We start from the raw sequence: 69,011 nt of genomic DNA, 5'->3' as shown, positions 1-69,011 counted from the left end.
GGAGAAGCCAAGCCAGGGGGTCTCTGTGGCCATCAGATGCTGAGCCGCGCCTGTGTTTGCAGCTGCAGAACCCAGTTCCTCACCTCTCAGTTGGACACATGTCTCCTGGGCAGAGCCAAGATCTGTGAGAGGTCTGACCAGCGTCCCCACCGTACCCCTTCTTTCCTGATGATGCAGGTGCTCACACCTGCCCCCAAATTGCTGCCAGCCGTCTGCTTGCTGAGGTGAAGCAAACTGGAAGGGAGCCTCCCTGGTGTTTGTCCTTCCTCTGTATGAGCCTACAGATCTTTTTTTTGGTGAAAATTTCAGGCTTAGGGCAGACAGGGGCTTCGAGCAGCTGTTAATCACATTTTCTGGCCTTTATGGTAAACACATTCCGGTTTTTGTTTTTTGAGACAGAGTCTCACTGTGTTGCCCAGGCTGGAGCGCAGTGGCGCAATCTCTGCTCACTACAACTTCCGCCTTCCAGGCTCAAGTGATTCTCATGCCTCAGCCTCCTGAGTAGCTGGGACAACAGGTGTGTGCCACCACACCCGGCTAATTTTTGTATTTTTAGTAGAGATGGGGTTTCACCATGTTGCCTAGGCTGGTCTCAAACTCTTGTTCTCAAGTGATCCTCCTGCCTCAGCCTCCCAAAGTTCTGGGATTACAGGTGTGAGCCACTGCACCTGGCCACATTCAGAGTTTTGGACGTGTGATAAGGAAGGATGATCTGAAGGGTAGGGGCCTGGAGTCTGCTGATAGGGAGCTGGTTGCTGGCAGAGTCAGGCCTGGAGGGGCCAAGTCCCTGCCTTCTTATCCTCCCTCAGGACCCAGGTGCGTTCTGCCCCAGCCCAAACTCTCTCTTGCGCTCTCCCTCCCCCGTCCTCCTGAGCACAGGGCTGGCCACCTCGTCAGCTCCTCTAAATGTCCCCAATGTCTCCTGACCTGCTGCTATGGAACATATGGCTGGCACACCCTCTAACTCCCTCATCACATCCTCTTGTTTAAAATTAATTTTTAATATGCTTGGTACTGTGGCTTACACCTATAATCCTAGTGCTTTGGGAGGCTTTGGGAGGCTCAAGATCAGCCTGGACAAGATAGCAAGACCCATCACTACTCCCTCCCTCTCTCTCTCTCTCTCTATATATATATATATATGTGTGTGTATATATATGTATGTGTATATATATATATATTTTTTTTTTTTTTGAGACGGAGTCTCACTCTGTCACCCAGGCTGGAGTGCAGTGGCGCGATCTCAGCTCACTGCAACCTCTGCCTCCCGAGTTCAAGCAATTCTCCTGTCTCAGTCTACCGAGTAGCTGGGACTACAGGTGCCTGCCACCATGCCCGGCTAATTTTTGTTATTTTTAGTAGAGACAAGGTTTCATCATGTTGGTCAGGCTGGTCTCGAACTCCTGACCTCATGATCTGCCCGCCTTGGCCTCTCAAAGTTCTGGGATTACAGGCGTAAGCCACCGTGCCCAGCCTCCATACCACTACAGATTTTTTTTTTTTTTTTTTTTTTTTTGAGACGGGAGTCTTGCTCCCAGGCTGGAGTGCAGTAGCTTGATCTTGGCTCACGTCAACCTCCACCTCCCGGGTTCAAGTGATTCTCCTGCCTCAGCCTCCCAGGTAGCTGGAATTAGAGAAGCCTGCCACCACGCCTGGCTGATTTTTATATTTTTAGTAGAGACAGGATTTCGCCATGTTGGCCAGGTTGGTCTTGAACTCCTGACCTCAGGCGATCTGCCTGCCTCAGCCTCCCAAAGTGCTGGGATTACAGGCATGAGCCACCACAGCTATTTTTTTCTTTTTTTTAAGCTGGTGTGTGGGCCGGGCGGGCGCGGTGGCTGAAGACCAGCCTGACCAACATGGTGAAACCCAGTCTCTACTAAAAATACAAAAATTAGCCGGGCGTGGTGGCATGTGCCTGTAATCCCTGCTACTTGGGAGGCTGAGGCAGGAGAATCGCTTGAACCCAGGAGACGGAATTTGCAGTGAGCCGAGATTAAAAAAAAAAACAAAAAACTGGTGTGCTGGCGTGCACCTGTAGTCCCAGCTACTGAGATGGGAGGATCAGTCAAGCCCAGAAGTTCAAGGCTGCAGTGAACTGCACAGCTACGCCCTACACTCCAGCATGGGTAACAGAGCACAATCCTCTCTCTAAAAAATAAAGTAGGCCAGGCGCAGTGGCTCACACCTGTAATCCCAGCACTGTGGGGGACCGAGGCCACGGCGGCTGGATCGTGAGTTCAGGAAATCAAGACCAACATGGTGAAACCTCATCTCTACTAAAACTACAAAAACTAGCTAGGCGTGGTGGGCGCCTGTAGTCCCAGCTACTTGGGAGGCTGAAGCAGGAGAATCGCTTGAACTTGGGAGGCGGAGGTTGCAGTGAGCTGATATCTCGCCACTGCACTCCAGCCTGGCGACAGAGCAAGACTCTGTCTTAAAATAAAATAGATTAACTTTTAATAACACAAAAAATACATGAATGGATTTTGTGTGTCAAAAAATAAAACTTGACGGCCAGGCACAGTGGCTCACGCCTGTAATCCCAGCACTTTGGGAGGCCGGGCGCGGTGGCCCACGCCTGTAATCCCAGCACTGTGGGAGGTCGAGGCGGGCGGATCACGAGGTCAGGAGATCGAGACCATCCTGGCTAATACAGTGAAACCCCGTCTCTACTAAAAATACAAAAAATTAGTTGGGCGTGGTGGCGGCGCCTGTAGTCCCAGCTACTCGGGAGGCTGAGGCAGGAGAATGGCGTGAACCCAGGAGGCGGAGCTTGCAGTGAGCCAAGATCGCGCCACTGCACTCCAGCCTGGGCAACAGTGCAAGACTCCGTCTCAAAAAGAAAAAAAGAAAAAAGAAAACTTGACAAGTCAGGTCAAAGTCCCCTGTGAGGCTCCTCCACCTGGTCCCCCTCCACATCCCTCCCCGAAGACAATGACCAAGACAGGTAGCTTTGCCTTGCTTCCTGGCTCAAAGGTTCATTCCTTCCCCCAAAGGCTCTCACGCGGGCCTGCCCACCCTGGGATTCCTTTCTGCTCCTCTTTACACCCTCCTGGGCTCTGTCCAGAAAAGTGTAGGTCACCAGGAAATTTCAATCAGGACAGACCACTGCACTGTCACAGGAAGACCCAGCTCACCATGAAAGGCTTGATTACTTCTGCCTTGTCTGTCTGTCTTCCTTTCCTTTCTTCTTTTCCTCCCTCCCTCCCTCCTTCCTTCCTCTCTCTCTCTTTCTTTCTGTTTTGAGACGGAGTCTCACACTGTCACCCAGGCTGGAGCGCAATGGCGCGACCTCGGCTCACTGCAACCTCCGCCTCCCAGGTTCAAGCGATTCTCCTGCCTCAGCCTCCCAAGTAGCTAGGATTACAGGTGCCTGCCACCACGCCTGGCTAATTTTTATATTTTTAGTAGAGATCGGGTTTCACCATGTTGGTCAGGTTGGTCTCGAACTCCTGACCTCAGGTGTCCACCTGCCTTGGCCTCCCAAAGCGCTGGGATTACAGTTATGAGCCACTGCACTCAGCCAAGAGGTTTGTTGAGCACTAGTGAGAAACCGGGCCAGCGTGTCTGCTTAGGAGTGAGGCTCGCCCTGAATAGACCAAAAGAGCTAAATTATTTTCACTGTGAGAGCAGGCGCCTTCTTCTTCCCCTGACAGGGCACAGGGCCACAGGGGCCCGGCTTACTTCTGGTTTGGGTTGGGCAGCAGGGACACTGGCTGATGGGCACTTGATTGACCTGAATGGGCAAGAGGGCTGGCTGTGGTGCTGAACGGACAGCTTCCCTCCCTTGGTCCTTGGTGGCATCAGTGGCCCAAGCCCAGCCCTAGATGGGCAGAGAGCATGTGCCTGGAGGAGGGCCTGGTTTCATCTCAGGGTGACCACACAATGATTGGGAAGGAAAAAGGAGGGTCTGAGGGCTTCATCCAGGTTTACAGGCCAAGAAAGTGCTGCCCACAGAGGGTTTGCATCTGTGCTGGTCCCGTCATGAGTTAATCTTGCCTGCTTGAGCTGGTGAGGAGCGGGAGGGAGGAGGAGGGGAGAGAGAAGTAGCGGGGCAGAGAGAGGTAAGGGTCAGAAAGACACACAGTGACAAGGAATCACAGAAAGATGCACTCAGGGAGAAAGACAGAGTCAGGGGCTACCCCCGGAGACACAGAAAGATACAATGACAGTGACAGAGTCAGACAGACAGAAGGTAAACAGAGACCCAGACAGGCAGGGGCAGCCACTTTGTCAGTGTGGGCAGGTACCTGAGACTGAGTGGTTTATAGACGACAGGAACTTATTTCCCACCACTCTGGAGGCCAGAAAGTCCAGGATCAAAGTGTCAGCAGAGTCGGTGCCTGGAGAGGTCTCGCCTCCTGGTACATAGACAGGCGGCGTCTTCTGGCTGCATCCTCACACGATGGAAGGTGAGGGAGTTCTCTGAAGCCCCACTCTGGGGCCACTCAGGAGGGCTCTATCCTCATGGCCTAATTCCCTCCCAGTGCCTCACGTCCGCACACCGGCACCTTGGGGTTACGATTTCAACACGTGAGTTCTGGGTAATGGAAACATTCAGACCACAGCAGGCAGGAGAAGGATGGAGAAACAAGTCAGTGTGGAAGATAAGACAGACATTAATGCCGAGAGAGAGGAAAAGCGGGGAGAGGCAGAGGGCAGGGGACACACCACGGAGACAGCGCCAGCGTCTGGAAGCGAGACAGCTGGAGAGACGAAAGGGCCGGCGGTGTGGAGACACACAAGAGAGCGTGCTGGGCAGCTCCGTGTCTCACGGAGACATGCCAGAGGCAGCCATGGGGAGAGAAAAACGGTGGCCCAGCTGGGAAGGCACAAGTGGCCCTTGCTCAGCCCAGCCTTGTGCCCACAGCCTACAAGGAGAAGATGAAGGAGCTGTCGGTGCTGTCGCTCATCTGCTCCTGCTTCTACACACAGCCGCACCCCAACACCGTCTACCAGTACGGAGGTGAGTGCCCGGCTGCCGCCTGTCCTGCCCTGCGGTGCCTGCCCACCTCGCCTTTCCCCCGGCCTCTGGCAGTTTATCTGAACTCCCGTCCTGGCTGCCTCTGGAGAGGGAGGTTCTAGGGGGAAGGGGTCCATCCTGGGGGCTGAAGCCTGGGATTCCAGCGGGAGCAGCCACCCCCTCTCGCCCAGCCCTGGGGTTGGATGTGTGCTGGGAGCATCCCGCTCAGCCCACGCCATGCTCTGGCCGGGCCTCTGAAGCTCCACTCTGGTCTTGCCCTGCAGACATGGAGGTGAAGCAGCTGGACAAGCGGGCCTCTGGCCAGAGCTTCGAGGTCATCCTCAAGTCCCCTTCTGACCTGTCCCCAGAGAGCCCTATGCTCTCCTCCCCACCCAAGAAGAAGGACACCTCCCTGGAGGAGCTGCAAAAGCGGCTGGAGGCAGCCGAGGAGCGGAGGAAGGCAAGGAGTCCTCCACCGCCCCCCCCCCAGGAGTTTCAACGGAGGGGCCCACGGGGACAGGGCCTGCAAGACGCAGGGTGCTCCCGGGCAGGCTTGGTCAGTGCCTTGGCCTGGAGCAGGAGGGGCTGTGGCTCCCTGGGCCTCTTCCTGAGAGATAAGAATGGGATGGGGAAAGGCCGGGCCTGGTGGCTCACGCCTCTAATCCCAGAACTTTGGGAGGCTGAGGCAGGCAGATCACTTGAGGTTGGAAGTTCAAGACCAGCCTGGCCAACATGGTGAAACCCCATCTCTACTAAAAATACAAAATTAGGCAGGTGTGGTGGTGCACACCTGTAATCTCACCTACTAGGGAGTCTGAGGCAGGGGAATTGCTTGAACCCAAGAAGTGGAGGATGCAGTGAGCTGAGATTGTGCCACTGCACTCCTCAGCCTGGGCGACAGGGCAGACTCCATTTCAAAAAACAAACAAAAACAAAAAAAGAATGGGATGGAGAGGAGGAAGGGTTCCGAGGCGGCGGCCAACTGGAAGGAGCAGGAGCCTCTGGTTAGGGTGGGAGGCACCCTTGTCAGGGCCTGCAGGATGCTAGGGGGTGGTCCCCAGATGGGCCCTGGGGACATCGGGTGGGGCATCCCTCTCCCAGACAGGGAAGCTGGAGGAAGGGCCTCATATGTGAAGACCTGAGGCTTGCTGGAGGGCTGAGGGGCCCCGGGAGAGGTGGGTATGGGCTCCAGGTCCCCTCCCTGCAGCCTCCCCTCCCACCAGCCCCTCTGAGACTGAAACAGAGATAAAAATGTCCTTTTGGGAGTGCCACCCTGGAGGCCGACGCATTGGGCAGGGGAAGCGGCTCCGTTCCCTTCCCGGTGAGACCAGGGACCAGGGTTCACAGGGCTGACTAGCAGGGACTGGCACGTGGGTGCGGGTCCTGCTGCCCTGCTCTCCTCCCAGGGGTCACCAGCCGGCCCCTTCCCCAGCATCCTTGGGGACCCTTCCTCCGCTCCTGGGCACCTAATTGGGAGCTGGGAACCCGGTGGGTAACAAGCAGCTACTCTGCTCAGTGGGCGGATGTCTGAGGAAGAGAGAAAGCTCAGAGACCGCCCACAAGTTTAGGGTTTCCTGCTGCTGGTCCTTGGAGGGGCAGACGCGCAGGGCATAGTGTGCAGTGGCGGCAGGGCACGGCGGGGGCCCTGGGCGCAGCCAGGACCGCAGGACCCGCGCGCGAGGCAGGGGCGGGGGCGGGGGCGGCGGAGCGCGACCCCCTGGCCCTGCCCAGACCACAGGCCGGATGGCAGGCGAGGGTTCCTAGGGCAGCGCCCGGGGGTCCCGGCACCCACCGAGGCCTGGGCAGGTGGAGGCGCCAGGTGAGGCGAGCGGGCGCCGGACGGGAGGCGGAGAGCAGGGAGGAGTCTGGCCCGGCAGGGCCCGGGGTTGTCGCTCACGCGCGCCCGCCCGCCCCGCACAGACGCAGGAGGCGCAGGTGCTGAAGCAGCTGGCGGAGCGGCGCGAGCACGAGCGCGAGGTGCTGCACAAGGCACTGGAGGAGAATAACAACTTCAGCCGCCAGGCGGAGGAGAAGCTCAACTACAAGATGGAGCTCAGCAAGGAGATCCGCGAGGCGCACCTGGCCGCACTGCGCGAGCGGCTGCGCGAGAAGGTGCGGGGGGGGGGGCAGGGGCGGAGCTTGGTGGAGCGGGCAGGGGGCGGGGCTAGCAGCAAACAGCGGGCGGGGCACTGGGCGGGGGCGGGGCTCGGAGCTGACGGGGGTGGGGCGGGGCTCGCGGCAAACAGGGGCGGGGGCGGGGCTCGGGCGGAGCTCGGTGGGGCGCAGAGCGGGGCCGCGGACCCCGAGGCGCTGAGCTGGGGTGGGGGTCGGGGGCTCATCCCGTGTTTACTGGGCGTCCCCAGCAGCGCACGAAGCAGGTCCAGAGTCTGGTCCTGGCGGGACAGTAACTAGCCGCAGTAACAGATGGCTAAATTCATTATATTGAAAGTGCTCTGAAGGAAGCTCGGCTCCGGTACGAGCTAGAAGCGGGGCCCAGCCAGCCTCCAGGAAACCCGTCCTTGGTCCCCGGCCCTGCTGTGCGCCTCCCCAGTGCTCCCGCCCCCTCAACTCAGGGTCCTGCCGGAGGCCAGCCCGGATGAGGCCGGGCGGGTGCCAGGGCGCCACGGCCTGCGCGCCTTGGGGGTTCCCGGAGTCGCCCCAAGCCACCCCCGCCCTCAGGCCCTCCCGCTCCCTGTCCCGCAGGAGCTGCACGCTGCCGAGGTGCGCAGGAACAAGGAGCAGCGAGAGGAGATGTCGGGCTAAGGGCCCGGGACGGGCGGCGCCCATCCTGCGACAGAGCACGATCGGGTTTTGGTTTTGTTTCGTTCACCTCTGTCTAGATGCAACTTTTGTTCCTCCTCCCCCACCCCCGCCCCCAGCTTCATGCTTCTCTTCCGCACTCAGCCGCCCTGCCCTGTCCTCGTGGTGAGTCGCTGACCACGGCTTCCCCTGCAGGAGCCGCCGGGCGTGAGACGCGGTCCCTCGGTGCAGACACCAGGCCGGGCGCGGCTGGGTCCCCCGGGGGCCCTGTGAGAGAGGCGGTGGTGACCGTGGTAAACCCAGGGCGGTGGCGTGGGATCGCGGGTCCTTACGCTGGGCTGTCTGGTCAGCATGTGCAGGTCAGGGCAGGTCCTCTGAGCCGGCGCCCCTGGCCAACAGGCGAGGCTACAGTACCTGCTGTCTTTCCATGGGGAAGGGGCTCCGCATGAGGGAAGGGCGACGAGGGAGGGGGGTGATGGTGCCTGGGAGCCTGCGTGTGCAGGCCGAGCTTGTTGAACTGGTAGGTGGGTGGGTGGGGGCTGCAGCTCTCCTTAATGTGGTTGCACAGGGGTCCTCTGAGACCACCTGGCCTGAGGTGGACACCCTGGGCCTTCCTGGAAGCCTGCAATTGGGGGCCTGCCCTGAGTGTTCTGGGGAGTGGACATTCTCTGCCAGGGACCCATGAGCAGGCTGCCGTGGTCTAGAGGTTGTGGGCAGCATGGACAGTCCCCCACTCAGAAGTGCAAGCGTTCCAAAGAGCCTCTGGCCCAGCGCCTCCGTGGGACAGCCCCGCCACCCCTCCCCACCAGGGCTTTGCAGATGTCCCTGAAAGACCCACCCTAGAGCCCTTGGGCCCCTCCTGTGCCCTCTGTCCTGGTGGAAGTGGCAGCCACAAGTCCTCCTCAGGGAGCCCCAAGGGGGATTTTGTGGGACCACTGCCCACAGATCCAGGTGTTGGAAGGGCAGCGGGTACGGTTCCCAAGCCAGCCCCCACACCCTTCCCACTTGGCACCCAGAGGGGGCTGTGGGTCGAGGCCTCTCCTGCCCACACCCTCTGGGCTGGGTTCCTTGTTTCCCTTGGATGCCCAGTGCTGGCCTTGGAGGACGGTCAGCTGGAGGACGGCGGTGGGGGAGGTTTTGTACCACTGCAGCATCCCCCACTTCTCCACGGAAGCCCCATCCCAAAGCTGCTGCCCGGCCCCTTGCTGTAAAATGTGAAGGGGGCGGCTGAGTTCTCTTAGGACCCAGAGCCAGGGCCCTCAGCTTCCATCCTGCGGGAGGCCTTGGCCGGGCACTGCCGGCATCTTCCAGAGCCACACCAGGGACCACGGGCGGATCCTGACCCGTGCAGGGCTTAGGGGTCAGCAGGGACCCACTGCCCCATCTCCCTCTCCCCACCAAGACAGCCCTAGAGGGAGCAGCCAGCTGGGATGGGAACCCAAGGCTGCCCACATGTGGCTTTTGTGGGACTCAGAAAGGGAAGCAGAACTGAGGGCTGGGATACTCCTCACTGTGGCAGCTCTCATAGCGAAAGCCTAGTGTAATATGCACCCATCTCATCCACGTAGTAAAGTGAACTTAAAAATTAAATCAAATGAACAATTAAATAAACACCTGTGTGTTTAAGACATGGTTGAACTGTGTGTGTCCTGCACCTGTGGGGTCGGGGGCGGCTGCGGGCTCCCTATCTGGGAGTGAAGATCTGCTCTATGTGTATCTCCAGACTGAAGCTGGTTATAAATCTTATTTTATCATCATGATTATGAATTGTTCTATTGACAATGGTGATTTTAAGATATGAGCATGTAAACTACACACAAGCCCACTTTCCTCTCTGGAATCCAAGGGGTGAGGTGTCAGGGTGGGGGGTGGCAGGGCCCGCTGCTGTGGGTGCGCCTGGCGGGGGGCTCCCCTGCCCTCCCTACTCAGGGGCTTCCTGTTGTTCAGAACTCTGTGGCCCGCTGCTCAGGAGGAAAGGGCAGGGCCTACATATGCATCTGAGGCTGGAGCCTCTAGGCTGTGGGACTTCCTGACATGGGGGCGGGTGCTATGAGACCCCTGGGGCTGCACCCCACTCTTCTGTGGACTCACCCCATTCACCCCTGGACAGCTGGTTGTTCACGGTCACAGGTCTGGACCCAGGATGGGGGACGGAGTAATAAAAAGTAAGAAGACATTCTGGGCCGGGCGTGGTGGCTCAGGCCGGTAATCCCAGCACTTTGGGAGGCCGAGGGAGGTGGATCACCTGAGGTCAGGAGTTCAAGACCAGCCTGACCAACATAGTGAAGCCCTGTTTCTACTAAAAATACAAAATTGGCCGGGCGTGGTGGCTCATGCCTGTAATCCCAGCACTTTGGGAGGCCGAGGCGGGCGGATCACGAGGTCAGGAGATCAAGACCATCCTGGCTGACATGGTGAAACCCAGTCTCTACTAAAAATACAAAAAATTAGCCAGGCGTGGTGGCAGGCGCCTGTAGTCCCAGCTACTCAGGAGGCTGAGGCAGGAGAATGGTGTGAAGTGGGAAGTGGAGCTTGCAGTGAGCTGAGATCGTGCCACTGCACTCCAGCCTGGGCAACAGAGCGAGACTCCATCTAAAAAAAAAAAAAAAATTAGCTGGGCGTGGTGGCTTACGCCTGTAATCCCAGCTACGTGGGAGGCTGAGGCAGGAGAATCGCTTGAACCTGGGAGGCAGAGGTTGTAGGGAGCTGAGATCGCACCATTGCACTCCAGTGAAACTCTCTCAAAATTGAATAAATAAATAAATAAAGATATTCTGACTGGTGGACATGCCTGTCCCACCAAACAGCCACTTGGGGTGCCCAGGGGCCCCGTTAGGAGGGAGATGTGTTTGTAGTGGATGTCTAGAGTTTCTGTGCTGAGTCCATGTCCTAGAAGGGTGTCTGGTCCCCACAACCCCGAGAGACCCAGCTTCCTCCTCTCCCGGGGTAGCCCTGGTGGCATTCCTGGGCTTGAAGGAGCTCTTGCTATCACCTCTCCTCCAGTCCAGGAAGCGTGGGCAAGTCAGGACCTCGGACTCAGCTGGGGAAGACGTGGAGACACAAGAAATCTGCAAGAGAGAAGATGGCAGGAGAGAGAAAAGAAAGACATTGAAAGAGTTTGTAGGCCGGGCACAGCAGCTCACGCCTGTAATCTCCGCACTTTGGGAGGCCAAGGTGGGCGGATCACGAGGTCAGGAGATCGAGACCATCCTGGCTAATACTGTGAAACCCCATCTCTACTAAAAACACAGAAAATTAGCCGGGTGTGGTGGTGCGCGCCTGTAGTCCCAGCTACTCGGGAGGCTGAGGCAGGAGAATTGCGTGAACCCGAGAGGTGGAGCTTGCAGTGAGCCGATATCGCATCACTGCACTCCAGCCTGGAAGACAGTGAGACTCCATCTCAAAAAAAAAAAAAAAAGAAAGAGTCTGTAGGCCGGGCCCGGTGGCTCACGCCTGTCATCCCAGCACTTTGGGAGGCCGAGGTGGGTGGATCACGAGGTCAGGAGATGGAGACCATCCTGGCTAACACGGTGAAACCCCGTCTCTACTAAAAATACAAAAAATTAGCTGGGCGTGGTGGCAGACGCCTGTAGTTCCAGCTACTCAGGAGGCTGAGGCAGGAGAATGGCGTGAACCCGGGAGGCGGAGCTTGCAGTGAGCCGAGATCGCGCCACTGCACTCCAGCCTGGAAGACAGTGAGACTCCATCTCAAAAAAAGAAAAAAAAGAAAGAGTTTGTATTTGGCATCCCTGTATCCTGGGCACACAGACACATGTGTGCCACATACAACATTGAAAGCATTTGTATTTGGCATCCCTGTATCCTCGGCATGCATAGGCACGCAGACACGCATGCCACACACAAACACACGTGGGCCTTGGCCTCCCACAAGACCAAGCTGATCGCAGGCCGGGGGCCTGGCAAGGCACTGAGGGCAGACGGAGTTTGTGACAGCCACCATGTGGAGCCTCTGGCATCAAGTGGGGGCGGACATTCCTTCACAAACGGATCACACTTTTCCCATGAAGAAAAGGAAAGGCAGGCTCCTCCTGGGAAGCCAGACAGAGCTGTTTAGTGACCTATTGTGTGTGACAAGTCACCCCTTAATTAACAACGAACATTATCTGTCAGTTCCCGTAAGTCAGGAGTACAAAAGCTGGGGGTTTCTGGCTCGGGGTCTCTCATGATGTTGCAGTCAGGACGTTGGATGAGGTCCTGGCCATCTGAAGGCTGGGCAGGGGGTGGGGCATCCTTTTCTGAGAAGGCTCCCTCCCGAGGCTGCAGGCAGGAGGCCTTCATTCCTCACCACATGGACGATCCAGGGGCTGCCTGAGTGTCCTTGAAACATGGCTCTGAGGGACCCAGAGCCAGCGACCTGGGTGGGGGGATATTGAGAGGAACCCAATATACTCTGGGTGTGGGGAGCCACATAAGTTCTGCTGTTAGAAGTGAGTCACTGAGAAGACTCATGCTTAGGAGGGAGTTGGGTTCCAGCTTTTGAGGTGAGGAATGTCAAAGGATTTGTGAACATATTTTATTTTCTTATTTTATTTATTTATTTATTTAGAGATGGAGTCTCGCTCTGTCGCCCAGGCTGGAGAGCAGTGGCACGATCTTGGCTCACTGCAACCTCCGCCTCCTGGGTTCAAGCGATTCTCCTGCCTCAGCCTCCTGAGTAGCTGGGATTACAGGCACACACCACCATGCCTGGCTAATTTTTGTATTTTTAGTAGAGACAGGGTTTCCCCATGTTGGCCAGGCTAGTAGAGACGAGGTTTCATCATGTTGGCCAGGCTGGTCTCGAACTCCTGACCTCGTGATCCGATTGCCTTGGCCTCCCAAAGTGCTGGGATTACAGGTGTGGGCCACCATGCCTGGCCTTATTTTATTTTTTTGAGATGGAGTTTCACTCTCGTTGCCCAAGCTAGAGTGTAGTGGTGTGATCTCAGCTCACTGCAACCTCCACCTCCCAGCTTATAAGCGATTCTCCTGCCTCAGTCTCCCAAGTAGCTGGGATTACAGGCGTGAGCCACCGTGCCCGGCCTTGTGAATGTATTTTATTTTATTTTTTGAAACAGAGTTTTGCTCTTGTTGCCCAGGCTGGAGTACAATGGCATGATCTCGACTCACTGCAACCTCTACCTCCTGGGTTCAAGCGATTCTCCAGCCTTGGCCTCCCAAGTAGCTGGGATTACAGGCATGCACCACCATACCTGGCTAATTTTGTATTTTTAGTAGAGATGGGGTTTCACCATGTTGGTGAGGCTGGTCTTGAACTCCTGACCTCAGGTGATCCACCCACCTTGGCCTCCCAAACTGTTGGGATTACAGGCGTGAGCTACAGTGCCCGGCCAGTCTGTGAACGTATTTTAAAACCACATCATGGCCGGGCGTGGTGGCTCATGCCTGTAATCCCAGCACTTTGGGAGACCGAGGCGGGCGGATCACGAGGTCAGGAGATCAAGACCATCCTGGCTAACATGGTGAAATCCCGTCTCTACTAAAAATACAAAAAATTAGCTGGGCGTTGTAGCGGGCGCCTGTAGTCCCAGCTACTCGGGAGGCTGAGGCAGGAGAATGGCGTGAACCCGGGAGGCGGAGCTTGCAGTGAGCCGAGACTGCGCCACTGCACTCCAACCTGGGCGACAGAGTGAGACTCTTGTCTCAAAAAAAAAAAAAAAAAAAAAGAAAAGAAAAAAACAAAAAAAACACATCAGACACTCTGCCCAGAGTGACTGCCATGATCTGAATGTGTCACCTCCGAAGTTCACGTGTTGGAAACTTAATCCACAGCACAGCAGTGTTCTGCTCTATTAAAAGGGCTCCTGGGAGCGGGCTCTCTCTGACCACGTGAGGACACGGTGGTCAAGGCACCATCGTGGAAGCAGAGACCAGGCCCTGACCTGATGGCCCCTTGCTCTTGGACTTCCCAGCCTCCAAAACTTTGAGGAAATAAATTTCTGTTCTGTATTAAATTACCCAGTCTGTGGTATTCTGTTACAGCAGCACAAAACAGGCCAAGACAGTGACCGTATGTTTTGGACACAGCTGGTGCTTGCTTGGTGTTTAGGGCAGCAGTGGGTGCCCCCAAAACAGGGGTGTCCAGCAAAGCAGGTGGGGATGCGGCACAAGCGGAGGCCTGACTCAACCAGTTGCTCCCCCCGAGCTGTGCACTCATGTCGGGCAAAGGTGTGGCTGTGCAGAAGTGAGCACAGGAAAAGCTGGTGCCAACCACAAGTGCTTCTCCTTTTGCTGAAGAAAAACAATTTTGATGTTCTGCAGTTGCTCAGTTTCCTGGGACTGCTGTAAGAAGTACCACAAATGAAGTGGCTTAAAACAACAGAAACTCAGCCGGGTGCAGTGGCTCACACTTGTGATCCCACCACTTTGGGAGGCCGAGGCGGAAGCATTGCTTGAGCCCAGGAGTTTGAGCCCAGTCTGGGCAACATGGTGAAACCCCATCTCTACAAAAAATACAAATATTAGCCAGGCGTGGTGGTGCTCGCTTGCAGTCCCAGCTACTCCGGAGGCTGAGGTGGGAGGATCGCTTAAGCCCAGGAGTTCAAGACTGTAGTGAGCCATGATTGTGCCACCCAGCCTGGGAGACAGAGCAGGGCCCTGTCTCAACAAACAATAAACTTGTATTTCTAGTCACCAAAACGTTGTGTGTATAGCATAGTTTATTATTTTCAAAACACTTTCAAATTTTTTAAATCTTCATAATGTCTACTCTGGGAAAAACAGGATAGGCAGTTACACTAACCTTTTTTTCTGGTTGCAAATGTAAGACCTGTTCATCGCATCACTGCAAAACACAAGGACAAGAGGCCAGGTGCAGCGGCTCATGCCTCTAATCCTAGCAAGGCTTCCCACCTTTGAGAGGCTGAGGCGGGTGGGTCACCTGAGGTCACGAGTTTGAGACCAGTCTGGGCAACATGGTGAAACCCCACCTCTACTAAAAATACAAAAATTATCTGGACATGGTGGCGCACGCCTGTAGTCCCGTGACTCGGGACGTTGAGGCAGGAGAATCGCTCGAACCTGGGAGGCGGAGGTTGCAGTGAGCTGAGATTGCACCACTGTACTCCAGCCTGGGTAACAGAGCAAGACTCCATCTCAAAAAAAAAAAAAAAAAAGTTATTTGTTAATATCACCGTCAAGCTCATCAGAAAGTACTAGGAAGCCTTCGACCTCACAATGGCAAAATTCTTTTTTTTTTTCTTGGCCTGGGCACAATGGCAAAATTGTTATTCTTACTTCAAAGCTCAAATTTTATCACTGGTAACAAATGCTGTCAGTTGTTTTCCTTAAAGTGTATGGGTTTTTGTTTTTTCTTTCACTCCCCTGACATAAAATATTTGGTATTTTTCTATACCAGCAACCAATTCTCAAAACGCTAACTGGGTGTCCAATATAATACAGCTAAATTCTGACACTGCCTTCCTGGAGTCTGTGTCAGATCCTACAAATTACAAGGGCTCAGTCCTAACTGACTGCCCACACTTCAGACCCCAGGAGCCAGTCCAGAGCCACTTATATTTATGACCACTGGGCTTTCTAAATCAGGGGTTCTCACAACCTGCTCTTCAGGTTAGATGATTTACTAGAATGTCTCACAGAACTCAAGAAAATTTGTATGTTTGTCAGTTTATTATAAAGGAGCAGCCAAGTGGAAGAGATATTCAGCCATCCCCGTTAACGCGGAAGTAGACCTGAGTAAACTTTTACCCAGTATTGGACAATATCCTCTAAGGCGTGAAGCAATGAAAAGAATCAGACCCATAACAAAAGAGTGTATCTGCTTTCGGGATCTAGGAGTGTTACAATTAAATAAAAAATGAGAGTATTTTTTAACAAAGATTAATTTTAAAAAGAAAGAAAGGCTGGGCCTGGCGGCTTATGCCTGAAATCCCAACACTTTGGGAGGCCGAGGTGGGTGGATCACCTGAGGTCAGGAGTTCAAGACCAGCCTGACCAACTTGGTGAAACCCCGTCTCTACCAAAAATACAAAAATTAGTCAGGCCTGGTGGCGGGCATGTGTAATCCCAGCTACTCAGAAGGCTGAGACAGGAAAATCACTTGAACCCAGGAGGCGGAGGTTGCAGTGAGCCAAGATCGCACCATTGCACTCCAGCCTGGGTGATGAGAGTGAAACTCTGTCTCAAAGAAAAGCAAAAAAAGAGAAAAGGGTATAATGATCCCTTGCACAAGCCCGTGTATTATAATACTGCGATCCTTCCCATAAGGAAACCAAATGGGAGGATCTGGCATTTTGTACAAGACCCTGGAGCCGTCGACAACATTGTGATTCCACGACATGGGTGCTACCAAAGCCTCCCACTCTGGCAGCCACCGTCCCTGCGGTAGCGAGGTATTGACTGTGGCTGATGCATGCAGTGCTTTCTCCAGCAGACACAGAGTCGGCTCTTGTTTTCTTTTAAGTGAGAGCACCAGCAGTATACCTCAACCATCATGCCCTAAGGACACACTGAGGGTCCCACCTATGTTTCTGTTTTTGCTTTGAGATGGAGTCTCACTCTGTCACCCAGGCTGGATGGAGTGTGGTGGCGTGATTTCAGTTCATCGCAACCTCCACCTCCCCGGTTGAAGAGATTCTCCTGCCTCAGCTTCCCGAGTAGCCGAGACTACATGTACACGCCCAGCTAATTTTTGTATTTTTAGTAGAGATGGGGTTTCACCATGTTGGCCAGGCTGTTCTTGCACTCCTGACCTCACGTGATCCACCCATCTCGGCCTCCCAAAGTGTTGGGATTACAGGCGTGAGCCACCGTGCCCGGCCTGCAGGCAACACTTTTTTCTCTTTTTATCTATTTGTTTATTTTTTGAGACAGTCTCACTCTGTTGCCCAGGCTAGAGTGCAGTGGCACAATTTCAGCTCACTGCAACCTCCTCCTACCAGGTTCAAGCAATCTTCCCACCTAGGCCTCCCAAGTAGCTGGGATTTCAGGTTGCACCACCATGCCCGGCTGATATTTGTATTTTTACTAGAGACGGGGCTTCACCATGTTGGCCAGGCTGGTCTCGAACTCCTGGCCTCAAGAGATCCTTCCACCTCGGCCTCCCAAAAGGCTGAAATTATAGCAACTGTTCCTAGCTCAGCGTTTTCCATCTGGTGGATGTCCAAGTTTCTGAAAAATAACTCAAGAACATATGTTAAGCTGTTGTCTTTTAGTTTCCACAGGGAACCAAAACACCTTGTGACTCTGACTTACTTGGGAGACTATTTTTTTTTTTTTTTTTGAGACGGAGTCTCGCTCTGTTGCCCAGGCTGGAGTGCAGTGGCGTGATCTCAGCTCACTGAAAGCTCTGCCTCCCAGGTTCATGCCATTCTCCTGCCTCAGCCTCCCGAGTAGCTGGGACTACAGGCGCCCGCCACCGCGCTCGGCTAATTTTTTGTATTTTTAGTAGAGACGGGGTTTCACCACGTTAGCCAGGATGGTCTCCATCTCTTGACCTCGTGATCTGCCCAAAGTGGGCCTCCCAAAGTGCTGGGATTACAGGAGTGAGCCACCGCCCCCCCGCTGGGAGACTATTGTTTAAGCCATTTCTATCTTCTTCCTCATCAGATTGTTCCCTTGCCTGTCAAGGGTGGCGAAGTGCCTGGAATTTCCCTTGGAGGAACTCAGGACTCAAGATTCTTTCGTTTTGTTTTGAGACAGTCTTGCTCTGTCGACCAGGCTGAAGTGCAGTGGTGTGATCTTGGCTTGCTACAACCTCAGCCTCCTGGGTTTACATGATTCTCCTGCCTCAGTCTCCCAAGTAGCTGAGATTACAGGCGCCCGTCACCATGCCTGGCTAATTTTTTTGTATTTTTAGTAGAGACGGGGTTTCACTATTTAGCCAGGCTGGTTTTGAACTCCTGACCTCAAGGGATCTGCCCGCCTCGGCCTCCCAAAGTGCTGAGATTACAGGTGTGAGCCACTGTGCCTGGACCTTTTTTTACCTTTGGAGACAGACTCTCGCTCTGTTGTCCAGGCTGAGTGCAGTGGCACAATAACAGCTCACTGCAGCCTTGACCTCCTGGGCTCAAGTGATCCTCCCACCTCAGCCTCCTGAGTAGTTGGGACTACAGGCATGTGCTGCCACATCTGGCTAACTTTTTAGCTTTTGCGGAGATGGGATCTTGCTATGTTGTCCAGGCTGGTCTCAAACTCCTGGACTCAAGCGATCCTCTTGCCTTGGACTTCCAAAGTGCTGGGCTTACAGGCATAAGCCACCATGCCCAGCCAACCCGTTTCTCTACTTTAAAATTACCATCTTTCAGCCGGTTGCAGTAGCTCATGCCTATAATCCCAGCCCTTTGGGAGGCCGAGGCGGGCAGATCACAAGGTCAGGAGTTCGAGATCAGCCTCACCAACATGGTGAAACTCCGTTTCCACTAAAAATATAAAAATTAGCTGGGCATGGTAGCGTGCGCCTGTAATCCCAGCTAGTTGGGAGGCTGAGGCAGGAGAATTGCTTGAACCTGGGAGGCAGAGGTTTCAGTGAGCCAAGATCACGCTATTGTACTACAGCCTGGGTGACAGAGTGAGACTCCATCTCAAAAAAAAAAAAAGAAATTATCATCTTTCCCTTTGTAGTTAATAAACATGGCCAGACATGGTGGCTCATGTCTGTAATCCCAGCACTTTGGGAGGCTGAGGTGGGTGGATTACCTGAGATCAGGAGTTTGAGACCAGTCTAACCAACATGGTAAAACCCTGTCTCTACTAAAAATACAAAAAGTAACTGGGCATGGTGGTGCGTACCTGTAATCCCGCCACTGCACTCCAGCCTGGGTGACAAAGTGAGACTCCATCTCAAAAACAAAACAAAACAAACAAAAACAAAAACAGACCAGGCACAGTGGCTCACGTCTGCCCGGAGGCAGAGGTTGCAGTGAGCCGAGATGGCACCATTGCATTCCAACCTGGGCAACAGAGCGAGACTCTGTCTCAGAAAAAACCAAACCAAAAAAATCCCCAAAACAAAAATGATAAATATTTTAGAAGGAAGAATAGCCCCCCCACGGCCCCGCCCAAGATATTCACATCCTAACCCCTGGGATCTGTGAACGTTGGTTCCAAGCAAAGGAGAATTACAGCAACAGATGGAATGAAGGTCACTGGTCAGCCGACTCGGAGACAGGAGGTGCCCCAGGCCAGCTGGGGGCCCCATGTTATCACAAGGGGCCTTGACAGCAGATGAGGGAGGCAGGAGATCAGTGTCGGGGCCAACAGGGTGAGGAGTCAACTGGCTTTGGCTGGCTTTCAGGTGTGGGATAGGCCACTAGACAAGGGGCTCAAGTGCTTCCAGAAACTGGAAAGGCAGGAACAGCTTCTCCCCTGGAGCTCCAAAAGCAATAGGCCCTGCAGACACTCTGATTTTGGCCGAGTGAGGCTGGGCTGGACTTCCGACCTACAGAACAGTTAGAGAATACATTTGCAGTTTTAGTTATTTTTTGAGACGGAGTCTTGCTCTGTTGCCTAGGCTGGAGTGCAGTGGTGCCATCTCAGCTCACTGCAAGCTCCGCTTCCTGGGTTCACGCCATTCTCCTGCCTCAGCCTCCCGAGTAGCTGGGACTACAGGCGCCCGCCACCACACCCGGCTAATTTTGTTTTTGTATTTTTAGTAGAGATGGGGTTTCACAGTGTTAGCCAGGAAGGTCTTGATCTCCTGACCTTGAGATCTGCCCGCCTTGGCCTCCCAAAGTGCTGGGATTATAGGCGTGAGCCACCGTGCCCGGACACATTTGCATTTTTTAAAAATAGAGACAGTTCTGGTCATGCTGGTCTTGAACTCCTGGCCTCAAGCAATCCTTCTGCCTTGGCCTCCCAAAGTGCTAGGATTACGGGTGTGAGCCTCCGCACTCAGCCTAAATTTGCATTTTTAAGCGACTAAGTTTGAGATAATTTGTTATGCCAGCAGTAGAAAGCTAAGTTATCTTGGGGGTGATTTTTCTTTTTTTTTAGATGGAGTTTCTCTCTTGTTGCCCAGTTTCTCTCTTGGAGCCCCAGAGTGAAGGAGGCAGAACAGGCCCCAGGGCTCACCCCAGGCAGACCTCGGTGGGCTTGTGCAACACACAGGCATGATGTGGCCGCCCTCCCATCCCCAGGCCCCCCTCAGCACTCCTCTTCAACTTTATTGACATTTATTTCCAAAACGTGACGATAGGCAAACTCAGATAAATGACACACATAGACCGCGTGAACCCTCTCATATTTACCAGATAATAAAATAGTAGCACTGACTAAGGCTCAAAATTTTTTTTATTCTTCCCTAGAGACAGGCTAGCTCTGTTGCCCAGGCTGGTCTTGAACTCCTGGCCACAGGTGATCCTCCCACCTCCCAAAGTGTTGAGGTAAAAGGCATGAGCCACCGCACTCGGCCAATCTAATTTTTAAAAACATCTTTTCCTCACTGGCTGGAGCACGTTCTACTTTACTGGGAACTGAATGAATGTGCAACTCTAATTACAGCCCCTCTGAAGTGCAGTGGCTTGGGAACCTCCCATTCCGGGAGGCGGCCTGCAGAGCCCTCCTCCTCCAAGTGTCAGCACAGGGTCAGGGCTCCATCCAAGCAAACACCTGCTTCCTATTTTCCGACTAATTTCGGTCTCCTGATAGGGAATCCGGGATCCTGCAGACAGGCAGCGGGTGACAGCAAGCGCAAGGGTGTTCGATGACACCTGGAGAGGTCAGGAGACAGCCCTGCGGTGCAGAGAAAGAAACCCAGCACAGAGGCCAACAGAGCCAGCCCCAGCCTCTGCCAATAAAACATATAAATGAGCTGGGGGCTGGAAGAGCGCCACAGGATCCAAGCTGGCTGCCAGGTCCCAGTGGAATCGGGGTGCCGGCTGTGGGACATGGGTGGGATGGGGTGCCGGCTGCGGGACTCGGGTGGGATCGGGGTGCGGGCTATGGGGCTGGGGCGGGATCGGGGTGTCATCTATGGGATCGAGGTGCTGGCTATGGGACTGGGGTGGGATCGGGGTGCTGGCTATGGGACTGGGGTAGGATCGGGGTGTCAGCTATGCTATGCGATCGGGGTGAGTGCCGGCTGTGGGATCGGGGTGCCGGCTGCGGGACTGGGGTGGGATCGGGGTGCCGGCTGTGGGACATGGGTGGGATGGGGTGCCGGCTGCGGGACTCGGGTGGGATCGGGGTGCGGGCTATGGGACTGGGGCGGGATCGGGGTGTCATCTATGGGATCGAGGTGCTGGCTATGGGACTGGGGTGGGATCGGGGTGAGTGCCGGCTGTGGGATCGGGGTGCCGGCTGCTGGACTGGGGTGGGATCGGGGTGCCGGCTGTGGGACAGCAGTGGGACCGGGGTGTTAGCTATGGGATCGGGGTGGGTGCCAGCTGTTGGGCTAGGGTGGGATCGGGGTGTCATCTATGGGATCGGGGTGCCAGCTGCGGGACTGGGGTGGGATCGGGGTGTCAGCTATGGGATCAGGGTGCCGGCCGTGGGACAGCGGTGGGACCGGAGTGTTAGCTATAGGATTGGGGTGAGTGACGGCTGTTGGGCAGGGCTGGGATCGGGGTGTCCGCTGTGGGACTGCGATAGGATCGGGGTGCTGGTTGTGGGACTGAGGTGACAGCTTGAGGGGTGACCGAGCCCTCCCTCCCGGCCGCTCCCGGATGCCCCTCGCCCTCCACGCTGGGAGCGCCGTGGCTGGCTGAGCCTCCGGCATGTTCCGCGCGAGTCCGCGCACCCTACAGCGTCTCCTCCACAGCCTCGTGTTCAGGCGTCCGCCCCGCAGGGGAGTCCCCTCCGCGCCCGTTCACCCACAGCAGCGTCCGGGCGAGGGGAGCCCGTACCTGGAGGCCTGAAGGTACCGCCCTGCCGCGCGTGGGCACTGCTCCCTGGCGCCGTCCGTCCACTGACCATCGTCCCTCTGCCCGGCCGCCCGCGCGGGGCAGGCAACGCCCGATCGGGGCCTCGGGGACCAGGAGGAACCTGCGGCGTTAGGAGCTGACAGTGTCGGTCCGCGCACGCGCCCCGGGGCCCGTTGGGCCTTATTTCACGGCCCCGCCTTCCTCCTCCGCGAGCGCCAAATAAGTGCCCGGCCCTCCCAGCCCCGTGCGTGCGCGGCCCCGCCGCCTGCGTCACTAGGAAGCGCGCGCCCGCGCCGCCGCCGCCGCCGAATCCCCAACAAGGAGCGAAGCCCGCGGCCGCCGCCGCCGCCCGCCGCCGCCGCAGCTCCCGACGCCGCCGCCCCCGCCGGGCGCCCGAGCAGGCCCGGCGCGGCCCCAGGTAAGCGGCGCCGGCGAGCCCGCGGCCCCCCCGCGGCGAGGCCTCTCGCTCCGCTCACGCGCCGCCGTCCAGTCAGGGGTCCCTGCGGAGCGTCAGGACGTTACGGCGGGGGGAGGGGAGGGCCGGGGGAGGGGCGGCCGCGCGGGCGGCGGCGTCAGGCGCGACGGCGGCGTCAGGCGGGCGGCGCGGGCGGTGGCGGGCGCGGGCGCGGGCGCGGGCGGCGGCGCTTCCTGCCTCCATCTTGGCGCCGCGGGCGGGCGCGGGCTCGGCCTCCAGCGGCCTCCTCGGTGTTCCCAGCCCGGGAGACCACGCCGCAGGGGTCCGACCCGCAGGGACGCGACCCACAGGGACCACCCCGCAGGCACCCGACCCGCAGGGGCCACCCCACAGGGACGTGACCCACAGGGACCACCCCACAGGGACGCGACGCACAGGGACCACCCCGCAGGCACCCGACCCGCAGGGGCCACCCCACAGGGACGTGACCCACAGGGACCACCCCACAGGGACGCGACCCACAGGGACCACCCCGCAGGCACCCGACCCGCAGGGGCCACCCCACAGGGACGTGACCCACAGGGACCACCCCACAGGGACGCGACCCACAGGGACCACCCCGCAGGCACCTGACCTGCAGGGACGCGACCCCCAGGGGCCACCCCGCAGGCACCCGACCCGCAGGGACGCGACCCACAGGGACCACCCCGCAGGCACCCGACCCGCAGGGGCCACCCCACAGGGACGCGACCCACAGGGACCACCCCGCAGGCACCTGACCTGCAGGGACGCGACCCCCAGGGGCTACCCCGCAGGCACCCGACCCGCAGGGACGCGACCCACAGGGACCACCCCGCAGGCACCTGACCTGCAGGGACGCGACCCCCAGGGGCTACCCCGCAGGCACCCGACCCGCAGGGACGCGACCCACAGGGACCACCCCGCAGGCACCCGACCCGCAGGGACGCGACCCCCAGGGGCCACCCGGCAGGCACCCGACGCGCAGGGGCCGCCCCACTGGGACCCACCCTGAGGGACCACCCCACAGGGACGCGACTCACAGGGGTCACCCCACTGGGACCCATTCTCGGACCTGACCCGCAGGGACCACCCCACAGGGGCCCGCGTCACTGTAGACCCACAGGCAGGACCTGGGTATGTGTAGACCCATGGTGGTGTGGACCCTGTTGGTCGGAGCTGATTTGTTGTGGGCCCGTTGTCAGTCATGACATGTTATGTATTTGGTTATTGTGTAATTCATGCATGACTGAAAAGTCGTGACTGACTTTTCTGTTGAACCAGAATTCTCTTTCTTTGCTAACATTTCAAATACAACAGTTTCAGTTCCATCGGTGTTGACCGTGCCGGTCAAGGATACTAGTTTAAAAATATTTTCTTGGGCCAGGTGTGATGGCTCACGCCTGTAATCCCACCACTTTGGGAGCCCGACGTGGGCGGATCATGAGGTCAGGAGTTTGAGAGCAGCCTGGCTAACACGGTGAAACCCTGTCTCTACTAAAAATACAAAAATTAGCCGGGCGTGGTGGTGCGCACTTGTAATCCCAGCTACTTGGGAGGCTGAGGCAGGAGAATTGCTTGAACCCAGGAGGCAGAGGTTGCAGTGAGCGGAGATGGTGCCATTGCACTCCAGCCTGGGTGACAGAGCAAGATTGCGTCTCAAAAAAAAAAAGTAAAATATTATCTCATATCTGATTTACCTAATAATTTGGAAAATCACTTCACACTAGTGGGGAACCCAAGCCTTGGGATCAAAGCTGGGTGGGTCTTGGCTTCAACACCGAAGGGGCTGTGGAGAGGCCAGGTGTAGTGGCTCACACCTGTGATCCCAGCACTATGGGAGGCCAAGGTGGGAGGATCACTGGAGGTCAGGAGTTTGAGACCAGCCTGGCCAACATGGTGAAACCCCGTCTGTACCAAAAATGCAAAAATTAGCCAGGCGTGTGGGGCGCCTGTAGTCCCAGCTACTCGGGAGGCTGAGGCAGGAGAATCACTTCAACCCGGGAGGCAGAGGTTGCAGTGAGCCCAGATTTTGCCATTGCACTCCAGCCTGGGTGACAGAGCGAGACTCCATCTCAAAAAACAAAGAAGGGGCTGTGGAGAGAGGAGGGGGTGCTCGCCCTTGGGAGGGCAATGGGGCAAGATGCTCTGTAGTGCTGCTTCTGTGTCTAAAGAGCATTGTATCAAGGACTTGCACTATTTTCTGTGAGGTAACTTTTGTGCATATTGCTTTGATCCTTTAATATAGTTGCCATTGGAGGCCAGGCGTGGTGACTCACGCCTGTAAACCCAGCACTTTGGGAGGCAGAGGCGGGCGGATCACAAGGTCAGGAGATCGAGACCATCCTGGCCAACATGGTGAAACCCCATCTCTACTAAAAATACAAAAATTAGCCGGGTGTGGTGGTGGGCGCCTGTAATCCCAGCTACTCAGGAGGCTGAGGCAAGAGAATCGCTTGAACCCGGGAGGCAGAGGTTGCAGTGAGCCGAGATCGCGCCACTGCACTCCAACCTGGGCTACAGAGTGAGACTCTGTCTCAAAAAAAAATATGTATATATATATATATAGTTGCTATTGGAGAGGCTGGAATTCAGTTTTGTGCGTGTACATTGCGTAATCCTCTGCAAAGCCCTGAAGCTGTGACGAGGACCCCTGCCTGCAGTGAGGCTGTTGCCTCTTTGCAGCTCTCTGCTTAAATGACTTTAGTTGCCCCTGCTGAGCTCACCCTTTTTTGCGGCTAATTTTATGAAAGCAGCGTCTCCTCAGTGAGAGTTAAACCCCGAGAAGTCAGCACGGGAGATCAGTAGTATTTTAAGTGAAATTTTTATTTTTTAATTTTAATTTTTATTTTTTTGAGACAGAGTCTCGCTCTGTTGTCTCGGCTGGAGTGCAGTGGCACAATCTCGGCTCGCTGCAACCTCTGCCTCTGGAGTTCAAGAGATTCTCCTGCCTCAGCCTCCCAAGTAGGTGGGATTACAGGCACCCGCCACCATGCCTGGCCAATTTTTTTTTTTTTTTTTTTTTGTATTTTTAGTAGAGACAGGGTTTCATCATGTTAGCCAGGCTGGTCTTGAATTCCTGACCTCAGGTGATCCACCTGCCTTGGCCTTCCAAAGTGATGGGATTACAAGCGTGAACCACCATGCCTGGCCGAATTTTTGAATTTTTTTTTTTTTTTTTTCTGAGACGGGGTCTTGGTCTGTTGCCCAGGCTGAAGTGTAGTGGTGCAGTCTTGGCTCACTGCAGCCTCTGCCTCCCAGGTTCAAGCAGTTCTCCCACTTCAGCCTCCTGAGTAGCTGGGATTACATGGGCACACCACCACACCCAGCTAATTTTTGTGTTTTTAGTAGAGACGAGGTTTTACCATGTTGGCCAGGCTGGTCTAACTCGTGACCTCAGGTGATCTGCTCGTCTCGGCCTCCCAAAGTGCTAGGATTATGGGCGTGAGCCACCACGCCTGGCCTAAGTAAAATTTTAAAGTGGCTTTTTTTTTTTTTTTTTTTTTTTTAAGACAGAGTCTCACTCTCTCACCCAGGCTTGAGTGCAGTGGCATGATCTTGGCTCACTGCAACCTCTGCTGCCCAGGTTCAAGCGATTCTCCTGCCTCAGCCTCCCGAGTAGCTGAGATTACAGGCACCTGCCACCGTGCCTGGCTAATTTTTGTATTTTTAGTAGAGACGGGGTTTCACCATATTGATCAGGCTGGTCTTGAACTCCTGACCTCATGATCCACCTGCCTTAGCCTCCCAAAGTGCTGGGATTACAGGTGTGAGCCACCGCGCCCGGCCTAAAGTGGCTTTTTATTCATGTTTGCTTAACGTTCTTTATTTTGAAGCCTAAGTCTACAACAACAAAGTTATGGTAGTGAAAAAAATTATATTTTAGAAATATGAAGTAAGTCTATCAGTGTAAATGAATTCATCATTGTAACTTTTCTGGCTAAAGAGCATCTGAAGACAGTCTTCAGAGACCCTGATGCCCTAATGGGAAATGTGCCTACCAGCAGCTGGAGGGGTTCGCCTGTGAGCCCCCTTTCCCCTTAGGCGCTCTGTCCTAGATGGCCGCCATTTAAATTGAGTGACAGTAAACGGCTCATCATGTTCCAGGATGTTCTTAATTTGTAAAAAATTTTTTTCCTCATTTAAACAATACATTTTCCTTCCATCACTCATTTTTGATACCCTCCTGAAACAGGAAACGGGGAATATTTTCTTGTCCCTTGCACTTAGTCCTTAGTGCTTGTGTTTAGATGTGTTCCATGAATACTTTGAGTAGCGTTCATGTGGAGCCCTAACGTGTTCTCTGGGCTCTGGGCGCTGCCTCTTCTTATCCCAAACCTACCACAGCCGTCCCCACCACTCACCGTCTGCCGCACTCGCTGCTCTCCCAGGCCAGGCTGGCGTCAGTAACGTGTGCGGGGTCTTTGCTGCGGGTGGTACCCAGCTCCGCACGGTTTCTTTTTGCTTCCTTTTCTTTGAGAATGGGTCTTTCCTGCATGGTGTTTAACCACCATCCCCTCTGTTCAGATCACCTGCATTTCTTGGTTCCTTGGGTCTCTGGTCAGGGGTTACTTCAGAGACTGGCTGCCATATGCGACTGGCGGCCCAGGAAGTCGTAGCTTTCTTTTCTCGCCTTGATCTTGCCCGTGGCCCTTTACCTTGGAGCTGTGTGGAGACCCCTGCCCAGTTAGGGAGAAGTAAGCCCCCTGGTCTGGTGCATACCCAGATAAAAGGCAGCCTGTGGAATGGAGGAAAAGAAGCTAGGGTGGCCTGAGGACCTTTTGTTCTCCTGCGGACTTCCCCTCCCTAAGACATTCAGAAAAATGTTCACATGCTAGAAAATGTAGGTTGAGTAAGATTTGGCAAGAACCTTGAGACCTGAAGGCACATTTTGTGATCGATTGTTCAGTTTGGGTGAGTTAGTTCTGGCATTGAAGGCGTAATTGCAGAGGCCTGGCTGGGCTGTGAATGCCTCCCCTTAGTGAGTGCAGGGCCAGACTCTCCGCAGGGGACCACTGCATGCCAGGTTGGGGTGGACCCACTCCTGTCCTTAGACACACTTGTTTGTTACAGTCCTACGGGCAGGTGATGTTATTTTTATATTAACAATGATGATTTTAAAAGTTCTGGAAAATTTTATTTTCTTTCTTTTTTTTTTTTTTTTTTTTTGTGACAGGGTCTTGATCTGTTGCCCAGGCTGGAGCACAGTGGCACAACCATGGCTCACTGCAGCCTTGACCTCCTGGGCTTAAGCGATCCTCCTGCCTCAGCCTCCAGAGTAGCTGCAACTACAGGCATGCACACCACCATGCCTGGCAATTTTTTTTATTTATTTAACAGAGATGGGGTGTTGCTGTGTTGCCCAGGCTGGTCTCAAAGCCCTGAGCTCAAGCAGTCCTCTTGCCTTGGCCTCCCAAAGTCCTGGGGTTACAGGTGTGAGACACCATGCCTGGCCATGAACATTTTTCTTTCTTTAAAAAGTTTTTATATTCTGTACTTTCTAGTCTATATCTAATCGTAATGAGTCATTCTATTATAGTAGCATTACAATTTTTTTATTACGGTAAAATATACATAACATAAAATTTAGCATTTTAAACTGTTTTTTTTTTTTTTTTGAGATGGAGTTTTGCTCTTGTTGCCCAGGCTGGAGTGCAGTGGCGCGATCTCAGCTCACTACAACCTCTGCCTCCTGGGTTCAAGCAGTTCTCCTGCCCCAGCCTCCCGAGTAGCTGGGACTACAGGTGCCTGCCACCACGCCTGGCTAATTTTTAGTATTTTTAGTCAAGATGGGGTTTCACCGTGTTGGCCAGGATGGTCTCGAACTCCTGACCTCAGGTGATCCGCCCCCCTTAGCCTCCCAAAGTGCTGGGATTACAGGCGTGAGCCACCACGTCCGGCCCATTTTAATTAACTATTTTTAAATGTGTGATTCAGCACCATTCAGAACAGCCACAGTGATTGTTCAGCCATCACCGCCGTCCATTTCCAGAGCTTTTCATCATCCCAAACAGAAATTCTGTACTCATTAAAGAACAACTCCCTGTACTCCCTCCCCCAGCCCCTGGTCACTTCTGTTCTACTTTCTTTTTCGTTTTTTGAGAGAGTTCTCACTCTGTTGCCCAGACTGGAGTGCAGTAGTGTGATCACAGCTCACCGCAGCCCCAATCTTCTAGGCTCAAACCATCCTCCAGCCCCACCTCCCGAGTAGCTGAGACTATCCCAGCTTTGTGTATTTTCTTTTGGTTGTTGTAGTTTTTAATTTTCACATTTCCATTTGGTTATAACTCCTGTTTCTATACCAAGATTTTCTTTCCACTTGGTTGAGAATGTTTGCTTTACTCTTGGAGCTGGTCCGATAGCACCTGAGAGTCTCTGGATTCTGCGTTCAAGAGCCAGCTTCTCTTGTGTATTTGTTCCTTTGAGAATCAATCAGACTACCCTTTGCCAGGAAGTTTGATCGTGTTCTGGATGCTTTGACTACTATGCTATGGACTCTGGGTCTTGTTTAAGTTTCACAGAGAATGTAGACTTTTTTTTTTTTAATAGGAAGAAATCGACCTGGTTAGGTTCAGGCTGCAAATTTTGCACCCCGTTCCTGTGTCTGTGTTCTTAGGCCAGTTTAGTTTAGAGACTTTCCAGTGCACTATGGATCTGCCCCATATGCGCCATTGGGGCCCATCTGAGACCTGGGCAGTGGCCTATCCTGTAGGTCAGTTTTCTTCCCTTTGCCCTTTAGGGTCAGGACCACATAGAGACTGTCTTGGGATGACCCAGGCACTCACACACAGCTGTGCGCCATCCTCTCTTCTCCCCTCTCCTCTTGTCGCCTCCCCCACACTCTGACTCCAGGCTGGTTGCCCTCTGGCTAGAAAGCAGGGGCTTTCGTGTTCCCTGTGCTAGGTAGGGGATGGAGAGTGAGAGGGCAACAGGGAGCCCCCACACTCTTGGGCCACCATTCCTTTAGTCAGGAGGAAGATTCCCTTCTCTCCAAGCTTTTTGGGCCAGGACAGCCATTATCACGGGGTTTTAGCAGGGGTTGGACTTGCTGAAGGCAAAGCCAGGAAAGACAAAATAATAATAATTTTAAAACCTAGGGCAGGCCAGGCACGGTGCCTCACACCTGCAATCCCAGCACTTTGGGAGGCCAAGGTGAGTGGATCACCTGAGGTCAGGAGTTTGAGACCAGCCTGGGCAACATGGTGAAACCTGTAATCCCAGCTATTGGAGAGGCTGAGGCAGGAGAATCACTTGAACCCAGGAGGTGGAGCTTGCAGTGAGCCGAGATCGCGCCATTGCATTCCAGCCTGGGCGACACAGTGAGACTCCGTCTCAAAAAAAATTCAAAAAAACAAAAAAACCCATGACATTTCCCTCCTCTCTTTCTGTCTTGAATGGGTTTCCCTTCCCGTTCCTCAGACCAGAGAGGACTTCTTGGAGTGCTTTCTGCACTTGAAACTCAGTTCAGGGATTGGGGCTGGCTTTGAGTTCAGACCAGGAGAGACGGAAGAACTGGCAAGACGGGAGCCTGTGTCCGGGGAAGTTGCTTGGAATTCCAGGCCCCTCCTGTCCTCCTGCTCTGAGCCCCTCGTGGAGGGAGTGGCTCTGTGCCTTCTGCCCGAGGGTTTCTGCGTATCCAGTGGGAAAAACGGGTGGAGTGCGCTTACACCGCCCTCGGAACCAGAGCCTGGAGTAGCCCTTCTGTTGCCGCTCGTTTTTGTCAGGAGGTAGCAGTCTGTGACTCAAGGGTGGGTCTTTGGAGCTGATTAGAGATGCCTTTGTGAGTGCTATGTTGTGTGGATGTGGAAATGACTCCATTCCTGTGCCCTGCCTTGCTTCCTCCAGGACTGGGGACCCTGGAGGACTGACGCTGCTGGCCTGGGCGCCCCTTTCCGCTGAGCCATGGCGACTCCCGACGTGAGTGTGCACATGGAGGAGGTGGTGGTTGTGACAACTCCGGACACTGCGGTGGACGGCAGTGGTGTGGAGGGGGTGAAGACCGTGTTGGTGACGACCAACTTGGCCCCTCACGGGTAAGCTCGGGCCTCGGTGCCATTTGGGCTGATGGGGGCTTGGGTTGGGCTGTCCTTGGCACAGCTGGCATTAACGTAGTAAGGGACAACTGTCAGGATTTTTCTAGTTCCAGTTCTTCTGAGACTGGACTCAAATGTGTGTGTAAGTAGAGAGCGAAGAAAAGCAGAAATGGCACGGGGACCAGAAGACCCAGCTGCAGCTGCGGGGAGGCCTCCCGTACCCGCACGGCCACGTGGCTCGACGTCCTGAAAGGCCGTGATTTCTCATGTGAGAGGGAGTGGTAGGGATGTCAGAGAACTGGCCTTTCATAAATGAAGTGAAGAGCCTGTGATTTTCTTGACAGTCTTCATGAAACTGTGAGTGTTTTCTTCCTCATCTCTGTACCAGATGTCCGATTCAAATGTTAGTTGGCAAAAATGCTAACATTTGCCCAAACTGCCAACTCTGTTTTGCTGCCCGTAGGTGGAACTGCTAGGAGGTGGCAGAGCTGCTCCTGCTGTGAGCCGGTGTCACTCCTGCCTCTGCTGGGGGTGAAATAAAGACAGAGTCAGCCCCAGGCAGTCCCGGGCTGCCATCCTCATTCTTCCTCCCCAGAGGGCTCTGGGGCTCTGGGGCTCTGGGCTGGGGCAGTCTTCCCGTTGGTCTCATCCTTGCTGTGTCTCATGTGTGGCATCTTCATGCTGACCTAGCATATCACTGAGCATGAGCTTTTGACTTTCTCACCGTTTGACAGAGGACGACTCTAGACTGCCAACCCCTGCGCGGTGCAGGTCAGACCTCCCTTGGTGGACGGCGTGCAGGCAGCTGCTGCCTGGGAGGACCTGGCCCTGAGTTCCTTCCTGCCTTGCTTCTCTTGCTGTGAAGCCTGTTGTTGGACCCGAGGCTTTGACCTCCCTCCTGCATGTCAGGGTGGTGGAGGCTGTTGTGCGATCACAGAGGAAGACATGGACCTGTGTGGGTTCCTGGTGTGAGGTACTCTGTCCTCTCCTGTCTCATCCACAGAGCTGGTGGCCATGTCTGGAAATGCAGGAGTCTCTGAGTGGGACCTGCCGTCTGGATGTTCACACCTCCATTCTCCTTTTTCCTTTGTCAGCACCTTGGTGCACAGCTTACGTGTTTTCCGGGCATGTGTCCATGATGTTTCCAGACATCTCCCACCCCACACCTCCCCACTCTTTCCCAGAGAGGCAGTGCCCAAGTTCCTCCCTTGGGGCACCGTGGCCGCGGCTGCTGGGGTGGTGTCCACGTCTCCTCAGCTGAGCCCTGACGTGGCCTGCAATGAGTAGTGTGGCAGCAGTGACCCTTGGTCAGAGAAGTCCACGTAGCTTTCTCATGGTGCCCTAGGGCTACTGCGAGGAGCCCAGGGTCATTTCTGACCTGGGGAGAGGCTGCTCTGATCCCAACTGAGCCCAGCTTTCTTGTCACCCACCCAGGCGTCTGGGTGGAAGCAGCCTTGGGGTAGGCCCAGTCCCATATCCAACTCTCCTCACCTGAGCCCTGACACCGTGGCTGCGGCTGCTGGGGTGGTGTCCAGGTCACCTCACCCGAGCCCTGACACCATGGCCGTGACTGCCAGGGTGGTGTGGTCCAGCACTGGGTTGGGACCTTCAGTATCCTCAGCTCTAGGCCTTTCTTCCTGATCTGGTCTGAATCCCCAGACAACATGTGTCTTAGTCTGCTCAGGCTGCCATAACAAAATGCCATAGACTGGGTGGCCTGAACAGCAAGAGTTATTTTCTTAGAGTTCTGAAGGCTGAAGTCCAAGATCAGGGTCTGCCAGGTTCCGCTTTTGGGAGGACTCCCTTTCTAACTTGCAGATGGCCGACTTCTTGCTGTGTCCTCATGATGGAGAGGGAGGGAGGGAGAAAGATCTTTCTCTTTCACTTCTTAGAAGGTCACGGTCGGCCAGGTGTGGTGGCTCATGCCTGTAATTCCAGCACTGTGGGAGGCCGAGGGAGACAGATCACTTGAGCCCAGTTCAGGACCAGCCTGGGCAACATGGCAAAACCCTACCTCTACAAAAAACACAACGCACCACCAGCTGGGCGTGGTGGTGAGCACCTGTAGTCCCAGCTACTCAGGAGGCTGAAGCAGGAGGATCACCTGAGCCCAGGAGTTGGAGACAGAAGTGAGCCATGACTGTGTCTGTGCCACTGCACTCCAGCCTGAGTGATGGAGTGAGACCCTGTCTCCAAAAAAAAAAAAAAAAAAACCACCAGAAGGTCAAAGTCTTACTGGATGAGGGCCAACCTGTATGACCTCATTTAAATTATCTTCTGAAGACCCCATCTTTAAATACAGTCACACTGGGGGTGAGGCCTTCAACATATGAATTTTACAGGGGACACAGTTCAGGACAACACCTTCCCCTAGCTCTCAGGGTCCTGTAGGCAAGGGGCCTGCCTCCACCTCTCAGGGTCTTCTGCCAGGTGGGACTGAGGATGGCATGTAGCTGGGTGGGTGGAGGTGGGACATCTTTTGGTTGCCCTCCTTTCCCTCATTCCTGCTGGCAGAGGTAGTTGATGTCCCAGGCCTCTAGATTTAGGGATTTGGGGTATAAACTGAGCATCGGTCATCTCCCCACGGCCAGCCTCCGCCTCTCAGTCTGTGCCTTGCTGCTCTCTGCGTCTGTGCACACCCTCCTGCTCCTCGCTTCTGGGTTTACACTTTGGAAGCTCTTCCCTCTTCATTGTTGTGATGACTTCCATGAGGAGCCCATTCACGTGTGTGTTATTTTTATTTTTTTTTTAGATGGAGTCTCGCGCTTGTTGCCTAGGCTGGAGTGCAGTATCGTGATCTCGGCTCACTACAACCTCCGCCTCCCGGGTTGAAGCAATTTTCCTGCCTCAGCTTCCCAAGTAGCTGGGACTACAGGCGTGCGCCACCACGTCCAGCTCATTTTTGTATTTTTAGTAGAGATGGGGTTTCACCATGTTGGCCAGGCTGGTCTGAAACTCCTGACCTTAGGTGATCTGCCTGCCTCAGCCTCCCAAAGTGCTGGGATTACAGGCGTGAGCCCCTGTACCCAGCCCACATGTGTGTGTCTAATTTGCCATTTTATCAGGAAGTTTGTACAGCCTTTAAAAAATTAAATATAACCATTTTTATTACAAAATATATATGGTAGAAAATTATTTCATAGCTAGAATTATTTAGAAAGAAAAAGAAAATTAGAAAATACTGATAAGCAAAAATTTAAAAAGGCTGTATTACTACTACCTAGAGATTCCTGTCAACACCTTAGAATAGATCTTTCCAGATGTTTATATCGAAACATATGAATTTTCCTTTCCTTAAACCTTTTTATTATTAAACTCATGTACATGTTGAAAAGCACCCCAGGTGCTCATGTTCCACTGAATGAACCCCCACAAAGGGAGCATGGGGCGTCACCACGCCATGGAGCCCTGCACATGCCCCTCGCGTTCCCAACGTGAGACCCCACTGTGCACACGGCTTTCATTCTGGTTTGGCTTTAGTTAATGATCTTTGTCTTTCCATGTTGATGAATTTTCATCTCTTCTAATATTCAATTCAAATTTAAATTTCTTGCTATGTTGGCCAGGCCTGGTGGCTCCTGCCTGTAATCCGAGCACTTTAGGACACTGAGGTGGGAGGGTTGCTTGGGCCCAGGAGTTGAGACCAGCCCGAGCAACAAAGTGAAACCTCGTCTCTACAAAAAATATAAAAATTATCTGGGTGTGGTGGCATGCACCTATAGTCCCAGCTGCATGGGAGGTTGAGGCGGGAGGATTGCTTGAGCCCGAGAGAGGTTGAGGCTGCAGTGAGCCAAGGTCATGCCACTGCACTCCAGCCTGGGTGACAGGTTGAGATCCTGTCTCAAAAAAAAGAAAAAAGGAAAAATTTCTTTCCCCCCAAAGTGGCTTTTACTGTCGGTTTGTCCATGCCGGAGACCATCCCATTTAGTCCTCATATTGCCCATTAGCGTGTCACTCAGAAAAGTCTCTTTTTCATGAACTGGCTCAACGAGGAGACTGGGCCAGATGTCCTGCAGGTGACTTGCTGGGTTCAGAGGATCACAGTTCACTACAGCAGCTGAGTCATGCCCAGGCTCCAGTCTACAAAGCCAGGGTGTAGGGACCAGCCCCACAGGGTTGGTGGGTTTTTTCCTCGTGGGTGGAGACGAGAGAGTGTAGAAATAAAGACACAAGACAAAGATAAAAGAAAAAGACAGCTGGGCCCGGGGGACCACTGCCACCAAGACACGGAGACCAGTAGTGGCCCCGAATGCCAGGCTGCGCTATTCATTGGATATAAGACAAAGGGGCAGGGTAAGGAGTGTGAGCCATCTCCAATGATAGGTAAGGTCACATGAGTCACGTGTCCACTGGACGGGAGCCCTTCCCTTCCTGGCAGCCGAGGCAGAGAGAGAGAGGGAGAGAGAGAGACAGCTTACGCCATTATTTCTGCTTATCAGAGACTTTCAGTACTTTCACTAATTTGCTGCTGCTATCTAAAAGGCAGAGCCAGGTGTACAGGATGGAACATGAAGGCGGACTAGGAGCGTGACCACTGAAGCACAGCATCAAAGGGAGATGGTTAGGTCTCCGGATAACTGCGGGCGAGCCTGACTGATGTCAGGTCCTCCACAAGAGGTGGAGGAGTAGAGTCTTCTCTAAACTCCCCTGGGGAAAGGGAAACTCTCTTTCCTGGTTTGCTAAGTAGCAGGTGTTTTTCCTTGACACTGACGCTACTGCTAGACTACGGTCCACTTGGCAACGGGCGTCTTCCCAGACGCTGGTGTTACCGCTAGACCAAGGAGCCCTCTGGTGGCCCTGTCTGGGCATAACAGAAGGCTCACACTCTTGTCTTCTGGTCAGTTCTCACTATATCCCTTCAGCTCCTGTTTCTGTATGGCCTGGTTTTTCCTAGGTTATGATTGTGGAGCAAGGATTATTATAATATTGGAATAAAGAGTAATTGCTACAAACTAATGATGAATTTTATTCATATATAATCATATCTATGATCTATATCTAGTATAACTATTCTTATTTTATGTATTTTATTACACTGGAACAGCTCGTGCCCTCGGTCTCTTGCCTCGGCACCTGGGTGGCTTGCCGCCCACACCAGGGTCCATCCGATGGAGTGGGTGTTTCCCAGTCTGACAAATGGCAGGGCGGCCTTCACATCCTAGGGGGTCCCTTTACCCTGCCCTGCTCTGCACTCTTCCCTCCCCGTCCTGTCCAGACCACCCACATTCTAGACTCTCACACCCAAGAGAAGTCTCATGAACATGTCACGGGAGCATCAAGGACACTGGAGTGGAGAGTTCAACATTAAGTAAATTTTTATTGATAAACAAAAATGGGCCAGGCGCAGTGGCTCACACCTGTAATCCCAGCACTTTGGGGGGCCAGGGTGGGTGGATCACTTGTCAGGAATTTGAGACCAGTCTGGCCAACATGGTGAAACACCATCTTTACTAAAAATACAAAAATTAGCCAGGCGTGGTGGTGGGCGCCTGTAATCCAGCTACTTGGGAGGCTGCAGCAGGAGAATTGCTTGAACCGGGGAGATGGAGGTTACAGTGAGCCGAGATTGCGCCACTGCACTCCAGCCTGGGTGACAGAGCGAGACTCAGTCTCAAAAAAAAAAAAAACCAAAAATGTTGTAGTAATAAAATCATGCACAGTTGTCTTCGTGCACAGTTGTGGCTTAGAGCTGTCCTCTGTGGGTGTCTTGCCGGCTGGTGGCAGTGACGGACCAGGGCAGTCACAGACACAGGCGCACGGCCGGCGCAGTGCCCTGGAGGCTGGTGTCCCACTTGCTGCCTTGGTTTCCTGTGGTCACTATGGAAGGTGGCTCCTGTAGGTTAGCTTTGCTTTATGAACACTGAGTAGGAGCTTTTTTTCTAGGATGTTAAAAGAATTTGCTCACATCTTATGCTTAAGTTAACTCTTTGAAGAACAGTGAGAAGTAGAGAGGAAATAATTGCCAAGTTCTGTTGCTTGCTCTGTTTATGATTATGTCAGTGTTCGTTTGCTGTTTAAGAAAACACCCAATGGCAGGCGCCTGTAGTCCCAGCTACTCGGGAGGCTGAGGCAGGGGAATGGCGTGAACCTGGGAGGCAGAGCTTGCAGTGAGCCAAGATTGCGCCCAAAACTTAGTGGCTTAAGGCAAGACATAGTTATTGTTTCTTTTAATTCTGTTGGTTGGTTTGTGGTTCTGCTGGTCTGGGCCGGCCTCATCAACCCCTGTCATCAGCTGACAGCTGGGCAAGGACCTGCTGGTCTGGGTGGCCTTGGCCACAGGGGTCTCTGGAGGGAGGCAGTCTGAGGCACAGGTAGGTTCAGCTGGGTGGCTCTCCTCTGCTTTGCCAGGTCTGTGATCCTCCACCTGGAGGCCTGGACTTCTTTGCCCAGTAAGCCCACAGTTGCAGAGGAAAGTGGGCCTCCTGCTCGCTTCTGTTGCCTTGATTGACGCAAGCGACATCACCAAGCACTGGTTCAAGGGCGGAGCTAAGACTGCCTCTTGGTAGGAAGTTACAAAACGTAATCATTTCTGTGGCCACAGAATGACATTTCCATTCGTCTGCCTCCCGCCTTTTCCTGGGCCTTCCCAGCTCACCCCTTGCGGGCCACATCGGGTCTGGGTGTGGCTGGGGCTTCTTGGTTATGGCACGTCTTGATCCGGAGACTGGTGAACTAAAACCTCGCGACTTCCCCTCCCCTATTGAGTGTGCGGTGGCGGACGAGACAGGACCGGCTCCAGGGCAGGTGGCCTGTTCGAAGGCGCCTCACTGACCCAAGATGGGGCAGGGCAGCCCTTTGGCCAGATGCGGCCGGAAAGCTTTCTAAGGTGTGAGGGAAGAGTGACAACCATAGCCCAGGTTGGTCTTTATTCTGAGACCATCTCTTTTTTAAATTTTCTATTTTTTATATTTTTTCCTTTCTTAGATTTCTGTGGGTCAGAACCATTTTTTACCTTGACAGAGTTTTTGCCAGTGGAGAAACTGGAGACATGAAATGATTTTTTGTTTTTCGAAACAGAGTCTCGTTCTGTTGCACAGACTGGAGTGCAGTGGCATAGTCACGGTTCATGGCAGCCGTGATCTCCTGGGTTCAAGGAATCCTCCTGCCTCAGCCTCCTGAGTAGCTGGGACTCTACAGGCATGTGCCACCATGCCCGGCCCCGTGTAGGTTTTTAGTACAGTGCTGGGACTACAGGCATGTGCCACCATGCCTGGCTAATGGGGTCTCGCTATGTTGCCCAAGCTAGTCTTGAACACCTGGACTCAGGCAGTCCTCCCACCTCCGCCTCCCAAAGCACTGGGGTTACAGGCTTGAGCCACCATGTCTGGCCGATGCAAAACAATTTGATCCCCTGGGGATTCCTTGTTTGGAGAAGAACCATCCAGCTCCGCTGTGTCTGGAATGTTCCTTGCGAGATCACACTAGTCAGATGTGTTTCCTTTTTTTTTTGAGACCAAGTCTCACTCTGTCACACAGGCTGGAGTGCAGTGGCATGATCTCAGCTCACTGCAGCAGCCTCCACCTCCCGGGTTCAAGCAAATCTCTTGCCTCAGCCTCCTGAATAGCAGGGATTACAGGCACCCGCCACCACGCCTGCCTAAATTTTGTATTTTTCGTAGAGACAGGGTTTCACCATATTGGCCAGGCTGGTCTCGAACTCCTGACCTCAAGTGATCCACCACCTCGGCCTCCCAAAGTGCTGAGATTATAGGCATGAGCCACCACGCCCAGCCTGTTTCCTCTCTTTTAAATTGCTGTGGCGTAAGGTCCTCCCAAGGTTTCCTCTGCCTCATGGCACCGTGGCCCCTTCCACACACAAGAGCCGGGTCTGGGATGGCATTTGTGCCCTTAGCCTGTGCCCTCTCCCCACGCACAGGCAGCGCTGTGTGTCCCAGGCTGGGGACAGCAGTGCTTGTTTCTGGCAGTTTCTGAATTAGCCACGCTTGCAGCCTAACAAACCACCGCAGAGCTTGGTGGCTTAAAGCAGCAGACACTGGTCATTTCTTAAGGTTTTTGGGCCTGGGCTGGTGCTGCTGGGCCTCGCCAGGGGGTCCAGGCTGGGCTCACTTGCGTATCCGGGCATTGGTGGGCTGGCCAAGGCTCTGCATGTGGTCCTCATCTGCCAGGACACCTGCCTGGGTGTGCTTAGCAGGAGGAGAGCCAGAGTCCTCGTAGGGCCTCGTCACAGCCTCTTGGTCAAAGCTTGTCAAAGCTTGGCCCAAAGTCAAGTGGAGGGGGTGGGAAATAGCCCCTCGTCTTGATGGAGGGAGCCATGAAGGACAAGAGGGCATTTTTCAGTCTGTGGTTGCTTTGCCAGGACGCCAAGGCTCTGCTCTCGCGGGACAGTCGCTTATGGAGCAGTGGAGAGGCTGCATGCGCCTTCTCCTCCAAGAAGAAAACCCCACATGGCAGCTGAGGCAGGGCTGTCTTGAAGGACTTAAAGATCCTCTTCTTTTTTGTGGGGAATTATATCTGTTATTCTGCCATCTGGAAATTGATACTTCCTCTTGCTACATGTTTTTGTTTTGTTTTGTTTTCTTTTTTTTGAGACCGAGTCTCGCTCTGTCGCCCGGACTGGAGTGCAGTGGCGCGATCTCGGCTCACTGTTACCTCCTGGGTTCACGCCATTCTCCTGTCTCAGCCTCCCGAGTAGCTGGGACTACAGGCGCCTGCCACCACGCCCAGCTAATTTTTTGTAATTTTAGCAGAGACGGGTTTTCACCGTGTTAGCCAGGATGGTCTCGATCTCCTGACCTCGTGATCCGCCTGCCTCGGCCTCCCAAAGTGCTGGGATTACAGGCGTGAACTACCACGCCTGACCACTATGTTTTTTTAAAAGATGGGGGAGTAGAAGCTATTTAACAACTTCGTGGGTGCTGATTCCTTTCCCGGTTGGGTATTTTGGTGGGAGCTTGGGAGTGCTGCTCACTTATGAAGCCTGGTGGGGCTGCCTCTCACCCTCGGCCGTGCCATGGCAGTGGCCATGTGTTGGAGGGGACGGGCCCCTGGTGTGTAGCCAGCAGCTTGCACAAACATTTACTTTAAGTAAAGTGGATACTTTTCAGATGAAATTTGAACTGCACATGCCAGTTCATCCACGTCCCATCTGAGCGCTGTGGAGGGCTCTGTTGTTCTGCAGGGATAGGGTCCCTCCTGTGGTCTGTGCTCAGTGCAGCAGGTGCATCTGCAGGTGCAACAGGGGCGCCTCTGAAGCTTGGGGTGGGGGCCTCACGGTGCCCCATCTGCACAGCCCTTTGGCCCCAGAGGCCATCTCTGTGGAGAGTTCCTGGCTGCGTTTGCACATGGCCTGGGTGGGGTTTGCTGTGTGCCTGTGACCCCAGCTTGTCAGGGGCTCCCCGGCCTCTCTCCTCCCAGTCTTGGGGCTGGGTCCTGGCCAGCTGTCGTGTGAAGGGCACATGATCCTGTTCTGTCGTTCTCTCCACCGTCCAGAGTTCTGACTCGAGAGGCCGGCTTCCTCCTCGGAGTTCGGAGTTCAGGCACCCTCCTGGGAGCTGCGCTATTCCCACTTTGTCTTATTCTTCACATGGGAGTCATTCTCAGTATGTCCCGAAGACCAGACTCCATCTTTGTAGTTTTAATCAATTCCCATTTCTCGCATGGTCTGAGGCGAAATACAACTTTGAGAACTGGAGAGTGGTGAATTCTCTGGGCAGGACGATTTATTTATTCATCAGGAGCTCCGGAGCAGGGATCACGGGTGAGCAGGAGGAACAGACCAGCAGCCCCACTCCCCTCCCTGGGCTCTGCGTGTGCCTGCGCTTGGGGACTTGCTCTGAGCTGCGTCAGTTCAGACCTTCCAGGAAGCAGATGCCAGGGCTGACTGGGGGAGGGCTGGGTGGAGGCTGCGCTCCAGCTCTGACGACGAGAGGGGCCGGGTAGGCAGGACCTCAGGCGCAGTGCAGGCCTCCAGGAAAGGGGCTGCCAGGGCAGGCGTGGCTCAGCAAGGTGCTGCCGTGTTCAAGGCCAGGCCCACAGCCCTGCAGCCCCTTCTCCCTGCCATCTTGCAAGCCCATTCTCCTTTCAACCCTGCAAGCTGAGCCTTTGCGTTCGCAGCCTCCTCTTCCCTCATCCCCAGCCCCTTCTCAGTGCCCCTGTCCCATCTTCTCCAGGGGTCTCCGGCAGATCTGTGGGTGTTTTCCAGCCACAAGTGGATGTCCATGCCACATTCTGCACTGTGAGCCAGCCCTTGCTGGTTCCCGAGGCCTCTCCCAGGATGTTGCCTTCTCTGCTGCTGCTTGGATGGTCAGGCCATCCCTTCTAATCCCCTGCTCAACCAAGGCTTGGCTAACAATTTTGACATCTGGGCTAGAGCCCCCACTGCCTGTTTGCTGAGCTGCAGACCCCCTCTGAAAGATACATACTGTGGGGCATTCACAGAGCAGAACACCGCGGACCGCAGCCCCAGCTTCCTCCCGCTAAAATCTGTGGTACACTGCGGTGTTCTTTCTTTTTTGAGACGAGTCTTACTCTGTCACCCAGGCTGGAGTCTGGAGTGCAGTGGTGCGATCTAGGCTTACTGCAGCCTCCGCCCCCAGGTTCAAGGGATTCTTCTGCCTCAGCCTTCAAGTAGCTGTGATTACAGGTGCCCACCACCACACCCGGCTACTTTTTGTATTTTTAGTAGAGACGGGATTTCACCATGTTGGCCAGGCTGGTCTCGAACTCCTGACCTCAGGTGATCTACCCGCCTCAGCCTTCCAAAGTGCTGGGATTACAGGCGTGAGCCACCGCACCCGGCCATTCCAGTGTTCTTTCTAAAAGTACAAATCTGGCCATGTCAGTCTTCTGTTTAAAGATCAAAGGGCGTGGCAGGCGACCATGGCTCACATCTGTAATCCCAGCACATTGGGAGGGTGGGGCACGAGAGTCACTTGAGCCCAGGAATTCGAGACCAGTTTGGGCAACATAGTGAAACCCCATCTCTACTAAAAATAAAGAAAAAATTAGCCTGGTACGGTGGCATGTGCTTATAGTCCCAGCTATTCAGGGGGCCTAGGCAGGAGGCTCACTTGAAGCTCAGGAGGTGGAGGCTGCAGTGAGCCGTGATCACGCCACTGTACTCCAGCCTTGGCAATGGGAGTGAGACCCTCTCTCAAAAAAAAAAAAAAAAAAAAAAGCTCCCTGACTTCCCTTCACCTTTAGCCTGCAGTGAGGCTATGCCTGCAGGCACATCCTGTCCCACAGGAGAAAGCCCTGGGAGCCCCTGGCACCCTGCTCTCAGCCTTATGCCTTGTGCGAGCTGCCCTGCTCTCAGCCTTGTGCCCTGTACAAGCTGCCCCCACGCCTCAGCCCTGTACCAGCTGCCCTGCTCTCAGCCTTGTGCCCTGTACGAGCTGCCACCATGCCTCAGCCCTGTGCGAGCTGCCCCCATGCCTCAGCCCTGTACGAGCTGCGCTGCTCTCAGCCTTGTGCCCTGTACGAGCTGCCGTCATGCCTCAACCCTCTGTGAGCCGCCCCTACACCCAGCTTCTGGCGCTTGTCATCTCCACGTTTAGCTTGAGTCACCTCTGCAGAGCTGGCTTCTCAGAACAGGTGTTGCCCCGGCTCAAACTGCCTATTGGCCTGTGTCCTTGTTTGTCCAGGTCGTGAGTGAGCGATGGGAAGTCAAGGCTGTGCACCAGACGCCAGTCTTGAGATGCAGTCACTGTCAGGCCTCTGTGTGCCAGGCGCCTGTGCTGTGCTGAGGATGAGGCATGGTGCCTTGAAGGCGAGAGGACAGGGAGGGTGCCCATGAGCCCTCCCAAGACTGAGTGTGTGTGTGTGTGTGTGTTTTTTGAGACGGAGTCTCACTCTGTCTCCAGGCTGGAGTGCAGTGGCACGATCTCGGCTCACTGCAACCTCCGACTCCCTGGTTCAAGCGATTCTCCTGCCTCAGCCTCCCGAGTAGCTGGGATTACAGGCACACGCCACCACAACCAGCGAATTTTTGTATTTTTGGTTGAGACGGGGTTTCACTGTGTTGGCCAGGATGGTCTCGAACTCCTGACCTCAGGTGATCTGCCCGCCTTGGCCTCCCAAAGTGCTGGGATTACAGGCGTGAGCCAGCACACCCTGCCCTGAGTGCGTTTTTTGTTTGTTTTTGCTTTTTTTGAGATGGTGTCTCACTCTGTTGCCCAGGCTGGAGTGCAATGGCATGATCTTGGCTCACTGCAACCTCCACCTCCCGGGTTCAAGTGAGTCTCCTGTTTCAGCCTCCCGAGTAGCTGGGACTACAGGTGTCTGCCACCACGCCCGGCTAGTTTTTGTATTTTTAATAGAGACAGGGTTTCACCATGTTGGCCAGGCTGGTCTCAAACTCCTGACCTCAGGTGATCCACCCGCCTCGGCCTCCCAAAGTGCTGGGATTACAGATGTGAGCTACCACACCTGCTGTGCGTGTGTTTTTTTGTTTTGTTTTGTTTTGTTTGAGATGGAGTTTCACCCCGTCGCCCAGGCTGGAGTGCAGGGGCACGATCTCGGCTCACTGCAAGCTCCACCACCTGAGTTCACACCATTCTCCTGCCTCAGGCTCCCGAGTAGCTGGGACTACAGGTGCCCACCACCACACCCAGCTAATTTTTTGTATTTTTGGTAGAGATAGGGTTTCACTGTGTTAGCCAGGATGGTCTCGATCTCCTGACCTCGTGATCCACCCACCTCGGCCTCCCAAAGTGCTGGGATTACAGGTGTGAGCCACTGCGCCTGGCCGGTGTGCGTGTGTTTTTAAGCAAACTTCTGGAAGTTTAGAAGTGCACACATCATACAGTTGGCTGTTATGAGGTGCACAGCTGGGAACCCCACCCAGACCTCTCTCAGCTTGTCCACATCATCTCCCCAGAGGCAGCTGCCCGTACAGGTTCCAGAAACTGGAGACTGGTTCCCTGTTTCAGACAACCCTCATGCCAGTGTGGGAACACCGTGTCTGCAGGATTAATTTCTAGAAATGGATGTGTGGGTCAGAGGGGCATGTTTCTAGAAACGGAGGTGGGTGAGAGGGGCATGTTTCTAGGAATAGCGGTGAGTCAGAGGGGCATGTTTCTAGAAATGGAGGTGAGTCAGAGGGGCATGTTTCTAGGAATGGCGGTGAGTCAGAGGGGCATGTTTCTGGATATGGAGGTGGGGTCAGAGGGCCGTTTTTCTAGGAATGGAGGTGGGTGAGAGGGGCATGTTTCTAGAAACGGAGGTGGGGTCAGAGGGGCATGTTTCTAGAAATGGAGATGAGTCAGAGGAGCATGTTTCTAGAAATGGAGGTGAGTCAGAGGGGCATGTTTCTAGGAATGGAGGTGAGTCAGAGGGGCATGTTTCTAGGAATGGAGGTGGGTGAGAGGGGCATGTTTCTAGAAATAGAGGTCAGTCAGAGGGGCATGTTTCTAGAAATGGAGGTGGGTCAGAGGGCATGTTTCTAGGAATGGAGGTGGGTCAGAGGGGCATGTTTCTAGAAATGGACGTGAAGTCAGAGGGGCATGTTTCTAGAAATGGAGGTGAGGTCAGAGGGGCATGTTTCTAGAAATGGAGGTGAGGTCAGAGGGGCATGTTTCTGGATATGGAGGTGGGGTCAGAGGGCCGTTTTTCTAGGAATGGAGGTGGGTGAGAGGGGCATGTTTCTAGGAATGGAGGTGGGTCAGAGGGGCATGTGTTTCTAGGCTGCAGGCGGAGTGCCCTCCTCCTAGCTCTCACCAACGATGCCATTGGAGTCCTGCGTCCTGGGCCGGCACCACCGCCCCAAGACTCTCCCGTACACGTGGTAACGCTGGTTCCTTCCTGTGGGCTCTCTAGGGGAAAGTGGCCTCCTGTACTGGGTTCTGCTTGCATTTCTCATGAGTGTCTTTCCAGGGTTTCTCCAGAGCCCCTGCTTGTGGCCTTTCCATTTCCCTGTTGTGCTGTGACATTGGTCTGGAGTGCAATGGCAGGACCTCTTTATGTCGTATCAGGAAATAAGTGGTTTGTTGTCCTTATGTTTTAAGCATTTTACCACCAAGTTCTTTCTTTTCTTAAAAAATTGTTTGTGGTGGCCGGGTGCGGTGGCTCAAGCCTGTCATCCCAGCACTTTGGGAGGCCGAGGTGGGAGGATCACGAGGTCAGGAGATCGAGACCATCCTGGTTAACACAGTGAAACCCTGTCTCTAGTAAAAATACAAAAAATTAGCCAGGCACGGTGGCGGGCGCCTGTAGTCCCAGCTACTCAGGAGGCTGAGGCAGGAGAATGGTGTGAACTCGGAAGGCGGAGCTTGCAGTGAGCGGAGATCGCGCCACTGCACTCCAGCCTGGGCGACAGAGCGAGACTCCATCTCAAAAAAAAAAAAAAAAAAAAAAATTGTTCGTGGTGTTTTTTTTCCTGGCATTGAAAGTTTTTATTTTTATTTTTTAAGGCAAAGTTATCTTTTCTTTATTTCTTGGTTTTGTATTGTATGAGAAAACCCTTTGTCACTTTGAAACAATTAAAAAAAAAACTTGTTTTTTTCCTTCTAATACTTTTATGGTTTCATCTTTTACCCTTTTGTCTACAATTTAGTTTGTTATGAGGTTGGGTCGTAGTTACTTTTCTTCTAAAATTTTGTATTTTCTGGTAGTTTCTATAGCCATATGAAGTAATTATCGTGGAAATAAAACACTTTATTAAAGACAGAAATGGAAGCATAGAATCCTTGCTGGGGCACTCGCTGCCTCCATGAATCCTGCTGGTTTCACCTGCTGGGTTTTTTTTTTCCCCTGAGACAGAGTCTCACTCTGTCGCCCAGGCTGGAATGCAGTGGTACGATCTTGGCTCACTGCAACCCCTGTTTCCGGGGTTCAGGCGATTCTCCTGTCTCAGCCTCCCAAGTAGCTGGGATTACAGGTGTGTACCACCACGCCTGGCTAATTTTTTTATTTTGGGTAGAGATGAGGTTTCACCACGTTGGCCAGGCTGGTCTTGAACTCCTGACCTCAAGTGATCTGCCCACCTCAGCCACCCAAAGTACTGGGATTACAGGCGTGAGCCACTGCACCCAGCCTCACCTGCTGGCTTTACCTGCTGGGTGCCGTTCTGGGTGCTCACCACCATGAACCAAACAGAAAATGTGTGATCTCGAGACCAGCTTGTCCCCATCAGTGCTCAGACCTGCGCAGCCTCTGCCATTTCTTTTTTTTTTTTTTTAATTTTGACGGCGTCTTGCTCTGTCGCCCAGGCTGGAGTGCAGTGACACAATCCCCACTCACGCCTCTCGGGTTCAAGTGATTCTCTGGTCTCAGCCTCCTGAGTAGCTGGGATTACGGGCTCGAGCCACCACACCCAGCTAATTTTTGTATTTTTAGTAAAGACGAGGTTTCACTATGTTGGCCAGGCTGATCTCAAACTTCTGACCTCAGGTGATTCACCCACCTCGGCCTCCCAAAGTGCTGGGATTATAGGCATGAGCCACCGCACCTGGCCTTTTTGTTTTTTGAATCAGAGTCTCGCTCTGTCATCCAGGCTGGAGTGCAGTGGTGTGATCTTGGCTCACTGCAACCTCTGCCTCCCAGGTTCAGGCGGTTCTCCTACCCCAACTTCTACAGGCATGTACCACCATGTCCAGCTAATTTTTGTATTTTTTTTAGTAGAGGTGGGGTTTCACCATGTTGGCCGGGCTGGTCTCGAACTCCTGACCTCAAGTGACCCTCCCACCTCAGCCTCCCAAAGTGCTGAGATTATAGGCATGAGCCACCGCACCCGGTGCCTCTGCCATTTCTGAATTCAATTAGAAAAGTGTAACAGGTCAGCAAAGCGCTGTCAGGAAAATAGTGCCCTGCAGGTTGTGCCCTCCGGGATCCTGATTCTATTCTCTCCTCCCTTCACTTCACCAGGGGCGACCTGACGGAAGATAACATGGAGACAGAAAATGCAGCGGCGGCAGCTGCCGCGGCCTTCACAGCCTCCTCCCAGCTCAAGGAAGCCGTGTTAGGTAGGAAGCCGTGCTAGGTGGGAAGTCTGCCTTCTTGCTGCAGCTGGGACAGGACAGTCCTGCACTCAAAATGAGGAACAGCCAGAGATATACAAGGTCTTTGTTCGGGCTGATTCCCAAGCTGTGTGCCCTTAGGAGTGAGAGGGCCCCAGGGCCCCCAGGTGGGGTCTGCCATGTGTCTGTAATGACAGCCCTTTCTCTGCCCATGACTAATAGGACTAATAGGAGAGCAAAGTTACTTGGCCCCAAGTTTGCAGCTCTCTCCTGTTTTTGATTTTGTTTTCTCCTCACTGTTTCAGTGCTCTCGTTCTGCCTGTGTCTGTTTATTATAACGATCAGTGAATGGTAGTAAAAAAAGGTTTTGTTTTTTGAGACAGGGTCTTGTTCTGTTGCCCAGGCTAGAGTACAGTGGCACAGTCACCGTTCACCATAGCCTTGACCTCCCAGGCTCGGATGATCCTCCTACCTCAGCCTCCTGAGTAGCTGGGACTACAGGCATGTGCCACCAACCCAGCTAATTAAAAAAAAATTTTTTTTTTCAAGAAATAGGGTCCCACTGTTGCCCAGGCTGGTCTCGAACTCCTGGCCTCATGTGATCCTCCAGCCTCAGCCTCCCAAAGTGTTGGGATTACAGGTGTGAGCCACTGAGCCTGGCCAGTAAAAATTCTGTTTTTTTTTTTTTGAGACGGAGTCTCACTCTGTCGCCCAGGCTAGAGTGTGATGACATGATCTCAGCTCACTGCAACCTCTGCCCCGCAAGTTGAAGCACTTCTCCTGCCTCAGCCTCCCAAGTAGCTGAGATTACAAGCGCATGCCACCATGCCCAGCTAATTTTTGTATTTTTAGTAGAGATGGGGTTTTGCCATGTTGGGCCAGGCTGGTGTCAAACTCCTGACCTCAGGTGATCCACCCACCTGGGCCTCCCAAAGTGCTGGGATTACAGGTGTGAGCCACCTCGCCTGGCCCAGTAAAAATTCTTTTTTTTTCTTTTTTTGAGAGGGAGTCTTGCTCTGTCACCCAGGCTGGAGTGCGGTGGCACAATCTCAACTCACTGCAACCTCCACCTCCCAGGTTCACGCCATTCTCCTGCCTCAGCCTCCCAAGTAGCTGGGACTACAGGTGCCTGCCACCACGCCTGGCTAATTTTTGTATTTTTAGTAGAGACGAGGTTTCACTGTATTGGCCAGGATGGTCTCGATCTCTTGACTTCGTGATCCACCCGCCTCGGCCTCCCAAAGTGCTGGAATTACAAAAATTCTTTATAACACTCTTAATATTTTTCTTTTGCCCAAGATTAAAGGCCCTAGAACCTTTAAAACCTTAGGTTTCCCTAGAATTGTTTCAATTAAAGTTTGATTTCATTTTCCTAAGTGGCTCTTCAGTTGAACCATAGTTTAATGGAATTCTGTTAATGTAACGATATTTAAATCTATTTAGTGAGTTTAACCCTGAAACTCTAACGGCACTGATGGGCGTGCCCTGCCCACCATGGCTGTAGCTCAGGCTTACTGGATTTTAATTTTTGGTTTCCACGTTGGTAGCTATTTTCTGCATTTTCAGGAAATGCTTTGAAGAGGTTGTAACTGATTTTCTGCTTTTACCCTTCCCTGTCAATGTGCCTGTGAGAAGTGAAGATGGCTGAAGAGGGGGAGAACCTGGAGGCTGAGATTGTGTACCCCATCACCTGTGGGGACAGCAGAGCCAACCTCATCTGGAGGAAGTTTGTGTGTCCCGGCATCAACGTGAAATGTGTTCAGGTGAGCACAGGCTGCGTTCAGGGCCCAGGAGAGAGGCCTCATGGCGTCTGTGACTGCTGTGCAGTGCAGCTGTGCCGAGTGCATCCTGAGGCAGGGTCTCCAGGGCTGGGGAGAGTGAAGGAGGTGCGGGAAGAACCTTCAGGAAGAGGAATTCGCTGTGGCCACAGCGCACTGTAGCAGGGAGGCTGGGAGGCCCTCGTGCCGTGTGGAGGAGGCTGCCCCTCCTGGACAAGGAGCTTTACTCAGCAGATCCAGTGAGAGCTGCTCCAAAAAGTCTGCCTCCTTGGTAAGGATTAGGATGAGTGGGAAAGGTCTTCTCTTTCTGACAACACTGATAGGTCAGGTGCCCAGGCTCACCTGTGCTGGAACAGCCGAAAATGTCAGTGAAGACATTTCCATAAAACATCTTACAGATGCTGCCTCACACGGGCTAAGAAAGAGGAAGTGCTGAGGCCTGGGGACCTAATAGTGACAGAATTGAGAGGCAGATGGGGTGTCATGCCCAGCTTTTGCCCTGAGAGCCTTGGCCTGAGCTTGGTTTTCCCAGCCTTGCAAGGCTGGAGATCAGAAGACAAAGCCCAGGGCTTCCTCGAGGTGTGTGTGCTGGGTGGGGACTGTCCCCTCCAAAGCTGGCACCTCCGAGGGTGAATCCACCACGTACTCCCATACCTCCTGTTCCCAGCGCAGGGAAGGAGACACCCCCTTGAGGACTCATAGGTGGCCTGGATGGTCTGAAAGGCTCAAGCTGAGAGTGTGGTTATCAGTGGCTGGTAGTTCCCCCAGGAATCTGACAGAAACAAACAAACAATACTTTTTGGAAGAATTCACCTTTATCTCAGGTTTCAAGTAATTTCCACAGAACCCTGGACACACAAGAAGCAGTGCTCCTGGAGCAGAAGCCACAGGCCGCAGAGTCGGCCCTGCAGCAGCCTTGGCTGTTGGGGTTTTAAGGCTTAGAAGATAAAATTGTTATATTTAATAATTTATTTTAAGAAATAAAAGGGGCCGGGCACCGTGACTTAACACCTGCAATCCTGACACTTTGGGAGGCCGAGGCAGGAGGATTGCTTGAGCCCAGGAGTTCAAGAGCAGCCTGGGTAACATACTGAGACCCCAGTTTCTTCTTAAAAAAAAAAAAAAAAAAAAAGAGAGCATGAGTAAAGCACAAGTAGATTCTGCAGAAACACGACTAGAGATAGGATTGAAATTCAACACTTAGTGGATAGGTCTTTAGCAGATTAGCCATAGCTGAAGAGAGAATTAGGACTGATAAATAGAAATAAAGCGATTTATTCAGGAAGCACGAGAGTCGAACACATCTATTTGAGTTCTGGAAGGAGGAGAGAGAGTCTGAGAACTTTCATAACTGAGAAAGAGTGGTCCACAGTGCGAGGGCCCTGACTGACCCCAGCCTGGATGAAGACCCCACTGCCTGCATCTAGGGTGGCTTTTAGCATCCAAATAAATAAATAGTGATAGTCATGGGTCAGCACTCGAGTAGAATAAAATCCATGAGTCTATATACCTGTCTTCATATATTTCATGTTATTTATTTATGTTAAATAAATGCATAGAGAGAAGTAAAGCGTGGGAGGAATGATGGGGTCAGAATCATGAGCAGGTGCTCAGACTCGTTTCAGAGCATCCATGTAAACCACGCAGCCATTGCAGACGTAAGTTGTAGCTGTGGTGGGAAAGCTGGCAGGTGCCTTCTTAACCCAGCGATCCATCTTTACATCATCAGGCTCGGGACAGACCTCCCCCTTAAGCCTTCTGATGCAGTGAGCAGGAGCTCTGTGGTGTTCTTCCAACAGTTCATAGCCTGACTCTACTCATGAGAAAACAGCAGACACACATGGAGAGACAGCCTACGTAATACCTGACCCACAAGCTCCAAAAATGTCAAGGCGAAGAAAAACACAGACAGGCTGAGAAGCTGCTCCGTCTTTTTTTGAGACAGAGTCTTCCTCTGTCGCCCAGACTGGAGTGCAATGGTGCGATCTCGGCTCACCGCAACCTCTGCTTCCTGGGTTCAAGTGATTCTCTTGCCTCAGCCTCCTGAGTAGCTGTAACTACAGGCATCCACCACCATGCTCAGCTAATTTTTGTATTTTTAGTAGAGATGGAGTTTCGGTATGTTGGCCAGGCTGAGCCCGAACTCCTGACCTCAGGTGACCCGCCTGCCTCGGCCTCCCAAAGTGCTGGGATTACAGGCGTGAGCCACTGCGCCCGGCCTGCTGCAGTCTTAATGGGGACAAAAGCCGAAGAGCAAGGCAGGTGCATGCTCCACAGTATTGGGCTAGATCCTGCGTCAGAAAAAAATGCAGGCTGGGCATGGTGACTCACGCCTGTAATCCCAGCACTTTGGGAGGCCGAGGCGGGTGAATCACCTGAGGTCAGGAGTTCGAGACCAGCCCAGCCAACATGGTGAAACCCCATCTCTACGAAAAATACAAAAAAATTGGCCAGGCATGGTGGCATGTGCCTATACTCTCAGCTACTCGGGAGGCTGAGGCAAGAGAATCTCTCGAACCCCGAAGGTGGAGGTTGCAGTGAGCCGAAGATTGCACCACTGCACTCCAGCCTGGGCGACAGAGTGAGACTCCATCTCAAAAAAAAAAAAATTTTTTTTGCAATAAAGGCTATCATTGGAACAATTCATGAATTTGAATATGGACAATGGATTAGAGAATAATGTATGAATGATAATTTCCTGATGTGAGTCGTTCTGTGGTTGCATAAGAGAACCTTGTTCTTAGGAAATATACGCAGGTGTTGAGGGCCCAGGGGCCCGATGTCCCTGCTTCACTCTCAGCAGCTGCACACGCACAGGTCTAGGCGGGGGCAAGGGAGCAAGGGGGCAGACGGGAGCAGGCAGTGAGTCCGGAACGCACATGGGAGAGCTCCCTGGACTATCCTGGCAATTACCCTGTGAGTTTGAAATTGTATGAGAATTAGAAGTTGGAAACACGAAAGAAATGTACCATAGGTGACATCATAATGAAATTCCAGAATGATGGGGACAGAGAAGATCCTCAGTCTAGCCAGGAAGAGAGACGGATCGCTCAGGAGCAAGAATCCCGCCAGCCGTGAGCTCCTGAAAGCAGTGCAGGAGCAGAGGTGGCAGTGCCAGAGCCTCACTGTGTGGCGAGTGACGACACCATGAGATCGTCTTTAAAATTATGCTGGAAGAAAGACGTGTTCAGAAAAAGACACGAGTTTGCCACCAGCAAATCATGACTGAAGGATGTTCTGAATATGCATTGCAGGCGGAGATAAGAGGCCTCCAGATGGAAGTGTTGTGGTGTGAGAAGGTGTGAAGAGTCAGGGGGAAATGTGGGTAATCCGACCAGTCCTCTCTATTGAGCATCGATAGAGATGCCCTAGGAGGACCTCAGAGATGAGAGCAGGGCCACGTGGCTGTGGTCTGGAGGGTCAGGAGCAGGCCATGTTAGCTCTGGAGGGTCAGGAGCGGGCCGTGTTAGCTCTGGAGGGTCGGGAGTGGGCTGTGTTAGCTCTGGGCTCTGGCAGCTCTGGTAAGCGTGACATGCTCAAGTGCCGAGCCACTCAGGAGAATACAGCATGTAGCTTCCTAGCTGGGAGAGGAAAACCTGGGGTGAGAAGAGTAACAAAGGTGAAAGCAAGAAAGGAAAGAGGCAGGCCTAGGAGGGGCGGGGAGGTGAGGCTGACTGAGCCCAGAGCTCTAGGTAGGATCAGGCCCTTTGGGTGCAGTTGAGTTTGCTAGGTGTGAGCCACGTTGGGTAGAAGTGATGGCCGGAAGCAGCCTCAGTCACAGCCAGTGTAGCCTTCCTGCCAGGCTCTGACAGTGGCCAGAGAATCTTCTGGATTCCACCTGCTGGACTTCTGTCGGATCTCCCTGATCAGCTGCATGAGGGAGAGCCAGAGACTGGCTGGGCTCAGTGTTCCCGTCTGTGGCACAGGGGTCGTGAGAGGGTGGGCTCAGGGATTGGGAGCATCGCCTCCTTCAGCAAGCTAGACCTGGGCACGGCCCGGGGGTGGAGGCGGCCCCCGTACTCGGGCCTCCTGGGTCCAGCTGCTGAGACCTCGTGACTCCTCCATCCCCAGCCTGCTTGTTTTCTAAGTAAATGCAGTTTTATTTCCACTTTTTGGTTTCAATAATTGCTTGTGTAACAAGATTGAACAGGATATTTTACCTTCTCAGGTTCTCTGAGCTCCCACATGGGTGAAATTAGCAAGCAGGAGGGTTCCCCCAGCTTAGAAACAGGTGTGTGTGTGTGTGTGTGTGTGTGTGTGTGTGTGTGTGTGTGTGTCAGAGTGAGAGCAGGTGCCGGTGTTTTCTGCACGGGACAAGGTGGTGTCAGGAGGGACCTGAGGAAGGCGGCGTTCACAGCTGCACCCATGTGCTGGCGTCTGTTGCCATCTGTGATGTAACATATGCAATAACGTGTATTTATAAAAATACGTTGCACAGAAGCAGTTTGCTTAGTCTACCTGGAGGAAGAGAAGGCCACACACCTTCTACCTGTGTGGTCAGCCCAGCCCTGTCTAGCCCCAGGCACATAGCAGCTTGGCCCCCTCAGGGCTGTAGGAGACGCCACTCCCCACTGCAGCCACCGTGCCTGTGGGTCATGTCCTTGCTTTACCTGAATGCTCCGCAGGAGACCTGCACTGGTCAGAGCCGTGCCGTGGCGCTCTTCCTGCCTTGCGCCCCTGACTCAGGGTCGGGTAGGAGATGGGGGTGTCCCGGCCAAGCTTGACCCAGGTGACTGTGTCCCCCACAGTACGACGAGCATGTGATCAGCCCGAAGGAGTTTGTGCACCTGGCCGGGAAGTCCACCCTGAAGGACTGGAAGAGAGCCATCCGCATGAACGGCATCATGCTCAGGTGGGCGCTGGCGCAGGGTCAGCCTCCCTGCTGGAAGGGGCCCTGGCAGCTCTTGCTTTCTTGTGGGGTTTTGGGATTTTGAAGATGAGGCGTATTTTAGATGTGGTGAGTGCTGACAACCTCCTGGGTGGCTGCACCTGCTCACACCCAAAACTGTAAACCCGTCTCCCTCACTCCTGCCAACAGGGACACTATCAGATTTTTAGAATTGTCTTGTCAGTCATTTTAATTTCCACCAATTCTTTACCTGAAGGCACCTGTAGCTGTTTCACCATTGTAAAATAAAGGGTTGGCTGGGCACGTGGCTCACACCTGTAATCCCAACACTTTAGGAGGCTGAGGCAGGAAGATCACTTGACGCCAAGAGTTTGAGACCAGCCTGGGCAAAATAATGAGACCTCATCTCTACTAAAAATAAAAAAAAAATTATCTGGATTTGGTGGTATATGCCTGTGGTCCCAGCTACTCGAGAGGCTAAGGTGGAAGGATCACTGGAGCCTGGAAGTCAAGGCTGCAGTGAGCTGTGATTGTGCCATTGCAATCCAGCTTGGGTTACAGAGTGAGACTCTGTCTCAAAAAAAAAAAACAAGAATAAAAGGGAAAAGAAAAGGGTCTGTTCCAATTATGCATTCTGAAAATAAAAAATAAAAGAAAGGTATAATCTGGTATTTGTGCATCAGATTTTGGCCTTTTATGTTATTCTTTATTTCTGTCCTTTCTTTCACCTTTTTTTTTTGAGATGGAGTCTTGCTCTGTTGCCCAGGCTGGAGTGCAGTGGCATGATCTTGGCTCACTGCGAACTCTGCCTCCTGGGTTCAAGCGATTCTCTTCCTCAGCCTCCCCAGTAGCTGGGTTTACAGGTGCTTGCCACCACACCCGGCTAATTTTTGTATTTTTAGTAGAGACTAGATTTCGCCATATTGGCCAGGCTGGTTTTGAACACTTGACCTCAGGTGATCCACCTGCCTCAGCCTCCCAAAGTGCTGGGATTCCAGGCATGAGCCACCGTGCCCGGCCTTCACTTTATCTGTGAATCATAAGCCTCAGTCTCGGTCTTTGTGGGCCTGGCCTCTACCTTGCTTCCCAAGGAGGGCCTCTGCTTTGTGCTGGAGTCAGAGTTGGAGACCTCACGAGTGACTAGCCCTGGGTCCTTTCCCATGGCTCAGGTCCTTTCCCTGTCCAGCTGAACTGGCCTCTGATTTTCTGGAACATGGCTGGTGGCACAGCTGTGGGGACCACTGGCCAGGTAGGCAAGTCCTGAGCTGACCACAGAAGCATCAGCCTGTGTGTGCCTGAGGTCAGTGCTGCCCAAAGATTGAATGAGGCTGGAGCCTCTGACCCTCGTTTCATGGGTCGAGGCAGGCTCGTTGAGACACACAGGACTGAGACCCTGGACCTCCGGAGAGGCAGAAGAGAGGGCCCTGGGAGGGCGGGTCTCAGCAGTTTGGGCCGTACGAAGCCTTCCTGGTAAAGATGAGGATAAGCGGCAGCCATGGCCGTTGGTGCTGTCCTGCGCCCTCATCCCTCTCCTTTGCTGTCTCTGTGCATTTAGAAGGAGGAAGGTTCTCCTGGAAGTGATTTCCCACCTTCCTCTGCTTCAGAATGAGTCACGCATGCTGCAGGTGGACTGGGCCCACTTTTGTTAACTGTGGGTCACTCCCTTGGGGCTGGGGCAGTGGGACGTCCCAGAAAGGCCCAGCCCCACAGATTCTGACGGGCACCTCCAGGACACCCACTGGCCAGTGCTCGCCCCCTTCCTGGGGACAGTGCCGTGGCGTGGGCCTGGGCCGGCTGCTTCAGCAGCAGGGTCCTGCACGCCAAGCTTGCGCTAAGAGGGAAGCAGAGCCCACCCTGCCCTGTGGAGCTGCCAGCGCCTCTGCTAGGACTGCCCCACACAGGTGGACGGCCCAAGTCAGGGTGGGTGGGCCAGGTGCCTTCGGCTCTGGGGCCAACCTGGATGCCCCATGCCACCGTCTGTCACAGGAAGATCATGGACTCCGGGGAACTGGACTTCTACCAGCACGACAAGGTCTGCTCCAACACCTGCCGCAGCACAAAGATTGACCTCTCAGGAGCCCGTGTGTCCCTGAGCAGCCCCACGTCAGCCGAGTACATTCCCCTCACGCCCGCCGCAGCCGACGGTAGGTGCACAGGGCTGCTCGTCCTGACCCAGCCCCACACTGGCCATGGCCACAGAGGGTGACATGCCCCTGGGTGGCCTCCCTGGCCCCAGGCGTTTGCTCACGCCAGGACTGCCTGCCTGCCTGGGGCCCTGAGTTGTCTGGGATCAGCCTCCTCCTTCCTCACAGAGGAGATCTGGCAGAATTGCTGCTTTCATTGACAAGGAAGATTGAAGCACTTTTCTTTTGAAGCCATTTTCGTTGTAATATAATAACTCACGTGTGGGGAAGGGTATAGCGAGTAACAGAGAGTGCCTGGGCACCCACCCGGCCCCCTCCCTCCCAACCCCACAGCCCAGCCCCAAATCTTCTCCTGCTTCCTCCTGACCTGGCGGTTTATGGAACTGCTTATACTCCAGCCTTCCGTGCTGGGTGCCTCGCTGCAGGCGTTCCTGCCACTTGGGTTTTTGGGTGACGGTTTAGATACTCTTCCATGTTGGTGTCTATAGCTCTAAATTGTGGAAAGGTTGTTCCCTAGAATTCTTTCCAGCTTTATGAATAGAGAAATTTTTCTTAAAACTAAAGTTAGGCTGGGTGTGGTGGCTCACGCCTGTAACCCCAGCACTTTGGGAGGCCGAGGCGGGTGGATCACTTGAGGCCAGGAGTTCGAGACCAGCCTGGCCAACAGGGTGAAACCCTGTCTCTATTAAAAGTAGAGAAGTTAGCCGGGTGTGGTGGTGCATGCCTGTAATCCTAGCTACTCAGGAGGCTGAGGCAGGAGAATCGCTTGAACCCAGGAGGCGGAGGTTGCAGTGAGCTGAGATTGCTCCACTGCCCTCCAGCCTGGGCGACAGTGTGAGATTCCATCTCAAAACAAACAAACAAAAAAACTGAAGTTAAAGTGAAGTTAGGTCCTGGGCTCCCTGGTCACATCTCTGGGTGGTCTTTGATGTGTTTCCAGCAATGCCACATGCATTGTCCCTAAGCTGCCACTCCGCATTGCTGGCCAGATTGTGTTCCTGTGTGCCCAGGGACGTCCTTGTTGTTGGCCCAGGTGGGACCCAGTTGAGTCCTGTCCTGTTCCGCTGGGTAGGAGAGTGAGGCCAGGGCAGTAGGGAGGCCTCACCCTTCTCCTGGGCCCCCTTCCACGTCTGGAGGCCTCACCCTTCTCCTGGGCCCCTTCCACGTCCTGCCAGGGCAGCCTGGCAAGTTCAGTGCTGAGTCCTGAGAAGCCCAGGACACTTGGGCTGCTGTGGTCAGAGGGGCCGGGTAGAGCCCAACCTCCTGTCTGTCCTCCCCAGGGCCTCCCCAGCAGCTCCACCGTGTTAGTGTTGGCTCTGCCTGACCGCCTGCCAGGGAAGGAACTGAGCCTTCCACACCTTGTAGTCAGTGCCTCACAGCTAGGCTGAGGCTCAGCTCTTCTGAAGATGATTTGGGTTCTTTAACCTGAAATCTCTAAGAACCATTAACTTGACAACTGTGCAGTTAGTAAAAGATGGTGTATCAGCCCAAACTAGGAAAAACTACTCATTCACACCCCAAATAATTCCAGATGTATGAGTAATATTCACCACTGCCATGTCTTTGATGAATGTGGAAAAGGCCAGCATTACCAAAACATTACATTCACGCCCCAAATAATTCCAGATGTATGATATGAGTAATATTCACCACTGCCATGTCTTTGATGAATGTGGAAAAGGCCAGTATTACCAAAACATTAAACTGCTTCCAGGTTGTTGTTGTTGTTGTTGTTTTTTTGGGACGGAATCTTGCTCTGTCACCCAGGCTGGAGTGCAGTGTCCTGATCTTGGCTCACTGCAACCTCCGCCTTCTGGGTTCTAGCGATTCTCCTGCCTCAGCCTCCCAAGTAGCTGGGATTACAGGTGCACGCCGCCACACCCGGTTGACTTTGTATTTTAGTAGAGATGGGGTTTTGCCATATTGCCCAGGCTGTTCTCGAACTCCTGACCTTAGGTGATTCACCCGCCTCAGCCTCCCAAAGTGCCTGGATTACAGGTGTGAGCCACCACATCCGGCCCTGGGTTTGTTTTTTAAGCCAGATCTGTGTATAAAGTCTCTATCAGCAACGCCCGAAATGGCCAAATATGAACGACACGCCCAGTCGTGTTCTGCAGGCACGAGAGAGGGACCCACAGGAAGAGCCAGGACGGTTTCTGTCTCTCAAAGCCCCACTTGTTCTGGTGTAGAAAAATGGAAACATGATAGATACTGAGATTTATGATGACTTCAATGAAGCATCACTTGAAGAGGCGAGGTGAGGGCGAGCCCCACGGGCGACAGACGCAGCCGCAGAGCTCTCGGTGGGAAAACAAGTCAAGCAGAAGGATCACCTTGTCTCACTCCTGACGGTCCAGTCGAAAGTGCTTGTTGAGTACAATCGTAAATGGATAAGAAGAGTGAAGTGTTGAGGATTTGCTGAAACTGGGTGACGGGTTCAAGGGATTTGTTTTTGTGTTGTTTCTCCTTTGTATGTTTGACAACGTCTGTGATTAAAAATAGCCATAAAATATAAGGCAGGTACGCTTTGGCTGTACTAGTGTGTATCCTGTGTTTGCCAGTTTTGTGAAAACAGATGGAAAGGTTCAGAAGGTGGTGTGAGGAGGGCGGACAGGGTATGTGGGGTGTGGGACTGTGGTCCAAACAGCACTCACCCAAGGTTCCCTTTTGGCTGCAGTGAATGGGTCTCCTGCGACCATCACCATAGAGACCTGTGAAGACCCTGGCGACTGGACCGCGGCCATTGGAGGTATGAGGTTCCTCCTTGTGGGCTTCTCACAAGCCCTGGTGGGGTGGTGGGGTCTCTGCCCACCTCGGGCCACGCAGGGGCTCCAGGAATCCAGGTGGGGCCAGTGGGGTCTTTGTGGAGAAAGGTCTGGCTCCAGCAGCATTGTCTTGGGCGCTCTGAGGCTGACCTGCTAGATTTCGGCACGGTGGATGTGTCTAGGCAGCGCAAGCCCAGCTCGGTGCCAGGCGCTGCCGGCTCTGGCATGGTGTCTTCGTGGCTGTGGTGGCTGCCCCATGTAGCAGCACTTTCCCTGCCCGCCGAACCCACTCCTTTCCTCACAGATGACACATTTACCTTCTGGCGGGGGCTGAAGGACGCCGGCCTGCTGGACGAGGTCATCCAGGAGTTCCACCAGGAGCTGGTGGAGACCATGAGAGGCCTGCAGCAACGGGTCCAGGACCCTCCCCTGCAGCTTCGAGGTGAGGAGCTGCATCTTCCCTCTTGCCGGCTCCTCAGCCCAGGAGTGTCTGCAGGAGGTGAGGCCACCGGCCCTCCTGCCCCTAGGCCCTTCTGTGCTGCTGGGTTGGAGGCTGAATCTAGGCTTGGGACTCCTGCTATGCTGAGGCTGAACTTGGTGGGAGGATCGCCTTGATGTATCTCAGTCTTCTCCCTCTGAACTGGGCTCCTGGCTGGCTGGGTTCCTGAGGAGCAGCCTCAGCGGTGGTGTTCTGACTCTCTAGTTAGGGCCCAGGCTCTCACCGAGTGTCCGCGTGGCTCTCTGGGAAGGGCTTGGGCTCTCACTGAGTGTCCGCGTTACCCTTTAAGATGCTGTACTCCTCAACAACATCGTGCAGAACTTCGGCATGCTGGACCTGGTGAAGAAGGTGCTGGCCAGCCACAAGTGCCAGATGGACCGCTCGCGGGAGCAGTACGCCCGGGACCTGGCAGGTACGCTGAGACCACCCCCGCCCCCTCCCCTGGGTGGTAGGCTGAGGACCTGGGAGCCCATGGGTTCACCCCCTGGCTGTGCATCCACATGCACTTCCTGGATTCACAGCCACCACGGCGAGCTTCTCCCCACAGCCGTTGTGTGAGGAAAACAACCTGAAGCTTAAATGATGTAGTCAGACCTCTCCATTGCACTAAGCTTACATTTACCGACATTTCTGTGATGAACCAAGTAGTTTTTTTTTTTTTTTTGAGACGGAGTCTCGCACTGTCGCCCAGGCTGGAGTGCAGTGGTGCGATCTCGGCTCACTGCAAGCTCCGCCTCCTGGCTTCACGCCATTCTCCTGCCTCAGCCTCCTAAGTAGCTGGGACTACGGGTGCCCGCCACCATGCGCGGCTAATTTTTTTTGTATTTTTAGTAGAGACAGGGTTTCACCATGTTAGCCAGGATGGTCTTGATCTCCTTACCTCATGATCCACCCGCCTCAGCCTCCCAAAGTGCTGGGATTACAGGCGTGAGCCACCGCGCCCGGCCTGAACCAAGTAGTTATTTAAGAGAAAATGACAGAGGCCAGGCGCGGTGGCTCACGCCTGTTATCCCAGCACTTTGGGAGGCCGAGGCTGGCAGATCACTTCAGGCTAGGAGTTTGAGACCAGCCTGGCCAACATGGTGAAACCCCGTCTCTGCTGAAAAAAACAAACTTAACTGGGCATGGTGGTGCGCGCCTGTAATCCCAGCTACTCGGGAGGCTGGCAGGCAATTGCTTGAGCCCGGGAGGTGGAAGTTGCAGTGAGCCGAGATCACACCACTGTACTCCAGTCTGGGCGACAGAGCCAGACCCTGTCTCAAAAAAAAACAATGACAGAGAATGGGAAGGGCTGGTCCTGACCCGCTCAGAGCTCAAGCCCCTGATATTGGTGCGTTTCCTGCACGCTCCTCTTGGGGTCTATGCTTACTGTGTGTTCACTGTGTGTGTTCAGTGTGTGTGTGTTCAGTGTGTGTGTGTTCAGTGTGTGTGTATTCACTGTGTGTGTGCACTGTGTGTGTTCACTGTGTGTTCAATGTGTGTGTATTCAGTGTGTGTGTGTGCACTGTGTGTGTTCGCTGTGCGTGTTCACTGTCTTCAGTGTGTGTGTATTCAGTGTGTGTGTTCACTGTGTTTGTATTCACTGAGTGTGTGTTCACTGTATGTTCAGTCTGTTCACTGTGTGTGTTCAGTGTGTGTTCATTGTGTGTTCACTGTGTGTGTGTTCACTGTGTGTATTCATTGTGTGTTCACTGTGTGTGTTCAGTGTGTGTTCATTGTGTGTTCACTGTGTGTGTGTTCACTGTGTGTATTCATTGTGTGTTCACTGTGTGTTCATTGTGTTTGTGTTCACTGTGTTCACTCTGTGTTCACTGTGTGTGTTCACTCTGTGTTCACTGTGTGTGTTCACTCTGTGTTCACTGTGTGTGTTCACTCTGTGTGTGTGTTCATTGTGTGTTCACTGTGTTCACTCTGTTCACTGTATGTGTTCACTGTGTGTGTTCACTGTGCGTGTATTCAGTGTGTGTGTGCACTGTGTGTTCACTGTGTGTTCACTGCGTGTTCAGTGTGTATTGTGTGTGTGTTCACTGTGTGTTCATTGTGTTTGTGTTCACTGTGTTCACTCTGTGTTCACTGTGTGTGTTCACTCTGTGTGTATGTCCATTGTGTGTTCACTATGTGTTCACTGTGTGTGTGTTCACTCTGTGTTCACTGTGTGTTCACTGTGTGTATGTTCACTGTGTGTGTGTTCACTGTGTGTGTGTTCATTATGTGTGTGTTCATTGTGTGTGTGTTCACTCTGTGTGTGTGTGCATGTTTATGTTTAAACACATATGCCATATGTGCTGCTTTTCCTCCTCTTGATCTTAATATGTCACAAGAGCAGCTTTCCACGTTGGGTGTGTTAAAGCTCATGCGGGGGTCTGAGACGGCATTTCCATACTTGCACGCAGGCCCTGGGTCAGTGCAGGAGGGTCTGAGACAGGCCCTGGGTCAGTGCGGGAGGGCCTGAGACGGCATTGCCACGCTTGCACACAGGCCCTGGGTCAGTGCGGGGGCGTCTGGGACAGGCCCTGGGTCAGTGCAGGAGGGTCTGAGATGGGATTGCCACGCTTGCACACAGGCCCTGGGTCAGTGCGGGGGCGTCTGGGACAGGTCCTGGGTCAGTGCGGGAGGGTCTGAGACGGGATTGCCACGCTTGCACACAGGCCCTGGGTCAGTGCGGGGGGGTCTGGGACAGGCCCTGGGTCAGTGCGGGAGGGTCTGAGACGGGATTGCCACGCTTGCACACAGGCCCTGGGTCAGTGCGGGGGGGTCTGGGACAGGCCCTGGGTCAGTGCGGGAGGGTCTGAGATGGGATTGCCACGCTTGCACACAGGCCCTGGGTCAGTGCGGGGGTTTCTGAGACAGGCCCTGGGTCAGTGCGGGAGGGTCTGAGACAGGCCCTGGGTCAGTGCGGGGGGGTCTGAGACGGCATTGCCACGCTTGCACGCAGGCCCTGGGTCAGTGCGGGGGGGTCTGAGACGGCATTGCCACGCTTGCACGCAGGCCCTGGGTCAGTGCGGGGGGGTCTGAGACGGCATTGCCACGCTTGCACGCAGGCCCTGGGTCAGTGCGGGGGGGTCTGAGACGGCATTGCCACGCTTGCACGCAGGCCCTGGGTCAGTGCGGGGGTGTCTGCGACAGGCCCTGGGTCAGTGCGGGAGGGTCTGAGACGGGATTGCCACGCTTGCACACAGGCCCTGGGTCAGTGCGGGGGGGTCTGTGACAGGCCCTGGGTCAGTGCGGGAGGGTCTGAGACAGGCCCTGGGTCAGTGTGGGAGGGTCTGAGACGGGATTGCCATGCTTGTACGCAGGCCTTGGGTCAGTGCGGGAGGGTCTGAGACAGCATTGCCACATTTGCACACAGGCCCCGGGTCAGTGCAGACCCTGGGTCAGCACAGGCTGGTATCTACCCCGAGGGCCATCTTGGGCCCCGCCTCCCACAGACCTCACCTTTGGTGGCCATGTGGTCATCTGGGTTTGTGGCATCAGGTGAGCAGACCTGGGTTGCCACTGACCCAGGGGCCACCCAGATGGTGTGGCGTGTCTGCCCCCGTCCCCTGCATGCTGCCATCCATGCCCCCGTCCCCCATGTGATGCCATCTGTCCCTCCCTGCAGCCCTGGAGCAGCAGTGTGATGAGCATCGTCGCCGAGCCAAGGAGCTGAAGCATAAGTCCCAGCACCTCAGCAACGTGCTCATGACGCTGACGCCGGTCTCCCTGCCACCGCCTGTGAAGCGGCCCCGGCTTGCACGTGCCACATCAGGACCCGCCGCCATGGCCTCGCAGGTGCTCACCCAGTCTGCCCAGCTGGCGCTCAGCCCGGGCGTGCCCGTCCCCCAGCTGACCAGCGTGCCCCTTGGTAAAGTGGTGTCCACCCTGCCCTCCACCGTCCTGGGCAAGGGTTCCCTTCAGGCCCCCCCCGCCAGCTCCCCGGCCTCCCCGCTGCTCGGGGGATACACAGTCTTGGCCTCCTCTGGCTCTACCTACCCCAGCACAGTGGAGATCCACCCGGACGCATCCAGCCTCACGGTCCTGAGCACGGCCGCCGTGCAGGACGGTAGCACGGTGTTCAAGGTGGTCAGCCCGCTGCAGCTGCTCACGTTACCTGGCCTGGGCCCCACCCTGCAGAATGTGGCCCAGGCCTCGCCTGGCTCCAGCACAATTGTGACAGTGCCTGCAGGGGCTGCCCCTGGGCCCGAGGAGCACACGGCCACCATTGAGGTGGCTGCCGTGGCAGAGGACCACGAGCGGAAGTAGCCGACGGGAGGGCGAGGCCCCTGGGATGGACAGGGCTGGCTGCCTCTCAGCCGCGGCAGCAGGGAGTGGGCAGAGGCCGCAGGGCTGGCTCGGGCAGGTGGGTCACGTGGGCTGCAGAACCAAAGAGAGGAATCGCCAAAACAAATCACGAGAAGAGAGAAGGGGACAGAACAGCGAGAGCAACCTGGAAAATCGGTCTTCAGGTCCCACGTTTCCTCCTCCTTTTTTCTTGGGAAATATATTTTTCCATCTGTTGCTTATTAATACTGTTTACACATTGGGCCTTGATCAGGAGCCAGGTGGGCGGGGGCTGGGGAAGCCTGGGTGCAGCAGAGGCAGAGGAAGCAGAGCCAGGTGCCGAGCGCGACCCTGCAGGTGCTGGACGCGGTGCAGCAGGTCACGAGGCCCCCGTGTCTGCACCCAGCCAGGTCCCTGGGGACGTTACTAACTCATGACTTGGGAGCTGAGCCCAAGTGTGAAACCTCTGGATCCTATGGATTTGGTTTCTTCCCACAGTTTTCTGTAGGTTTAGTGTGGCTGGCGCCCCGTTCTCCTCCTGTGTGGGAACATGCACCCGGAGCTTGGGGTGCAGATCCCGGTGGGTGCCTGCCTCCCCCGCCCCCAGCCGGTGCTCAGGTGGCCCAGGGGCCGCACAGACGAGGCGTGGTCCAGGCATTGTTGCACATGTACTGAGGGTGTTTTTAAGTGAATTGCTTAGTAGGCTTCTAGGAAGAGTCAGATTTATAGCATTTTCAACCAAAATAATGCTGAGTGCCTGGGCTTCCCGAGTTAGCTCTTTGGGTGGCCCCTGAGCCCCTGTGAGTGCACCTGACCGGGTGCGGAGGTCCTGGGCAGCCTCTCCCTGAGCCGGCCCCTCCCAGGGGTCTGAGATCCGTGAGGCGTGTCCCTAGGGCTTCAGTCTTGGGGCAGGGGCATAAACAGAACCAGTCACTATGGAGGTCGAGGATTCCCGTGGGGGCCCTTCAGCTTGGGCTGCTTGGCCACAGAACAGCCCTTGGCTCCCTGGCCCCCGGCCCCCATGCAGCCCCTGGGCTGGCCCTCGGTGGTCTCTGTCCAAGGGAGAGCCCCTGGGTGTTCAGGAGGCTGCCCAGGGTGGGCTGGTCAGGGCAGCTGCCGAAGGTGGAGCCCAGAGCCTGTCTGGAAGGGCTGTCCGTGGCTGTCCCGAGACCTGGCCTTGGACTCACAAGGAAGACCAGGCTGAGGCCCCTCCAGGCTAGGGCCCTGGGGCAGGCATCTCAGGGAGCAGCCAGCCCAGGCCTCCTGCCGTCTCCAGCAGGGCATGTCCCAGGAGAACCCTGAGGGCCAGATGCCCCTGGACGCTCCTGCTGATTCTGTCGGCAGTTGAAGGCCCGTCTGAGGCCCCGCAATGCGAGGGTCCCGTGTCCCACTTCACTGCTCCGAAGGGAACTGGCTGGCTGTCCGTCCAGCGAGCAGCCCAGACCCCACCTCTGCGCCATTGTCAACAGGGCCCTGTCCTGGCTGCCCTCACCCATGTCAAGCTACTGAGGCTGTGTCTTGTTTGTTTTCTCTGTTACATTTTTGTTTGCTGTTGTCACAGTCAGCTGGTTTCGGCGTGATGTTGACCTTTTGATGTACATACTCCGTTTTAAACTCACTTCCACTCTAGTTGAGTTCTGCAGCATGCAGCGGTATGACCCTACGGGGGTCAGGAGGGCCCTGTAACCCCCACCCACCAGCTCAGAACCTGTCACTAATACAGCTGCCTGTGACCCTGGGACCCGCAACCTTCCAGCTGCTTCCCTTTTTCAAAGTCACGAGTGCGTCTGCCTTGACAGCCCTCGTCAACAGAACTTCCAGTGGGTTGTGGGTTCATTTTCTTTCTTTTTAAGAACAAGGTTGGGACCTTTTCTGCCCCTGCCCCTTAGCTATTGAGGCATTGGGAGAGGAAGTTAATTTCAGAGCCATACAAAAATAAGCCACAACCAGCTTCAGAATTAATTCCCAATCCCCCATTCCACCAGGGCTGGGAGCCCATTCCCAGTGCTTCCCAAGGCCCTTGGGGACGTCTACCGCCAACCCAGCTGCTTCTGGCAGGGGCTCCAAGCCCCAGCCTGGGGAAGGGCCCTGGAGAAGCCCTCATCCTCTTGGGAACCACACTGCAGTGGGTGGGGAAGGTTGTCGTCAGCACCGCCCCCGGCTCCTCCAGGTCCTGCTGGCTCCTCAGGGGCAGGGTTCCCTGGACCTCCCAGTTCTGCTGGCCTCGGGGCCAGCCAGTACTCAGAGAGGAGGACCTTCTCAACCACGTACAGAACACGGGTTTTCATGGCTGCCTTTGGTTTGGTTTTCTGAGAAGATAGGATTGGATTGGATTTTGCAGAGGGTGAGAACTTCTCTGTGCCTGCTCAGAGGCGCCCTAGGGAAGGGCCATGTTTGAGTTTTGCTTTGTATGTTGTTTTGCAAGTATCTGCCTGGTACTTTGATTTAAAATAAAAACAATTTTCATAGTTTGAGTGTCTATCTCTTGGAATGAAGTGTGGAGAAAAATCAAGTCTATAAACACGCCCAACGCAAACAGCGCTGGCTGCCACCCCCGCCCCGGCCCACTCACACCCACATGCTTCGTTCTTCCAAGTGTGGCCTGGGGGCTTCAGGACTCTTCCAGGGTGTCCCGAGGTCAAAGCTGTTTTCATCACAGCAGGTGCCCTGTGCCCTTCTCCTTCTCTCACCAGCATGCATCGGAGTTTTCAAGAGGCCTGGTGGGAGGATCATGGCCGTTTTAGTCATAAATGCTACTGTAACAAAATACCACAGGCTGGGGGGCTTGCAAGCAACAGAGATTCATTTATGCAGTTCTGCACGCTGGCAAGTCGGAGATTAAGAGCATCAGCTGATTTGGTGCCTGGTGAGGGTTTTGAATCAGCCGATTTGGTGCCTGGTGAGGGTTTTGAAGGTGTCCTGCAAATCGCTGGAGGACAATAGTAAGAACAGCCTGGGCCCCACCTTGACCCGAGGCTGGCGTCGGAGGCACCCTCGCTCCCAGGTAAGGAGAGCTCTCAGTGGCACAGGGGCCTGCGCCCGCCAGTCAGGAGCTCAACAGACTCACACCCAGGGGGGCCCCTTCCTCCCCTCTCCCAGGGTTCAGTCTCAGAGCCTTCTCGTCACCAACGCTGTTCCCCTCCCTGCTGCCATTGTCCACCCAAGGCCATAGGAACCTGCACACCAGCCACAGGCCAGCCTCCCAGACTCACGGCCGAGCAAGAGGCAGACATAGAAGTCCATGCTGCGTGGTCACTGGGTGCAGTAGCTCACGCCTGTAATCCCAGCACTTTGGGAGGCTGAGGCGGGTGGATCACCTGAGGTCAGGAGCTTGAGACCAGCCTGGCCAACATGGTGAAACCCCATCTCTACTAAAAATACAAAATTAGCTGGGCGTGGTGGCAGGTGCCTGTAATCCCAGCTACTTGGGAGACTGAGGCAGGAGAATCGCTTGAACCCAGGAGGTGGAGGTTGCGGTGAGCCGAGATTGCACCATTGCACTCCAGCCTGGGCGACCAGAGCGAAATTCTGTCTCAAAAAAAAAAGTCCCTGCTGCGTGGTTCCACTTACGAAAGTTGGACACTTCCCTCAAGGCAGAATGGCGTCGAAAGCCGGGTCACTGGGTGCCCTCCGGGACGGTGGCTGGAGGGGCACAGGGCGCTGTTCCAAGAGTCCACTCTGAAACCTGCCCTTCTGCCATGGCTGCTCTTCCACGCCTGTGCCCTGCTGCACCCCAGAGCTGAAAAACGCACAGGCATGTCCTTCCAGCACACATTGGCACGGGACCACCCTCTCCACAGGTCATCTGCCAGCTCCTCAGATTCCATGTGTACGAGACAGAGCTCCTGCTTCATATTCCCTCCCATGCTCTGTCCCCATCGCGCCCCGTCGGGGAGGGGAGCACCAACACCTGCCCACAGGCTCAGCCCACCTTCCTGCAACCTCACATCCACGATGCATTCCCTTCTTGTGAGGCCAGGCCCCCTCCATCTCTCTCAGGTCGATGTAACTACCCGGTTCCCACCTCTGGCCCTTCCTACCCTCCTGCTACCCATTCTCTACACTGTGACCCCTCCCATTTGCTGACACGCCCGGAGCACCCCCATCATTCCCTCTGCCCCGGAGGGGGCTGTACCCCTCAATATCCCACCATGATACCTCCTCCTCCTGATACTTGATGGGGTTTCAGAGGCCACAAGATACAAACCGACAAGGGGTCATGTCTTGTACCCACAGAGTGTCCCCAGGGGCCAGTGCAGCACTGGCCCTCCTCAGCTGAAGACACAGGAGTGGGGAATGGGCTGTGGCCTGTCCAGCCCAGGGCACTCCAGAGGGCAGAGTGCCCACAGAGGGTGGAGTGCTTTGTGACATGCCACTGTTGGGATGGGCCACAGTGTACCATTCAGTGACTGAGGGACATCTTGGTTGCTTCCAAGGTTTGGCAATTATGAGTAAAGCTGCTGTTAAAAACCCTCGTGCAAGTTTTTGTGTGGACCTAAGCTTTCAACTCATTTGGGTAAATACCAAGGGGCGAAACTGCTAGATTGTGTGGTAAGAATGTATTTAGTTTTGTAAGAAACTACTAAAGTGTCTTCTGCCAGTGGCGGCACCATCTCGCATTCCCACCCGCAATGACTGAGGTTCCTGTTGTTCCACGTCCTCACCTGTAATGACTGAGGTTCCTGTTGTTCCACGTCCTCACCTGTAATGACTGAGGTTTCTGTTGTTCCACGTCCTCACCTGTAATGACTGAGGTTCCTGTTGTTCCACGTCCTCACCAGCAATGACTGAGGTTCCTGATGTTCCACGTCCTCACCAGCATTTGGTGTTGTCAGTGTTTTGGGTTTGGGACATTCTTTATTTTTATTTTTATTTTTTTCAAGATGGAGTCTCACTCCATCTCCCAGGCTGGAGTGCAGTGGCACCATCTTGGCTCATTGCAACTTCTGATCCCCAGGTTCAAGTGATTCTCCTGTCTCATCCTCCCGAGTAGCTGGGATTACGGGCGCATGCCACCACACCTGGCTAATTTTTGTATTTTTAGTAGAGACGGGATTTCGCCATGTTGGCCAGGCTGGTTTTGAACTTCTGATCACAGGTGATCCACCTGCCTCGGCCTCCCAAAATGCTGGGATTACAGATGTGAGCCACCACGCCTGGCCCGGCTAATTTTTTAAAAAAATGTTCATGGAGGCCGGTCGTGGTGGCTCACGCCTGTAATCCCAGCACTTTGGGAGGCCGAGGTGGGCAGATCATGAGGTCAGGAGATTGAGACCATCCTGGCTAACATGGTGAAACCCCGTCTCTACTAAAAATACAAAAAAGTTAGCCAGGCATGGTGGCAGGTGCCTGTAGTCCCAGCTACTGGGGAGGCTGAGGCAGGAGAATGGTGTGAACCCAGGAAGTGGAGCTTGCAGTGAGCCGAGATCTGGGTGACAGAGTGAGACTCCATCTCAGAAATAAATAAAATAAAATAAAATAAAATTTTGCCTGTGATTCTTAGTCTTTTAATAGGATAGTTGAATCCCTTTACGTTTAGTGTAACTAGTGATCTATTTGGAGTCATGCCTTTCAATAAGTTGTTCTATAGCCTGAAGTATTTGTGAGGAATTGTCTTAACTTGCATTTTCTTCCAGGTTGGACCTTTCTTTCCTTTTTCTTCCTACAGTGTGGATGACTCTTGACTCTCCTGTGCCGTGTGGTGATTTTAAAACATGTCCACAAGTTCTATGTCACTCACAACAGTTGGGCGTCTACTTTCCCTCCTCCTGATTTTGGGCTGACCTTAGTGACTTACTTTTAATCACTTGAACATGGCAGAAGTCACACGGGGTGACCTCAGAGGTTATACTGGAAAAAGACAGTAGAGCTTTCACCTCATTTGTTCCCCCAACACTCCCCCAACCCCTGCCCCCTTTCTGTCTCCGAATATGCCCATTTTGGAGACTGAGCTGCCATGTTGGAGAAGTAGAGTTAGATGTTCAAGGTGCCCTGTGGTTCCAGCCCCCAGCCCTTTGAGCGTGGCATCTGAGCTCAGGTGCCAGATATGGAGCGGGGAGGCTCAGATGACTCCAGCTGCAGAACTTGAGTCTTCTGGCTGAGGCTCCTGACGTCGTGAGACCGGTTGATCCTGTTGTGTCCTGTCTGAATTTTTGGCGTACGGAACTTGTGAGCATCATAAATGGTTGTTTTACGCCACTGAGTTTTGGGGTCATTTGTTACACAACCACGTTAACTGGGACAAACTGTGCCAATGCTCAGCTTCTTTTTCTCTGAGCCACAGATGAACACTGGCATCTGGACCCTGTCCACTGCTTAGTGGCCTGGGGAGCTGGACCTGGGGAGGAGAGGCCCCATCTGACAGTGTCCTCTCTGTTGGAATGGACAGGCTGCTCCTGTGCATTGAATGGGATTTTCGCCAGGCAGTTTGGCCTTGACCAGGACTTACGGTTTTCCAGATGTGCTTTTCTCTGGGGCTCCTGCACTGCGAGGTTGTGATGAGTTTATGCAGGATTCTGATCTCCACTGCTGGCCTGGCTGGTGGGTAGGGTGGGCTGTGTTCAGGCCCTGCTGGGTCCTCACAGGCCTTTGTCCCTGCCTTGGCAGCCCCCATCTGGCTCTGGTTCCTGACCCCATGAAACATGGGGGTGGGTGGCACTTCAGGCTCCCCAGACCAGCTAGAGGACGGTCCCCAGCCCACAAGGCATGCGTGAGGTCCCGAGCTCACCAGGCCACTGGAGTTCGCTGCCACTTGCTGCTCCTCTGGTCC

At 54.3% G+C, this 69,011-nt stretch overlaps 2 protein-coding genes and 1 long non-coding RNA gene across 5 annotated transcripts in view; 2 read left to right on the top strand and 1 right to left on the bottom strand.

Moving 5' to 3' along the window:
- The window catches only part of STMN3 (stathmin 3), a 13,856-nt gene extending 4,502 nt beyond the window's left edge, over positions 1-9,354 (top strand). The window contains exons 2-5 of the mRNA XM_054467851.2: positions 4,874-4,969; positions 5,251-5,426; positions 6,887-7,078; positions 7,670-9,354. Coding sequence (XP_054323826.1) covers positions 4,874-4,969; positions 5,251-5,426; positions 6,887-7,078; positions 7,670-7,729 — 524 coding nt within the window. The 3' untranslated portion in view covers positions 7,730-9,354. The remainder of the gene's footprint in view (positions 1-4,873; positions 4,970-5,250; positions 5,427-6,886; positions 7,079-7,669) is intronic.
- Positions 9,355-21,848: 12,494 nt separating this feature from the next.
- On the top strand, positions 21,849-64,713 carry GMEB2 (glucocorticoid modulatory element binding protein 2). 3 transcript variants are annotated; one of them, XM_054467472.2, is made up of 10 exons: positions 21,849-21,985; positions 29,846-30,033; positions 45,856-45,953; positions 47,583-47,710; positions 52,474-52,577; positions 54,561-54,718; positions 57,396-57,467; positions 57,788-57,925; positions 58,272-58,394; positions 61,584-64,713. In XM_054467472.2, the coding sequence occupies exons 2-10, from the start codon at positions 29,903-29,905 to the stop codon at positions 62,222-62,224; spliced, it is 1,593 nt and encodes a 530-aa protein (XP_054323447.1). In that variant the 5' UTR covers positions 21,849-21,985; positions 29,846-29,902; the 3' UTR covers positions 62,225-64,713. The 3 variants fall into 3 exon arrangements, with proteins under 3 accessions (XP_054323447.1, XP_054323445.1, XP_054323448.1); XM_054467470.2 differs by having other exon boundaries at positions 57,788-57,982; XM_054467473.2 differs by lacking the exons at positions 21,849-21,985; positions 29,846-30,033 and having other exon boundaries at positions 47,588-47,710; positions 57,788-57,982.
- LOC134738916 (uncharacterized) lies at positions 64,023-65,981 on the bottom strand. Its single transcript, XR_010125198.1, has 2 exons — positions 65,813-65,981; positions 64,023-64,959 (listed from the first exon to the last, which is right to left on the bottom strand). It is a non-coding gene; the product is annotated as an uncharacterized LOC134738916 (long non-coding RNA).
- Between the last annotated feature and the right edge of the window lie 3,030 nt (positions 65,982-69,011).

Source organism: Pongo pygmaeus, chromosome 21 (assembly GCF_028885625.2).
Source record: "Pongo pygmaeus isolate AG05252 chromosome 21, NHGRI_mPonPyg2-v2.0_pri, whole genome shotgun sequence".
NCBI lineage: Eukaryota > Metazoa > Chordata > Mammalia > Primates > Hominidae > Pongo > Pongo pygmaeus.
The sequence above is the reverse complement of the archived record's forward strand: the minus strand, read 5'-3'. Positions and strand labels throughout refer to the sequence as shown.

Bases quoted from the DNA above. Each gene is read 5' to 3' on its own strand.
- GMEB2 (XM_054467470.2), top strand. From the start codon at position 29,903: ATGGCGACTCCCGACGTGAGTGTGCACATGGAGGAGGTGGTGGTTGTG. The intron at 47,711-52,473 runs GTGAGCACAGGC...TGTCCCCCACAG, and splicing joins TCAACGTGAAATGTGTTCAG to TACGACGAGCATGTGATCAG. The intron at 54,719-57,395 runs GTAGGTGCACAG...TTTTGGCTGCAG, and splicing joins CACGCCCGCCGCAGCCGACG to TGAATGGGTCTCCTGCGACC.